The sequence below is a fragment of the Hyperolius riggenbachi genome, chromosome 3, assembly GCF_040937935.1.
Source record: "Hyperolius riggenbachi isolate aHypRig1 chromosome 3, aHypRig1.pri, whole genome shotgun sequence".
Classification (NCBI taxonomy): Eukaryota; Metazoa; Chordata; class Amphibia; order Anura; family Hyperoliidae; genus Hyperolius; species Hyperolius riggenbachi.
Genome location: NC_090648.1, coordinates 122,721,212 through 122,793,300, shown reverse-complemented (window position 1 = coordinate 122,793,300; position 72,089 = coordinate 122,721,212). Strand labels below are relative to the sequence as shown.

The window sequence follows — 72,089 nt, the reverse complement described above, 5'->3', positions numbered from 1 at the left end:
GGCACCACAACTCCCAGCATAAAAGAACCACAGCTCCCTGCATGCCCCCATAAAGGCATCCTAGCACCCAGCATGGCACCACAGGACCCAGTATGCCCACATAGAGGCACCACAGCACCCAGCATAACCCTGATTGATGCACCACAGCTCCCAGCATGCCCACCATTGAGGCACCACAGCTGACTCTGCCTGGGGGACATCTAGGGCACCACAGAATAGATCCGGGGCACGTGCCACTGATCTTTGGGGCTAGCAACACCCATGCCTACGCATGTGCAGAAGACAGTGACCCAGCTGCGAGTCGCGATGTTACAGAGGGGACAGCGGCAGCCTGAAGCACAGCAGAACTTTACGCTGGTCAGATAGACTGCTGGAGGCTGAAAGAAGCCCCAGGTGGGTAAAGTTTTTATTTTCTAGGTTTAGCTCATGTATCCTTTAAGCCATGGAGGATTATATAAGTTCAGGGACCAGAAGCTATGGAAAATAACTCCAATGGGGTAATAGTAGGTAGTAGTAGAAACCTAAAAAAAAAAAAAGTTGTATGCTCTTTCTAAAAACTACTTCTACTTTCTAAATACTAAAAACTAAAAGTTTTTATTACCCTCAGATTGGGCATTAATATAACCCTGTGGGGTAAGATTGACTTGATAGATTAAATATAGCTAAGTAGGAAGAGCAAAATATTTTATGCCAGTACACACTGTTTTGTTCCCTCGTTTAAAGTGTACTTGAGATCAGAGGGCATAAAAGTTGTGTACGTACCTGGGGCTTCCTTCAGCCCCCTCTATGCTGATTGTTCACTCACTGTCTTCCTCCACCTCCTATATTGTCCGGTAGAAGCCCTGTTAGCTTCCCCTGTCAGGGCCAGTCGGTGCAAATGCAGTCTGCTCGCGCCAGCTCCCTGTTTCACTTCCGCGGTTGAGAGAATTGTGCGGCAACAGTGGGGCGGTCAGGCCGCACATGCGCAGTGTGCTGAAGTTAACAAGGCTTCTACTGAACATACAGGAGGCGGAGGAAGACGGTGAGGTAGCGATCGGCGTGGAGGGGGCTGGAGGAAGCCCTAGGTATGTATAAAACCTTTATACCCTTTCATCTCAGGTTTACTTTAAGGTCACCAAAGTATGCTGTACAGTCAGAAAGGGTGGTTATAACTGATAAAGAACCACTGCTTTTTGGAAAACGCTATGGAATAGGCCCACGTGCACCGTAAATGTAATATCCTGCAATGTATTAGCATGATGAGTAAGAAATCTTCTACTGATTATTTCCACTTTAATGACTACATATCATTAAGCATCTACGTTTTCACTCTTTCTTTTGGCATTGCTTAATATAGAGACACTGCATGCTGTCCCTGTTATACCACTATGCTGATGACTGTATCTGTGCTGTTTCACATGGTGCTAGGCTCACAGGAAGTTTGTGGCTAGCTGGTGAATCTGAACTCCAGGCATGGCTGATTTCTTAGGGCTAAGTAGGCTAAAGTTGTTCATATGTGTGTATAATGTGTAGATAGAAAAAACAAAGTTTTGTAAAAGTAATACCGTACTTTTAAAGAGGAACTCCAGTGAACATTTTACTGTTGGCAGGTGATGTAGCTGCTGCATGGTTTTTGGCAGTTGGAAACAGCTGTAAACAGCTATTTCCCACAAAAATTTGAACTTTTCTTGTGGTAGGGGTTACTTGTGGGAGGGGTTTCACCACAATATCAGTCATACATCGCCCCCCTGATGGTCTGTTTGTGAAAAGGAATAGATTTCTCATGTAAAAGGGGGTATCAGCTACTGATTGGGATAAAGTTCAATGTTTGGTCGGAGTTTCTCTTTAATGGCTAACTGATAGAGTTATATTATGTAAGCTTCTGGGATCTAGTCCGCTTCTTTAGGCATATTGCCAGATGTTAGCTTAAAGGACCTCTGTCGCCAAAATCTTAAAATTTAAAATACACGTAAACACATACAAATAAAAAGCACATTTCTTCCAGAGTTCTCCTATGTTGCTGTCACTTACAGTAAGTAGTAGAAATCTGACATTACAAACGGATTAAACCATATAATTAGAAGACGTTTTAAATCAGGATGATACCATTTATTGGCTGACTAAAAAGAATAAGAATAATCAAGCTTTCGGCCTTGCAGCCTTCGTTGGGCTAAAATCTATAATATGCATGCAACATCAAAAGGGAAAACATAGATTATTTTTTTTAAGCATAAATACATGTCATTAAGATGCCTTAAAGGGAAGGTTCACGCAGCACCTAAAAAAATAAAAATACAAATCCACTTACCTGGGGCTTCCTCCAGCCCATGGCAGTCAGGACGTGCCCTCGGCGCCGCTCCGCAGGCTCCCGGTCTTCTCCGGTGGCTCACCCAACCTGGCCAGGCCGGCTTCGAGGTCAGGCTCCTCACGGGGCGCGCTGACATCATCGGACGTCCTCCGGGCTGTACTGCGCAGGCCAATAAGGCCATTTATTTAGGCCAATCACAGAACTCGGAAACAATTGACCAATCGGAGAATGCAGAAACAACTCAAAAGTATTTGGCCAATCAGAGAATGCAAAAAATGACAAAAAAAAACACTACTCGGAAATCGGAAACCGATCGGAAATCTCATTTCTGTACAAGTACTGCATTACCACAACTCGGTAATTTTAGCCCAATCACAGAACTGTGAAGCACTGGACCAATCAGAGAATGCAGAAACAACGCGGAAGTATTTGGCCAATCAAAGAATGCAAAAATGACCCAAAAAAACACTACTCAGAAATCGGAAATCTGAACGCAGAAACCGATCGGAAATCCGCGAAATCGGAAATCGGCATTGGCGGAAATCGGAATTTATGCAGAATCGGAGATCGACATTTCTGACCATCCCTACAGCCAAACGTTTGTAGACTGCTAACGGGGGAGCCTGCGGGGGAATGCGGGGACCAGGAGGAGAACGGGGAGGCTCTATAGGACCCAAAGCCTTCCCTCTCCTTAGATAAGTATCTGTTTTTTATTTTTAACCACTTCGCATCCAGACCTTGTTTCCCCCTTATGGACCAGGGCCGTTTTGACGTTTTAGCCATGACCCTAGTTAATCAGCAATAACTTTATCCTTACTCATGACTCTTAAATGATTTATATACCATTTTTTTCAAGATAAACTAGGCTATCATTGGGGGGTATTTTGTACTAAGAAAATAGTTGTTTTCTATTCATTTTAATGGGAAAAAAGAGGAAAAAAATTAAAATTGCATGATTTCTCATTTTTTACCGGTCCCAGCTTAAAAATAAAAAGTGCTACTGTCATAAAAACCATGCCACTAGTATTATGTCCCCCAGAATAGATAGCCAGATGTGTCCCCAGTATCAGCCCCCCCCCCCCCAGGATAGTTAGATATGTCCCCAACATAAGCCCCCCCAGTATAGTCAGATGTGTTCCCTGCATTTGCCACCCCCAGCTTAGATCGTCAGATGCACCCCTAATTATAGCCAGATGTGCCCCTGGGATCAGCATTCCCCCATTTTAGCCAGATATGCCCTCAGGATTAGCACCGGCCCCCCATCATAGCCAAATGTTCCCCCGGTATTAGGTTATCCTCCCCAGGGTAACCAGATGTGCCTTACATGGCTGCATGGTGTAATGGTTAAGGGCTCTGCCTCTGACACAGGAGACCAGGGTTTGAATCTTGGCTCAGCCTGTTCAGTAAGCCAGCACCTATTCAGTAGGAGACCTTGGGCAAGTCTCCCTAACACTGCTACTGCCTATAGAGCGCGCCCTAGTGGCTGCAGCTCTGACGATTTGAGTCCGCCAGGAGAAAAGCGCGATATAAATGTTATTTGTCTTGTCTTGCTTGTCTTACATCCTATTGTCCTATTAGACACCCTCCCCAGTTAGCCAGATGTCCCCCAGTGATCTTAACATCCCCCCCTTTTAAATACCCCCTCCCCCCAGGATTGATAGCCAGATGCCCCCCTTCCCCCATCAGGCTGCCCTCTCTGTGCACAAATCATTAAAAAAAATCCTCCAGCAAGCAGCCTCACCCACCTTACCTCATTCCTGCGACTATCCTGAAGCCCGATCCTTCGATCCCCGCTCTGCAGTCAGCCGTGTAATGCCGGTTACCGGATATTCGGCATAGCGGGGCTGAATGCAGAGTGGGGATTGGAGGCTCGGGCTTCAGGATAGTCGCAGGAACAAGGTAAGGTGAGTGAGGCTGCTTGCTGGAGGTTTTTTTTTTATGATTTCTGCACGGAGGGGGACAGATGTAGGATCGCTGCAGTTGACTACTGCAGTGATCGTTCATGGGAGGGGGGGGGGACTAATTGGCTACAAGGGAACATGTTCCCTTTCGCCAATTAGTATTGCAGCTGACAGTGCTGGGGGGTGTGCGCTCTGAAGCACACCCGATCGTGCACAGCAGGGCTGCAAGCAAGTCAGTATATCTACGTCATGGTGGCTTGGAGGATGCCACAGCTGACGTAGATATACTGAGCTGTGGAGTAAGTGGTTGAATTAGGCTTCCCTGATTTCCTTTTAAGGATTCATCCAAGGAACCTTCCCTTTAAGTAATAACATGCGCATGGTCAGGGAGGAGGGGCACCCCTGTGAGGATGATGTCGGGTAACACATCTAAAGTAGATTTAAAAAAAATAAAACTGTGAAATATCTTAAAAGGTCATTTTTAGGGGAAGGAAGCTAGATACATTCGTTTATTTCATTCGTTTATTTTTGCCTCGGGTGTCCTTTCAATTTCAAACAATTTTATTAAATTTTTCAGTAAAGATAACAGCTCACAACGCAGGACAAAGCACTCATTTGAATAAGACATCATGACTGACAGCAAGTAAACAGGTGCAAAAGCAAAAAACAAATCAGTATTGGATTCATGATGAGTTGTCAGAAAAATAGGGGGAGCGGAGTGGCTCCAACTATACGTAAATAGGGGGAACTAGTATTCCAGATTAAACACCGTTCCTGCTTCGAGAGCTTCATCCTGAAGGTCTCTGGCCTCCCCCAACAGTGGGGGTGGGCGAAGATAGCTGCAGAATGTGGGGAACAGAAAGAGAGAGAGAGAATAGAGAGAAAGTAGGCAAGGAGAGAAGAGGGGGAGGGGGGGAGGGAGGGAACTGGTCCTAACCCGGGCCAAGATTCATAGCCCTGAGATCGTGGTCATGGCGGAGACAGCAGAGTAATATAACTATCTGTGACCGGTGATGGTCAGATATGATTTCCAGGGGTCCCGTATTTTATCTGTCTTGTACTGCCTATCCATAAGGATTCCCGCCATTTGCTCCTGAATCATAAACCCTGTAACTCTGTTTTTGACCTCCTCAAATGACACAATCTGTTTTTTCCAGGCTTTAGCAATAGTTAGCTTAGCCGCCACAAATATAAATTGGAGGAGAATTTCCTGAGCCTTGCTGAGGCTGCCAGTTTTGAAGTGTAGTAAGGCAGACCACGGGTCTTTGCGCAGTTGAGTATGAAAAACAGCCTGTGTCAAACGGTATGTTTTTGACCAAAAGCGAGATAATAGAGAGCTTGAAAAAGAGAGCTATAATGCGCAGTTAGTTTTATGCCTAGATAAGGAATTTGCTTCTCTACTATTTTAAAGGGTACTTCTCTGATCAATTCTTGCCAGTCTGCCTGTTCCATCGTGATATTCATGAGATTTGATTTGCTAGGGTTAATGGTCAGACCCGAGACCTGCGCAAATTGTTCCATTGCCTCCATTAATGCAGGGATAGAAGTTTTCGGATTAGACAAGAACAGCAACATATCGTCAGCAAAAAGGTTTAATTTATGCTGAGTACCGGCTATTTGGAAACCAAGAATTTCTTCAGAGTTTCTAATCATCTGCGCTAATGGTTCCATCGCTATTATAAATAAAATAGGAGAAAGGGGGCACCCCTGACGAGTACCTCTCTCTATTGCGAAGCTAGGAGATAAATAACCAGCATAATGTACCTTAGCTGATGGGGAGGAGTACAAAGCTTGAAGCCAGGCTAAAAAGGATGGTCCAAAACCCCTATGCTGCAAAACAAAGTATAAATAATCCCATGAAAGTGTATCGAACGCTTTGTAGATATCCAGGCTTAGACAGACACCAGGTATCTTTCTATGGCGTAAGCTTTCAAAAACCTGGATAGCTCTATACACAGCATCAGATGCTTGACGCCCCGGGACAAAGCCCACTTGGTCCTTGTGGATTATCTGGGGGAGAAACCTATTGATTCGTGAAGCTAAAATTTTACTCAGGATTTTTATGTCCACATTGAGAAGGGAAATGGGGCGAAAATTGCTAACATCCGTTGGTTCTGTTTCAGTTTTGGGGAGCATAGCTATATTAGCTTGGAGCGTGTCTCGACCTGGAAATTTATTTTTATTGTATTCATTGTACATTTGAGCTAAAATGGGGGGTTCTATCACTTGGGCAAATTTTTTATAAAAAAGGGGAGAAAAGCCGTCTGGCCCCGGGGATTTAGCGCTTTTAAGCGATTTTATTGCTGCAAGAACTTTGTCCGAGGTAATTTCTGCATTAAGGAGTTCAGCATCGGCCTCATCGAGAGGAGGGAGGTGAATTGATTCAAGAAAGGCTTCAAGCTGCGCCTTATCGATCCCTCCGTCCGCCCTATACAACTTCTGCAAGAAGTTCTGAAAGTACTGGACTATCTTACAGGGATTCGTGGTGGGGGGTGACTGAGAGTCTTTCACTCGTAGGGTGGGAGGCTTGTATTTTTGATTTTTCAATTTGCGAGCTAGGAAAGTGTGGGGTTTATCAGCCCAACGGTAGTAAAAATTTCTACGCCATCGAAGTTGCTTTTCTACCTCTACGCTTAAGGTAGAATCTAGTTGCAGCCGCAATCCGTCCCTGGTCAGCTTCAAAGCGGCCGATGGGGAGGCTTTCCAGGCCTGATCTGCTTCTTCGTACTGTTTTGTCAAGTTAACTATATTTTGAGCTCTCTGCTTTTTGAGATAGGAAGCAAAGCCAATTATCCGTCCCCTCACGGTCACCTTCAAAGCCTCCCAGAGAGAAACCGCAGAGGCAACCGACCCTTCGTTGGTTTCCAAATACTCGGTGAGAAAGGAGTGAATCCTCTCAAAACTGTCTTGCCTGGAAAGCAAAGAGTCATTAATTCTCCAAATGAAACTCCTGCCCCTGGGTACCAAGGAGGACAATTGGATCTGCACTGGGTTATGGTCTGACCATGTTACTGCGAGGATTTTAGCGACTGTGACATTATCTAAATAGGGTGCTTGCATAAAGAAGTGATCGATTTTGCAAAAGCTCCCATGTGGGTTTGAGTAGAAGGTATAATCGCGCATTTGTGGATTAAAATCACGCCAGACATCTAGCAATCCCCCGTCCCTGAATAGACGGGAGACAGCCAGCGACCGAGCGGAAGAGATGGGTTGGTGAGCTCTTGCAGAACCAGGTTTGTAGGCCCTATCCATTCCCTCATCTAGCACCTCGTTTGTATCTCCACATAGGATGATCATACCTTCCCCGTGCTGCGCTACCACCTGTAAGAAATGGGAGGGGAAACGGTCCTGGAATTGATTAGGAGCATAATAGGAAGCCAAGGTAATTTTGGAATCGTAGAGGGTACCCCGTAATATCAGATATCTCCCGGTGGGATCAGCTAGAGTGTGCTCACATTTGAAAGGGAGGCCCCTTCTGAAGGCAATAGACACGCCACGGACCTTCTCCCTTGCGCAAGCATGGAAAGCCATCGGGAAATGTTTACTAAGATAGGAAGGGTGACTAGATCTAGAGAACCTAGTCTCCTGCAGACATACAATGTCTGTGTGAGCGGACTTATAGTAATGAAAGGCTTTGCTCCTTTTTTGGGGAGAATTGAAGCCTTGGACATTATGCGTTATAATTTTTAAAGTGGGGTCAGCCATTATTGCTAGCAGAGGAGAAGGTCCTTGTGTCCCTCGACAATGAAAACGCGGGGCACCATAGATTATCAGGGGATGGATATTCTTCGTAGGCTAGGGCGGACCAGGGGGGGGGAGGTAGAGGAGGGGGGAGGGGGGAGGGGGAAGCAGAAAGAGAAAGAGAGGCTAGAAAAGGGCCCAAAGTTAGCTCGCCGGATCTCCTGAAAACAGGAGTAAACGGCGATACAAAAATTTAGAGCAACCTGAGACTGGCTTGGGCCATCCAGGCTCAGTGCCAAAAAACAAGCGGGTGAAAAAATCGCTTGTACGGGGGGGATAATCCCACCCCGGCTGCATGGCTGAGCAAACAAAAGGTTATAACAATTAACAGCACCTAATTAGCCCCAAAATCTATCAGATATACTATAAAGCTAAGAGCTAAATACTAAATACTGGATATCAAATATACGCATACCCCTGCACCTAACACCAGAGTCTATACCTGGGTTTTCCAGGTGGTAAAAGTGTGATGCGCCATGGCCCGATCATGATTGCTAAGAGACTAGTGGAATTATATAACTATATGATTCTCTATTCAAGATCTTGGATATACTCCAGCAATCCGCAGTATTTGACTGTAGAGGGAACATAGAGTCAAATAGATAAATCATTCAGCCTAAGAGTCCAGTTGGCTGCTGGAGCAAGAGTGTGTTTTCATACATTACGTGTAGCTAACTATAGAAAACTCAGAGATAAATTCTAGTCTGAGAGCCAGGCTCCAAGGATACGACATATCACTGATAAGGTGAGTTCACCAGATCCGCTTGGTGAGGTCAAGATGAAGAGCCAATCAATTCCGGGCAAACTGGATCAGCCAGGATCGGACTGCGTTGCCGGCATCAGTATCTCCTTTTCGCGCTTCTTTGAAGACCCCTGCTGTTTTGCTTTTTCCCATGGAGGCTGGGAGTGAGGTGGGCCTTGGCTGCGAGGGGGAGAGGAGGCAGGAAGCGTAAGCTTGAGCCTCTCCAGCTTTCTCCGGGCTTCTTCTGGGTTCAGAATCACATGGACTCGGTTGTTGTAAGAGAACACCAGCTTAAAGGGGAAACCCCAACTGTACTTTATGTCATGAGCTTGAAGGATTTTAGTGAAAGGCTTCATCTCTCTACGCCTCTGGATTGTAGCAGGCGCCAAGTCAGCAAAGATTTGATAATGGTGTCCCTGAAATTCAAGGTCTGTCTTTATCTCTTGCAGCTTTTAGAATAGTTTCTTTAGATCTATAGAAGGTAAACTTAATGACAATGTCCCGGGGGAGACCGTTAGGCTTGACTGGGCCCAGGGCTCTATGAATTCTATCAAACTCGAGTCTATCAATCGGCATACTAGGGACAAGCTCTTGAAAAAGAGCAGTTACTGTAGAAGTCAGATCTGTTATACTCTCAGGCAGACCCCTGACTAGAGTTGGACGGAACCTCCGATTTTAGGTTCGCGAACCGGGTTCGCGAACTTCCGCGGAAGGTTCGGTTCGCGTTAAAGTTCGCGAACCGCAATAGACTTCAATGGGGATGCGAACTTTGAAAAAAAAAAATTATGCTGGCCACAAAAGTGATGGAAAAGATGTTTCAAGGGGTCTAACACCTGGAGGGGGGCATGGCGGAGTGGGATACACGCCAAAAGTCCCCGGAAAAAATCTGGATTTGACGCAAAGCAGCGTTTTAAGGGCAGAAATCACATTGAATGCTAAATGACAGGCCTAAAGTGCTTTAAAACATCTTGCATGTGTATACATCAATCAAGTAGTGTAATTAAGGCACTGCTTCACACTGACACACCAAACTCACCGTGTAACGCACCGCAAACAGCTGTTAGTGTAGTGACGGCAGTGGCGGGTTCACTGAACAGGAATACAGTGGCAGGTTCACAGAACAGGTATGCAGTGGTGGGTTCACAGAACAGGTATACAGTGGCGGGTTCACTGAACACAACAGGTATGCAGTGGCGGGTTCACTGAGCAGTACAGGTATGCAGTGGCAGGTTCACTGAACAGGTATGCAGTGGTGGGTTCACAGAACAGGTATGCAGTGGTGGGTTCACAGAACAGGTATGCAGTGGTGGGTTCACTGAACAGGTATGCAGTGGTGGGTTCACAGAACAGGTATGCAGTTGTGGGTTCACAGAACAGGTATGCAGTGGTGGGTTCACAGAACAGGTATGCAGTGGTGGGTTCACAGAACAGGTATGCAGTGGCAGGTTCACTGAACAGGTATGCAGTGGTGGGTTCACAGAACAGGTATGCAGTGGTGGGTTCACAGAACAGGTATGCAGTGGTGGGTTCACAGAACAGGTATGCAGTGGTGGGTTCACAGAACAGGTATGCAGTGGTAAGTTCACAGAACAGGTATGCAGTGGCAGGTTCACTGAACAGGTATGCAGTGGTGGGTTCACAGAACAGGTATGCAGTGGTGGGTTCACAGAACAGGTATGCAGTGGTGGGTTCACAGAACAGGTATGCAGTGGCAGGTTCACTGAACAGGTATGCAGTGGTGGGTTCACAGAACAGGTATGCAGTGGTGGGTTCACAGTACAGGTATGCAGTGGTGGGTTCACAGTACAGGTATGCAGTGGTGGATTCACAGAACAGAACAGGTATGCAGCCAGGGACAAGCTAAGCCTAACTAATCTTTCCCTATGAGAGACAGTCTGCAGCAGCTCGCCCTACTCTCACTAACGCAGGCACACGAGTGACCGTAATGGCCGCCGCTGCCTGCCTTTTATAAGGGGGGGAGTGGCTCCAGGGGCTAGTGTAGCCTAATTGGCTACACTGGGCCTGCTGACTGTGATGTAGAGGGTCAAAGTTGACCCTCATGGTGCATTATGGGGCAAACCGAACTTCCGCAAAAGTTCGCCTGCGGGACGCGAACGCGAACCACTGAAGTTCGCATGGAACCGTTCGCAGGCGAACCGTTCGGCCCAACTCTACCCCTGACCCGTAAATTACCTCTGCGAGCTCTGTTTTCGAAATCCTCCATATGCAGCTGTACATCTTGGAGGTCTGCTTGGGTCGCCTCCTGATCCTTGTTATGTTCATCCAATACTACATCTACATTGTCAATGCGACGCTCAAGTTCGTTGATCCTGGACCCCATTTCCTTGATCTCTTTTGAGAGGCGAGCAGCCAGCTTGCCGGAGGATTCCTCAAGCTCCCTCTGCAGGATCACTTTAAACATGTCCATAAGCGCTTGATCACGGGCTGAAAGGTTGTTTGGGGCTCTGCTTCCCGACCCAGACTGTCCGCCGATGGATAGAGGTCTGCTGAGACTGGTGGATCTGCTTTCTCCGTCGGAATCGCTCTCCACATGCTCCTGTTCTCTTTGCTGGCTGGGCCCAGGCGCCATCTTGGACCTCCGTGAGCGCGGCTCTTGCCGGGAGGATTCAGTAAGATCTCCCTCGCGCCGGACTTTCTTGCCTCCCATCTAGGTTTAGGGGATTCAGCAGGCTGCAGGGATCTCGGGTGAGACCTTTTGGGGCGAAAAGTGCTGCGTGAAGTAAGCCGATGCAGCCAGGGTGTGCGGAGCTCTGCTAACAGACGTCCATCTCGAGCAGCCGCTAGCCACGCCCCCACCTCGGGTGTCCTTTAAGGTGCCTCCACCCCACTCTTCTATCAGTCAGGCCTCCTTTGTAGTTAATAGCTTTACAGTTTTCTGGAAAGTGTATTGAACTACAGGAGAGCAACCGTCCAGTATCCGGCAGGACCAGAGATGGATTAAGATGTAATGGGGCCCTAGGCAAGGTAATAGTAGTGTGGTCTTTTTTGGTAAGTTGAAGTGGAGAGAGGTCAGAGAAGGTGGCTGGTGGGGCCCTTGACACCCACTAGGCCCCAAGCACTTGCCTAGGTTGCCTGGTGATTGATCCAGCTCTGGGCTGGACCTGGAGCACCAATGGGGGATGGTAAAAACCCTGTAGGCTTATACGGTGGTAACAGGAACTGAAACTCACCTTTGAGAGTATATAATCATATATACATTTGTCCCCTTACACCTAACGATAGTACACCATTGGGCTCCTGGTCTCTCTGTACTTCTCGTTTAGGTGCTCTTGGTCCCTACAAGAACTACCAAACCCCTTCTACAGTTTATTGATTTCAATAGGCTGCATTTCCCTGTCCAAATCACATGCAGAGAAATGCTGCGAATTCACAGCAGTGGAAATGGGCCCAAATTGTCATATCAGACAGGGAAGTAGACAGAGATGGTGGAAACAGATTAGTTCCGTTTTACTTATATTGAATTTTAGAAAGCGAGATGTTATGAAAGAGGATATAGCTAACAAGTAATTAATAACCTGTCAAAGGAGGAAGTTAACATCTGAGTTATAGTTGTGTGTCATGTACATGTCAGTGGTATCCCTTTCCTTTCAGGTTTACTTTAATCCTAACCTTAAAGGAGAACACATTGATGTGGTAAATAAAAGTACTCATTTAGTTATAACCAGCTACTGCAATTCATCTGTGAATGCTGTTTTCCCATGCTTATACAGTATTATTAAAGACTATGGAAAACAACATTTCTCCTATTGAGAACCCTTTACATGATCCATACCAGTACTAAAGTTTATGACTACTGATAATTCTGACTTCCGATTCTTTCCAACCTCAACCAATAACCCTACAGTAACAGTGGCCGACACTAAGGCTTATTCACACTATGAGCATTTGCAGATTTTTTAAGCGCTTGCAATTTTAGAAATCGCCCTAAAAGCGCTTGTGCAATTATTTCCTATGATTTTCCCACAAGAAAGCGTTTCGATTTTCAGCAAGTCGCAAACACGCTATATGTACCATTTTCTGAATGCTTTTTGCTATAATGGGAGGTATAGGAAAAGTGCAAAACGCTTGAAAAATCACTTTGTATATCGATTTCCCGAGCGCATTTAAGAATAACTTCATTGTATTTATTATTTTCCGGGTCAAAGAGTTCTCTTCCTGACTGACGTCAGGAAGTGAAAATCTCAATCGCTCAGTAAAAGCGATTAGAAAATCGCTTATAAAAGCACTTTTCTAAGCTCAAAGCGCAGGGAAAAGCGCTTTGAAAAAAGCACAATAAATCGCTCAGCACTTGCGAAAGCACTGGCGATTTATAATGTGAACAAGGCCTAAGGGCCTGAGCTATACTGAATGGGATAGCTGAGCGTTGTGCTCAAAATGCATGGAGCAGTGCATTGGGGACGCACAATGCGGTCTATGCACTGTCTGATGGCCTACGCATTGCACAGTGAGCTGCGTTGCTGAATTAAAATCAGCAATACGGCAGTGTAAACAACACCAAAGACTAAGGCCAGTATCACACCCACAACCAGCGATTTCCGTGCGGTGCGCTTAGATTATCGCATCGCAAAAAAAAAAGGCTTCGTAGATACCTGTATTAATGAACGTTAATGTAATTCTTGGTGCCAAAGCCATTAACAGTGCAAGAATGACAGCCATAAATGAGGCTCTCTACTGCACACTTCCTGTGGCAGAAATATGTATTGCAAGCAATATGTTCCGCAAACGCAAAGCAATGCTAATGCCAAACACTTTAAAATATCTGTATTACCATTGACTTACATAATTTCCGGGCAACGTGCATCACTGCAGATGCTGTCCCATTATGAGCTTTTGACATTGCGTCAAATCGGATACTTCTGTGGCATCTCATCGCAGCGCATCCGGTATAAATGTCCCATAGACTTTCATTGCTTTAGTGGCACCCTGCAATAAAATTTAGTAATGCAACGCACTGAAAAAGTAGCAGTGTGAAAGGGGACTCATCCACACATATAAGGAATGTACTGTGCAGGGGCATACAGATGTATCCACAATCAATAAGGAAAAGGCACTCCACAGGCTTCAAACTTCCGTTTGTTTTATTGCGAGTAAGGACACATACATGTTACGGCCGGGCCACCTGACCCTTCCTCAAGTGTACCACCCACAACACTTCCTTCTCTTTTAAAGGCCCACCCTTACAGGTTGCCCCAACCAAGTGAATCATTACTTCATCACACATAGTCAGTATGTACAAAATCTTATATTCCTATACAGGGAACTACTATACCGTCTACCCTGGAATGATTTGTGGAGGGGTCATCAATAATCCCGCAGCATTTGCCATCCCACAATTTATTCTTTCCTGAAATAAATCACAGAAAACATTTGTAACTTACATACTCATTAAGGCCCCTTGGGCTCACACAATCTAATTTCCTTATCCACTCCACTTCTTTAGGACGCAACACCTTTTCTCTATCACCCCCTCTTCGAAGAGGGGGGACAGTGTCTAATACCATCCATCTCAGCTGAGAAGCCGAATGTTCAGCCAGAACAAAATGCCAGCCTACAGGGACATTCTGCTTCTCAATCCCCTTCTCCAGATTTTTGCGAACATCTGCAATGCTCCGTTTGTGTTCCTGAATGCGCACCTTCACACTACGGGTTGTTTCCCCTACGTAAACCAATCCCCAGGGGCATTTCAGTGCGTAAATCACTGATTGGCAGTGGCTCCACCCCCTTTTCTGAATTTGAAGCCCAGTCACCCAATGACCAACTTTACCAGGTTTGGGGCTTGTGCCATTAACAGTGCAAGAATGACAGCAATTAAATATTCCCCTTGATAATCAATAAGTGAATTTTGATTGGCTTTTGTAGGCTCCACCCACTTTTCTGAATATTAATCCCAGTCACCCAGTGACCAACTGTGCAAAGTTTGAGAACCCTGCCATTAACAGTGTACGAATGGCTGCAGTTTACATTTTCCCAGTGAAATTTGTATTTGTCTCCGCCCACTGATGACCCGGCGTTGCCCGTGTATTTGGCTGCTGTTGGCTGCGCCCACTTTTTCTTAACCCTAACACACAATTACTCAATTACCAAGTTTGTGAGCTTTGCAGTCTTTGGCATCAATAAATTGCATTTAAATGAAACAAATCTAATTGGCTGTTTGTGGCTCCACCCCCTTTTCTGAATTTGAACCCCAGTCACACAATGACCAACTGTACCAGCTTTGAGGCTTGTGCAAGAATGGCACACAATGTGGAAGAAGTGTCACAGCACCCTAAAGCAAAAACACACAGGAGACAGAAACGGGAGCCCAATGGTGCAGTAAGTCAAGACAAAAAAAGAGTTCAAATAATCAGATGTAAAATACTACTCACAAAGGCGGGTTGCTAGGGGCAACCAGCCACAGGAAGCAGGTGGAGACAATGAATCCGACTCCACTCGGGGTGGTCAGCCGGAGCTCGATGTGGTCGCTCTCCTTAGTAAAAAAGAAAGTAACGTTATGTGGTGAAACCACAGGTGTTTTGTCTGAACCCCCACAACAGAGGACGTTGGGGGGTATACAAAGCACAATTAAAGGGAAAAGAGGCGCCCTGGTGTTTATAAGATCATTAATATCGTTTAGAGAATACATGCCAAACTCCGGCCCACTAGCCAAATCTGTCCCTCAGAGTCATTAAATTTGTCCCTCAAGTGGTTTCCCCGCATTATGTTTGGCCCACTCTAGACCACCAGGGAAGATATATTGGAGGTGAAGCTCTAGAACACCAGGAAAGCCATCTGGGGGAGGTAGGATAAAATCACTAAACACTAGGGAGCTATACAGGGGAGGGTGGGGGGCACTAGACACTGGGGAACTGTTGGAGAAGAGCCATTAGACACCAGGGAGGTCAAGGTTGGCCATTGAGGTTGGCCCGTGACTAGGTCCTAATGTTCCATTTTGGCTCACTTTGTATTTGTGTTTGATACCCCTGGTTTAGAGGCACCCTGGTGTCTATAATCCCAGTCACCCAGTGACCAACTGTGCAAAGTTTGAGAACCCTGCCATTAACAGTGTAAGAATGGCTGCAGTTTACATTTTCCCAGTGAAATTTGTATTTGTCTCCGTCCACTTTTTGGTTATGGGGATAAAAAAATATCCTATATGGTATTCCAGTTAATGTGCTATGTGTGTGCCAAATTTCATTCAAATCCGTTCAGCCATTGTTGTGTGATCTAAACGTCCAAACATCCAAATTTTCGCATTTATAATTTTAGTGAGATTCCTATTTCCTAGTATCGTTTTCAGCATCTGATAGTGTTGCCCTGAGGGTAATGCTAAACCCTGATATTCAATATTTATCACAGAGACATTATGAGACACAGCAGCAATAACTGTGTGATATTTCACAACTGGAAATGATGACATTCTATTTACCGTACATAATTATATTTGTACTGTAATAAATAAGCTTGAAAAGCAGGCATTACCACATGTTTATCAGCAGCAGGTGTTCTATACCTGTCTAGTGTAGGTGTGCCTTGCTATACATTTCAAGTTTTTCCTTACTGACATATCTCTTGGTCCCACCCAGCATATGTCATCTATCCCCCACTGCACTGTAGCTATTTTTTGAATACTTTTGAATACCTTTTTGAATATGCAGATATACAATACAGGGCAGTTTAATGTACAGATGCACAGAACATCATTAGGAATGAGTTACACATTATTATTATTTAGTATTTATATAGCACCAACATCTTCCACAGCGCTGTACAGAGAACCGATATATTGTCTAGTTACTTAACTGTCCCTCAGATTGGCTTACCCTCTAATCCCTACCATAGTAATATGTCTGTATGTATCATGTAGTGTATGTATCGTAGTCTAGGGCCAATTTGAGGGAAAGACAATTAAATTATCTGTATGTTTTTGGGATGTGCAAGGGAACCGGAGTGCCCAGAGAACACCCACGCAGACACAGAGATCATACAAATTACATGCAGTTAAGGCCCTGGCTGGGATTCGAACCGGGAACCCATCGCTGCAAAGTGAGAGTGCTACCCACTACGCCACCATGCTGACCACACATCGCACATCGCACATCGCACATCCAGGGGAGGACTGGCCCAGGGGGACGGGGGGCAATTGCCCCCCGGGCTGCCCAAATCTTAAGTAATTAGGGCCGGCCGCTGCGTACGCAGACATACCACAGGTGACAGGTTCGCAGTGGGGATTGCAACCTCGCGCGATATTTCCCGGCAAGGTGAAGTATCCAATCAGAGAAGAGGCTGCCGGCCGTGGTGTGCCCTTGTGCGTGGCCGCACCTGCGGTGGATGTGAGCGGCACAAGGACACAAATAGCTTAGGTCCTCTCCGGCCCGGTGGGTTGACCCTGCTTGACTCCACCCCCCGCCTGAAGCCATTGCCGCCCGCAACGTGCTGCTGTGCCTGCGGTGTCATCGGAGTGAGCTGTCTCACTCTTCAGCTTTCTGTGCTGGGGGGGCTGGGGGCCTGGAGCTGCGGCTACGAGTGGCTGGCTGGCTGTCCTGGCTGGAGGAGTCGGACACTCTGGGGGCTGGGAGTCGGAGATGCCACCTATAGCTGCTTGCTGCTGTGGAGGAGGAGGAGGTGTAGGACTGAGGAGACAGGAGGATAGAGGAGGTCGGGTCCAGGTTGCCAGAGGAGAAGGTGGTTTTTATAAATTTTGTTTCTGTACTTCTTCTCCCTTCTTGTCACTGACTTACACACACTTTGCTGCCTGCCTGCTACTGCTGTCAAATTCAATTCTCTGCCCAGGCCAGTGCCCTCTGAGTTTTTTTTTTGTGTGATAATCATCCCCATTCTGACCCTGGCCTGAGGGGGAACGTTTTTTCTTCCTGTGGTGTGATTGGCGGCAGGGGAGGGGGGAGGCAGGCAGTTAGGCACTGTCAAACAGGTAGTTGGAGGGGGGGAGGTGTCAGACAAGTAGTTTGTATGGTGGGTGGGCAGGAGTGGGGTTAGGCATCACCAGGTAGGTAGGTTTGTGTGTGTGTGTGTGGGGGGGGGGGGTTGTTTAAAGGAGTTATCAGGCATTTTTAATGAAATAAGTGCTACTTACCCGGGGCTTCCTCCAGCCCCACGCTCCCAGCATTTCCCTCGCTGCAGCTCTGCAGTCAGCCATTCACTGCCGCTGCCTCCCAGTCCCCGGCGATGGCACCAGTCCGACCTGGATGTCGGCCTGTACAGCGCCTGTGCGAGCAGCGCTGTCAATCACCGCCACGTGGACCGGAGTGTACTGCGCAGGCGCAGTAGTTCTGCGTCTGCACAGTACGTTCTGGTCCATGTGGCGGTGATTGACAGCGCCGCTCGCACAGGCGCAGTCGGCCTGACGTCATCGCCGGGGGCTGGGAGGCAGCAGCAGCGAACAGCTGACTGCAGAGCTGCGGCGAGGGACATGCTGGGAGCTTGGGGCTGGACGAGCCCTGGGTAAGTAGCACTTATTTTCATTAAAAAAAAAAAAAGCCTGATAACTCCTTTAAGGTTAGGCATCAGACACAGACAGGTAGATTGTGCGGAGGAATGGGGTTAGGCATCAGGTACATAGTGTGTGTGTGTGTGGCTGGGGCTGTTAGTCATCACAATTTGAAGATTTGCACACAAGAAAGATATGGCTTTGGGCTGGGGATGCCGTGAAACGGGCCTCTAGTTTGTGTTGTCCCCCCAGGCCAAAAGGTCCCAGTCCTCCCCTGCGCACATCACACATCGCACATCACACATCACACTATAGGACGTGTTAGCAGAGCTAGGTGGCTTCATATGCACAGAACAGCAGTGGAAATGAGTTACATTTTCACAATGAGATATGGTAATCCCATCTCCCGTGACCCCTTCCACCCACCAGGCAGCCTCTTCTTTGAACTCCTTCCATTGGGTTGCCGTTACAGGACGATCACTTCAAAAACCACCTGGTGTAGGAGCACCGTCTTCCATCAAGCATTCCTCTTGCTTAAAGGGAAACTTAAGCCTGAAAGGGGAATCCAGTTTTACTTACCTGGGGCTTCTAACGTCCCCCTGCAGTCGACCTGTGCCCGCGCTGGTACAGGTTCGACTGCAGGGGGCCGGTAGAAGCCCCAGGTAAGTAAAACTGTTCCCTCCCCCCCCCCCCCCCCAGGCTAACTTTCACTTTAACTCCAGTACCCCCGGCCAGGCATGCCCTCCACGGACAGTTTAACATACCAGACACCCAACTCAATACCCCCGGTCTGCGGCACTCTAGCCCCTTGGACAGCTCAATACCCAACTGCCCATTGGCCTCTTAGCCCAACTGGGCAGTAGTATCCCACATCCTGGGTAGAGTCTCAGGCTGCCCCCTAAGCTCTAATGTAATTTAGGTTCTTACTGTTTTGCTTGTCTCATCGGATATATCTCTGTCAATTGTTGTGTCTGTTTTCTGTTCTATTGCTATTGCCATGCGAACCACAAATATTTCCGGGTACGACAATCATACTTGGCGAATAAAGATGATTATGATTCTAATGGAGTCGGAGGGCTTCAACACATATCGGGTATGTTGAATGGCATATACTTTGAAAAGCATGAACTTTATTTGTGAGGGTTTATGCAGATGATACAAGGGGGCAAAAATGACCATGAAAGGGGTATCTAGCTCCAAGCCAAATGCGCTTGTTAAAAGCATTAGAGAAGTGGCACGCATGTACAATAAGATGTGTTGAGCTGTTCATGGCAAGTTCTTCCTTCTGTCTCACACTAGATGGAACATTTTGATAGCTCCTCTGTGTAAGTATACCAGTTTTTTTAATAGGGCAAGGAGTTGTTTGCACTTTGCCTATGTTTGTAAAAGTCGGTGGCGAGGGCACAAGTCATCTGCACATTACCTCTTGCCTTGCCATGAACAACACCTCCGTCAGAAATGATTTAAGGGGAACTTCCATGCCTTCATCTTGTTTAACACCCAAGAGACATAGAATTGGGTCTGAATTCATGAGACACCTCATTTATCATATATGCATTTGGTGATCTTCTTCCAATAGTCTAGTACTACAGGGCAATCCCAGATGAGATGAAAAAGGAGAGTAAAGGGAAGAGGTACTTAGGGCAAATATCAGTAGTTGCAGAGTTAAAAAAGAAAAAAAAGTTTATAAGGTTTATGATTGCTTTGGCAGCTGTGAATTATTGGCAAAGCAGGCTTTGCTCAAGTGTCATTGTACCATGGTTTTAAAGGAGTAGTGTCAATATTGGGGCGCCGCATCTGCATGTATAATGATTCATGATCTTGATTGAATAAAGCATTTTGAATAATTTTGCACTTAATTTTCTTATAGTGATTTGCATTAGTATCGTGTGCAATAGCACACATCATGTTGATAGATTTTTGTAGTTGTAGAGTTATATTTACTGTACTTATCCTGCCAGGCTTTAAATATATAAAGTTGTGTAGCTCCTTCCGTACACATAGGGATACCTTCTTAACCATAAATAGAGCATCCTCCCAGTCTTTATCTGGAAGATCTACCCCACCAGTTTCCCACTTGTTACATGAAAAAGTTGCAAGGTCTACGGCCTTGTAATCTAGTAACATTTTGTAAATTTCACCTACCAATGAAATATGGGCCATTATGAATCATTTCAATAATGAGGGATGGTTGAGCTGGATGGACGTATGTCTTTTTTAAACCCAAATAACTATGTAACTATGTAATACATTCAAATAGGGGGTTGGGGACATTGCTTGAAGAAAGCATGATGCATTTGCCAATACCTAAACTCTTGATTAGGTGAATGTTATGCCTGGTTACTAGTGTTGGGCGAACAGTGTTCGCCACTGTTCGGGTTCTGCAGAACATCACCCTGTTCGGGTGATGTTCGAGTTCGGCCGAACACCTGATGGTGCTCGGCCAAACCGTTCGGCCGCATGGCCGAACTAAGAGCGCATGGCCGAACTTTCCCCGAACGTTCGGCTAGCGCTGTGATTGGCCGAACGGGTCACGTGGTTCGGACCCGAACGCGCTCCGATTGGCCGAACGGTCACGTGGTTCGGGTAAATAAATACCCGAAACACGTCATATCTCCGCCATTTGTCTGTGGGTTTAGCTTTGGGTAGGCAGGCAGGGTAGTTCGCTCTCCAGCCACGCTAGCCAGGGTCCCCCCCAGTCATTGTGTGTCGCTGCTGGGAACAGTAGTACACCGCTCGCTCAGCCACACTATATATAACATTGTTTACTGCCACTGTGTACCTCGCTCAGCCACACTATATATAGCATTGTTTACTGCCACTCTGTGTACACGGCTCAGCCAGACTATATAGCATTGTGTGTACTGCCACTCTGTGTACACGGCTCAGCCAGACTATATAGCATTGTGTGTACTGCCACTCTGTGTACACCGCTCAGCCAGACTATATAGCATTGTGTGTACTGCCACTCTGTGTACACCGCTCAGCCAGACTATATAGCATTGTGTGTACTGCCACTCTGTGTACACCGCTCAGCCAGACTATATAGCATTGTGTGTACTGCCACTGTGTACCTCGCTCAGCCACGCTATATATAGCATTGTGTGTACTGCCACTCTGTGTACACGGCTCAGCCAGACTATATAGCATTGTGTGTACTGCCACTGTGTACCTCGCTCAGCCACGCTATATATAGCATTGTGTTTACTGCCACTCTGTGTACACCGCTCAGCCAGACTATATAGCATTGTGTGTACTGCCACTCTGTGTACACGGCTCAGCCAGACTATATAGCATTGTGTGTACTGCCACTCTGTGTACACGGCTCAGCCAGACTATATAGCATTGTGTGTACTGCCACTGTGTACCTCGCTCAGCCACGCTATATATAGCATTGTGTTTACTGCCACTCTGTGTACACCGCTCAGCCAGACTATATAGCATTGTGTGTACTGCCACTCTGTGTACACCGCTCAGCCAGACTATATAGCATTGTGTGTACTGCCACTCTGTGTACACCGCTCAGCCAGACTATATAGCATTGTGTGTACTGCCACTCTGTGTACACCGCTCAGCCAGACTATATAGCATTGTGTGTACTGCCACTCTGTGTACACGGCTCAGCCAGACTATATAGCATTGTGTGTACTGCCACTGTGTACCTCGCTCAGCCACGCTATATATAGCATTGTGTTTACTGCCACTCTGTGTACACCGCTCAGCCAGACTATATAGCATTGTGTGTACTGCCACTCTGTGTACACCGCTCAGCCAGACTATATAGCATTGTGTGTACTGCCACTCTGTGTACACGGCTCAGCCAGACTATATAGCATTGTGTGTACTGCCACTCTGTGTACACCGCTCAGCCAGACTATATAGCATTGTGTGTACTGCCACTCTGTGTACACGGCTCAGCCAGACTATATAGCATTGTGTGTACTGCCACTGTGTACCTCGCTCAGCCACGCTATATATAGCATTGTGTTTACTGCCACTCTGTGTATACCGCTCAGCCAGACTATATAGCAATTGTGTGTACTGCCACTCTGTGTACACCGCTCAGCCAGACTATATAGCATTGTGTGTACTGCCACTCTGTGTACACGGCTCAGCCAGACTATATAGCATTGTGTGTACTGCCACTCTGTGTACACCGCTCAGCCAGACTATATAGCATTGTGTGTACTGCCACTCTGTGTACACCGAACAGCCAGACTATAAAGCATTGTGTGTACTGCCACTCTGTGTACACGGCTCAGCCAGACTATATAGCATTGTGTGTACTGCCACTCTGTGTACACCGCTAAGCCAGACTATATAGCATTGTGTGTACTGCCACTGTGTACCTCGCTCAGCCACGCTATATATAGCATTGTGTGTACTGCCACTCTGTGTACACGGCTCAGCCAGACTATATAGCATTGTGTGTACTGCCACTGTGTACCTCGCTCAGCCACGCTATATATAGCATTGTGTTTACTGCCACTCTGTGTACACCGCTCAGACAGACTATATAGCATTGTGTGTACTGCCACTCTGTGTACACCGCTCAGCCAGACTATATAGCATTGTGTGTACTGCCACTCTGTGTACACGGCTCAGCCAGACTATATAGCATTGTGTGTACTGCCACTCTGTGTACACCGCTCAGCCAGACTATATAGCATTGTGTGTACTGCCACTCTGTGTACACGGCTCAGCCAGACTATATAGCATTGTGTGTACTGCCACTGTGTACCTCGCTCAGCCACGCTATATATAGCATTGTGTTTACTGCCACTCTGTGTACACCGCTCAGCCAGACTATATAGCATTGTGTGTACTGCCACTCTGTGTACACCGCTCAGCCAGACTATATAGCATTGTGTGTACTGCCACTCTGTGTACACCGCTCAGCCAGACTATATAGCATTGTGTGTACTGCCACTCTGTGTACACGGCTCAGCCAGACTATATAGCATTGTGTGTACTGCCACTGTGTACCTCGCTCAGCCACGCTATATATAGCATTGTGTTTACTGCCACTCTGTGTACACCGCTCAGCCAGACTATATAGCATTGTGTGTACTGCCACTCTGTGTACACCGCTCAGCCAGACTATATAGCATTGTGTGTACTGCCACTCTGTGTACACGGCTCAGCCAGACTATATAGCATTTTGTGTACTGCCACTCTGTGTACACCGCTCAGCCAGACTATATAGCATTGTGTGTACTGCCACTCTGTGTACACGGCTCAGCCAGACTATATAGCATTGTTTGTACTGCCACTCTGTGTACACCGCTCAACCAGACTATATAGCATTGTGTGTACTGCCACTCTGTGTACACGGCTCAGCCAGACTATATAGCATTGTGTGTACTGCCACTCTGTGTACACCGCTCAGCCAGACTATATAGCATTGTGTGTACTGCCACTCTGTGTACACGGCTCAGCCAGACTATATAGCATTGTGTGTACTGCCACTCTGTGTACACCGCTCAGCCAGACTATATAGCATTGTGTGTACTGCCACTCTGTGTACATGGCTCAGCCAGACTATATAGCATTGTGTGTACTGCCACTCTGTGTACACAGCTCAGCCAGACTATATAGCATTGTGTGTACTGCCACTCTGTGTACACCGCTCAGCCAGACTATATAGCATTGTGTGTACTGCCACTCTGTGTACACCGCTCAGCCAGACTATATAGCATTGTGTGTACTGCCACTCTGTGTACACCGCTCAGCCAGACTATATAGCATTGTGTGTACTGCCACTGTGTACCTCGCTCAGCCACGCTATATATAGCATTGTGTTTACTGCCACTCTGTGTACACCGCTCAGCCAGACTATATAGCATTGTGTGTACTGCCACTCTGTGTACACCGCTCAGCCATACTATATAGCATTGTTTACTGCCACTCTGTGTCTGCTGGGAACAGTAGTACACCGCTCACCCGCCACTGTATATTATTGTGCTCTGTGTCGCTGCTGGCAATAGTGGTACACCGCTCACCCACCACTGTATAGCATTTCTGTACTGCCACTGTACTGCTGCCAGTCAGGGTGTACTTTAAGGATAAGTGAAATGAGGAAGAAATCCGGTGAAAGAGGGAGGGGCAAGGCAAGAGGTGTTTCCCCTGACGGTTCACGTACAGGCCACAGGGGAGCACCCAAGAAAACCCACTCAATACCGCCCATGTTGTCCAGGACAACAACCCTCACAGATCCAAAAGAACAGGACCAGATAATTACTTGGATGACCTCTCAAGCGTCCAGCAGTGGGTTAAGCAGCACCAGCACATCACGCACGAGGTCCGAGTCCTCAGCCAGTTACAAGGAGCCAGTGGGCACAAAGCTGACACAACCGGCAGCGACACCACGCACACAACTGCCAGATAACCAGTCCGATGAATTACCTCAGGACACAATGGGGTATTCGCAGGAGCTATTCCCAGCCCAACAAACTTCCACCTTTCAAAGGTCAATGGAGGAACAGCCAGAAATGTTGTGCCCGGATTCACAACCATTAACTGTGGGAAATGCACCGCGCACTGAAATGCAAGGCGAGTCCGAGGAGGACTCGGAAACCCAAATCCCAGAGCAAGTTGGGCAGGAGGGGTTGCAATTGCAGGAGGTCGGCCGACAAGGTCTGGAAGACGACGTTGGAGTGAGCTGCGCAGAGGTTGTTCTGGGGAGCTCTACTCCACGGCGGCGGCCCCCCACAATGACATATGACGAGTTTGAGGAGATGGAAGAGGAGGGTATGGACAATGTGGACATAGACCCAGATTTTGTTTGTGAACGAGAACATCGCCGTCGTAGCAGCAGCACAGATGAGTCTGTTGACGAACCCACTGCTGCACGAGTTCGCCTTGTGCCACAAGGTAGGCGGCGCGCAATTTCAGGCACCACAAGCGTGGAAGTTCAAGTGAGAGGCAAAAGAGGAGCAAACAGAAATCGCCAGCAAGGCAGGTGCTCCAAAGTCTGTGCTTTCTTTGAAGACTTCACTGAGGATGTTACCATGGCGATTTGCAAGGTGTGCAAGACCCGCCTGAGCAGGGGGAAAAGTATTAACAACCTCTCCACCACCAGCATGAGCCGCCACATGCTATCCAAACATCCCACTCTGTGGGCAAACGCGGCAGGACAGGGTACCAGCAACACTGCCTCCCTTGGGTTCACCAGACTCACCACCAGACCCGCCTCAGCAGCAGCAGTAGCCCAGCCATTGCGTGGTTCACAACATTCACAAACATCAGACGACGCTGACACTGTCACTTTCCGGACTAGTGCTCTTGAGGTCTCCCAGTGTTCATCAAACACAACAACCAACAGCCCTTCCGTGTGCAGCGCTACGGTTCAGTTGTCTGTGTCGGAGATGTTTGAGCGCAAGAGGAAATTGCCAGCAAATGACCCCCGGGCCGTGGCAGTAACAGCCAGCATAGCCAAGCTTCTGGCCTGCGAAATGCTGCCATATCGAGTGGTGGAGACAAACAGCTTCAAGGGCATGATGTCAGTGGCCATCCCACGTTACGTGGTTCCCAGCCGCTACCACTTTGTGCGCTCTGCAGTGCCTGAGTTGCATGAGCACGTGGTCAGCAAAATAACCCGAAGCTTGAAGAATGCCGTTGCCTGCAAGGTTCACCTCACCACTGACACCTGGACGAGTGCGTTCGGACAGGGTCGATACATCTCCCTTACCGCGCACTGGGTGAACCTTGTGGAGCCTGGCAGCGATTCCTCACCTGCTACGGCGCGGGTGTTGCCCACGCCGCAAACAGCTGCACCGCCGTCCCTCCCCCTGGATAACAACAGCAGCACCTACCTCTCTGACTCCTTCTCCTCCAACGCATCTCAAAGCTGTACCTCATCCGGAAACACTAACCCAGCACCAGCAGCAGTAGGATCGTGGAAGCAGTGCAGCACAGCTGTTGGCATGCGTCAGCAAGCGTTGCTGAAGCTGATCTGCCTTGGGGATAAGCAGCACACAGGGGAGGAAATTTGGAAGGGAATAAAGGAACAGACGGATTTGTGGCTGGCACCGCTGGACCTGAAACCGGGCATGGTTGTGTGTGATAATGGGAGTAATCTCATTCGCGCTTTAAGGTTGGCTAAGCTGACACACATCCCTTGCCTGGCGCACGTGATGAACCTAGTAGTTCAGCGGTTCCTGAGGACATACCCAGGCGTGGCCGATCTTCTGTTGAAGGTGCGACGAGTGGCCAAACATTGTAGAAATTCCAGTACTGCTTCGCGGGCACTCGCCAAGATGCAGGAGCGCTTCAATCTCCCCCACCATCGCTTGCTGTGTGATGTCCCTACGCGCTGGAATTCTACGCTGCACATGCTAGCCCGCTTTTGCGAGCAGAAGAGTGCAGTGGTCCAGTACATGACGGCGCAGTACCGAGGCGCATCCGGACAGCTGCCAAGCTTCTGTGGATCCGATTGGGCCAACATGTTGGACCTCTGCCAAGTCCTCCAAAATTTTGAGCAATCCACGTTGCTTGTGAGCAGTGTCAACTCTTCAGTCAGCATTACCATACCACTACTGTGTTTACTGTAGAGGTCAATGTTGAAAATCAAGGAAACAGCTGTCATGATGCAACTGGGGGAATCTGAAGGAGAAAACGATCAGCGTGATGGTACCAACATCAGGCCATCCGCCTCAGGGAACGCTGGCCCCAGCAGCTATGACGAAGAAGAGGAGGAGGAGGAACAGCTGGAGTTGGAGCAGGAATTTCATGCCACCACTGACGAGGGCCAGAGCGGTGCACGTTGGACTTCCACAATTCAGCGCGAATGGTCAGCAGAAGCAGACCAGGAGGAAGGTGACGACTATGATGCATCACAACAACTATCACAACGCTCACAAGAGGATGATGAGGATTCTGGTAGGACTCTGGCACACATGGCTCAATTCATGCTAGACTGCATTGAACACGACCCACGCATTGTGCGCATTCTGGACAACACCAATTACTGGGTTTATACCCTTCTGGATCCACGGTACAAACACAATGTTCCAAAACTGCTTGAAGAAAGAGTCAGACAGGTCAAAATGGAAGAATACCAGCAGGCCCTTGTGGAGACTTTAGAGAGGAGATTGACATCCTCCCCCTCCTCTAGCCAGTTGTACGCCGACAGACTGACTTCCGCAAACCCAGGACGACCAGGAGGGCAGCAAACAACGCAAGCCGCAGCTAGTGCCCAAAAGGGAATGGTATCGGCAGTGTCCTTGGAGTGGGAAAATTTTCTGACACCTATGCAGCAGCAGCCCACTGAACAGCAAGCGTGCAGATCCACCTCCAACACCGATCGCCTGGAGAAGATGGTCAAGGACTACATGTCAGATGACGTAGCTGTGTCGAACAATCCATCTGCACCTTTCAACTATTGGGTATCGAAGCTAGACACCTGGCACGAACTGGCAATGTATGCAATAGAGGTGCTGGCTTGCCCGGCAGCCAGCGTTATGTCGGAACGCTGTTTCAGTGCTGCCGGAGGCATCGTCACAGATCGGCGCATCCGCCTCTCCACAGAAAATGCAGACCGTCTGACTCAAATTAAAATGAATCAATCCTGGATTGGAAACGACTACGCAACACTCCAGGACCCCAACCAAGTAACATGATCAATGAACATCTGGGATGGTTTAGCGTTTCCGGTCCCTGTTTATTGAACCTCTCATCTGTATTACATTTATGACTGCATGGCGGCAAAAAGCATTGCTGCTATATCCGCACGCTTTTTGTCCTCATGCAAGGCCTGGGTTGTTGTGTCTCAAAAAGCATGGCCTTCTCCTCCTGCGCCTGCTCCTGTTCCATCACGTCTGCTGCTGCTGGGTTAGCGTTGCCGCGTGGTCCCTGTTTATTGAACCACTTATCTTTATTACATTTATGACTGCACGGCGGTACAAAGCATGCTATCCGCACGTTTTTTGTCCTCATGCAAGGCCTGGGTTGTTGTGTCTCACAAAGCGTGGCCTTCTCCTCCTGCGCCTCCTCCTGTTCCATCACGTCTGCTGCTGCTGGGTTAGCGTTGCCGCGTGGTCCCTGTTTATTGAACCACTTATCTTTATTACATTTATGACTGCATGGCGGTACAAAGCATGCTATCCGCACGCTTTTTGTCCTTATGCAAGGCCTGGGTTGTTGTGTCTCAAAAAGCATGGCCTTCTCCTCCTGCTCCTGCTCCTGTTCCATCACGTCTGCTGCTGCTGGGTTAGCGTTGCCGCGTGGTCCCTGTTTATTGAACCACTTATCTTTATTACATTTATGACTGCATGGCGGTACAAAGCAAGCTATCCGCACGCTTCTTGTCCTCATGCAAGGCCTGGGTTGTTGTGTCTCACAAATCGTGGCCTTCTCCTCCTGCGCCTCCTCCTGTTCCATCACGTCTGCTGCTGCTGGGTTAGCGTTGCCGCGTGGTCCCTGTTTATTGAACCACTTATCTTTATTACATTTATGACTGCATGGCGGTACAAAGCAAGCTATCCGCACGCTTCTTGTCCTCATGCAAGGCCTGGGTTGTTGTGTCTCAAAGCGTGGCCTTCTCCTCCTGCGCCTCCTCCTGTTCCATCACGTGTGCTGCTGCTGCTGCTGGGGTAGCGTTGCCGGTCCCTGTTTATGGAACCTCTTATCTTTATTACATTTATGACTGCATGGCGGTACAAAGCATGCTATCCGCACGCTTCTTGTCCTCATGCAAGGCCTGGGTTGTTGTGTCGCAAAGCTTGGCCTTCTCCTCCTGCGCCTCCTCCTGTTCCATCACGTCTGCTGCTGCTGGTGCTGGGTTACCGTTACCGGTCCCTTTTCCTGGAACCTCTTCTCTGTATTACATTTATGACTGCATGGCGACAAAAAGCATGTTACCTGTGCAAAGAAACATGACATTTTCCACATTTAAAAGACAGTTTTTCCTTTGAAACTTTACAATCAATTTTCTCAAAAACTATAAGCTCTTTTTCAAATATTTTTTTTCCTCTTGTACCCACTCCCAAGGTGCACATACCCTGCTAATTTGGGGTATGTAGCATGTAAGGAAGCTTTACAAAGCACGAAAGTTCGGGTCCCCATTGACTTCCATTATGTTCGGAGTTCGGCGCGAACACCCGAAAATCGCGGCGATGTTCGGCGAACGTTCGCGAACCCGAACATCTAGGTGTTCGCCCAACACTACTGGTTACAAAGTCTTGGAAACTCACAAGACGTCTATTAGTTACTATGTGAATACTACTCCCATACCCATCCAGTATTGAGGGTCGTAATGGTCATGAATTCATGTAGGTAAGGGTTGACATGCATTTAAAATCAGTGCCCTAGTTACAGAAGCCAAAAATATCAACATTAATATTTGCAACAGTAATAATTTTTGTTTAAAAAAGTGGATCATCTCGGGACACATGCAGTTGCCACTCAATCGACTGAGATGTCTCATCATTTTTATTTCCTTCAAGTAATATCTGAAGTCTGAATTTTTGGGACCACATTAAAGAATGAGCTAAGAGTTGATGGGAAAGAGAAGCTTAAATAGTTAAGTCTGAAAAAGGTAAACGTTTACCTAAATGCAGTGATCAGTGCTCATGGGTCCCTCCTTCGTGCTTCATCACGCCCAGGATTTATCAATAGCTCTAGAATTTCCTGTCTTGTGAACCTTCATCCACCTTCAGGGAACTTCAGCTTATAGTCTACAGAAGTCATGCTGGAGCAACCTTTGACGTATTACACCAGGATTCCGGCTAGGGTTTCACCCCTCTGTGTCACTGGCCAGCAAAGTGACTCTTTTGATCAAGTTAATTTACACAAACATTAACTTCACTGGTCAGCAAACATACTACAGGAAAATAAAAAATGTCATTCTGATCGCTGAAATGACTGTGCAAATCTAACCGGGAAGCGATCAGAAAATCGACTGCGCGATTCTTCCCGATTCACCTGCGTTTCTCACGGCTGCTCCGTGGCACTGCCCTTCTCTGAGTAATCACTCAAAAATGAGGTACACAAAAGGTTCACAATCTGTACTGCAAGTTTTGCAGTATGGGTTCTCAAAACCTCTAGAACTTATACCCTCCTCCTTGATTTGTCAAGCTATCTCATCCACTGATATAAGATGGATAAAGGTGGCCATACATCTCTTTACTTGGCTGCCGATCGACCATCCGATTTAATAATTATTATCAAATCGGATGAAAATCTGTATTTCCAAGAGCATGCCCGATCGTGGATGTGACCAATTTTTTTTAACAGGTAAAATTGTATCAACATTTTTTTTCCTTATAAAAACAAACACACAATAGGACAGAATACAACTTCAATGATCCCCAAGAACAGAAGGGACGAAAAAGAAAAGGGAAAAGAGTAGAGAGTGAGAAGAAAATAGAAGTTAAGGAGAAAGTACCGAGCAAGACTCCTACCTCATCAAACCTGATGAGACAGGCAGGCTAAGAAGAAAAAAGGTAATAATTGCTAATTTAGTCTATTGCAATTATATATCAAATCATACAGCAGGGCAGTTTCTAGGCTAAATTGCACCCAGGGAGAGGGTGTAAAAACTGTGCCCCCCCCCCTGTGGAGCCAGGTATAGGTGCCTGCAGTATAGGTTAGTGAGGTCTAGTTGCACCCAGTATAGATAACCAGCTACAGGTCCCCCCAGTATAGGTAGCCAGGCATAGGTGCCCCAGTATAGGTAGCCAGTATAATTACCCCCAGTATAGATTAGCCAGGTAGGTGCCTCCAGTATAGGTAGCTAGTATAGTTGCTCCCAGTATAGGTTAGATAGGTTGATGATGTGAGCAATTTTGGTCCAAAATTGGTCGCATGTATCAATCGCACATGCTGCAAGATGTTGGGCCATCATGGTCGATCGGATGCGCAGCGGTAATGGCGAATAATATCAGGACTAGCAACAAATGCGACGAAACCCCTGGCGCTGTTCCCCCTACTGTATAAATGTTCCCCCCTTGTGTGCATTTATACATTAGCTGTCCTGTGTCACCCACCGTGTGGTGCCCATCCGTCTTTGGAATCCCCCGCTCTTCCATTAGTGGTATACATGGCACGGGTGTGTGACATCACACACGTGTCACATGCTATAAGCCGGCGGCGTGTATAGCATTAATGGAAGAGCAGGGGATTTCGAATGTGGATGGGCACCATGCAATGGGTGACACAGGGTTTGCAATGTATAAATGCACAGGGGGGGGGGGGGGGAACATTAGTACACTAGGGGGCATCGGTGTAGAAGCGAATTGGAGAGACAGTTCATGCTCAAATCGATCTGGAATCGGCCTGCGGAGTATGGGCAGCTGACAGATCTCTCTCTAATCAGATTTGATCAGAGAGAGATTTCTTTCTTGGCCGAATCTGCCCATCATCGCTAGATGTATGGCTACCTTTAGTCTTTACTCTCGATACAAAGTCTCTGCTTTCTTTGGGACAAGGGCAATACGATTCAGAATTCTATATAGAAGCGACAGCTATTGAATCTGGCTCTGTCACTCTTCCTTACGTCTCTTCCTCTACCTTTTTCTTACTCTAGGGGTGTTTTTCTTCTGTCTTGTCTGATTGTTTCTATCTCCTTTACTTACTTTTTTAGGGTTTTTTTCTTCTACTCTCTTCTTTTTTTTCATTCTTTTTTTAAAATGTTGTCATCCTTGCTTTATTATACAGTTTATGTGCTACCAAGCCCAATGCTAAGAGCATTGTAGCCTTTTCTTTTCAGTTGGGCTCCTGTGCTGGATTAAACTGAACATTTAAAAAAAAAGTAAAAAAAGAAAAAGAAAGTTCAACCCAAAATTACAGCAAAAAATGTGTGAGTTATTAGAGGAGTAAGTGGGAACCAGAGATGGGCTCGACAGTAGATAAAGCAACGTGGGAGAATATCTTTAAAAACATTAGGGATTGTGTTAACACACACTTACAAACAGGGACGTAACTAGAACTCATGGGGCCCCCCTGCAAAACTTTGGATGGGGCCCCCTCCCGCCTTTTCTCCGTGTCCAGACTCCTCCAGCATTACTACAGTACACAGCACTTGGGGAGGGGTGGAAAGGTTGGAGGTAGAACAGGCTGTACACAAGACCCTGCTGCACACTGAATAGGGACTGTCTATAAATCTTGGTCTGCAAAACTTTGTATAATTCCTTATCAGTGGCTGAGCAGATGCAGTCATTAGAACAACTGAGCAAAGAGCAGAACGTTTTTTTTTCTCTCCTTGCCCTTAGTTTTCAGTCTGCCAGGATGGGGCCCCCTGTGGCTTCTGGGCCCCCCTGCAGCTGCATACCTTGCAGGGTCTATTGTTACGCCCCTGCTTACAAACATGTAACTATAATTTATTGGTAAAATGGTACCACATACCGGACAGGTTAGCAAAAATATCCCAAACAAGAAAGAATAATTGTTAGAAATGTGGCCAACCAAAAACAACGTTTTTTCACATATGGTGGATTACAGTAGTCAGCTTAGCATTTGGGGCATTCAACCTGGCTCTCCTCGCCTCCTCGCGATCTCCACAACAATGGTCCAAATCTTTCCACCTCAATACCGATAGTATATCTTGCTCAGCAGGTAGTTTGCAATAAGGTATTTAAGATCAACATACACCTCTTCACCTTTTCAATTGTTTTCAATTTGTTGAAAGGTGCTAAAAAGTTATTTTAACTACCTGAAGACCGCTCCACGCCCCTGAGGCGTGGCCGCGGCGGCAGCACCAGGACCACTTAACGCCAATTGGCGTCAGGTCCTGGGGCCAGCTAATGCAGGAGATCGCGTGCAGGCTGCGCACATCTCCTGCTCGGGGGGCGGAGCTCCACCCCGCCTTCAGTCTCCGAGTTTGTCTGCACGTATCTGAGGAAGGGGACCCTGCGTGGCCCCGAAACAATTGTCATGCATAGTGTTGACACATTATGATGGAATAAAACTATCTTTTGCTTATCTGAAAAGCTGGTGTGCGAACCTACCCTTGGACTTTTGGAACATTATCTGATGTTGCTTTGCTTCAAAGGTTCAGCACCCACATACAGTACGGAAAGGTGTGCCGCTCCTGACTCTACAATTTCAGTCTCCGAGGGGGCTCGGGAGACTGTTAGATGGCGAAAGCGCCATCTTTACACATTGTACATTGCTGCGATCAGCAGCAGCGCTGTACTGGGGACAGCAATGTGACACGGCTGTCCCCTCCTGACTGTCGGCGGTGATCGGCTGTCATAGGCTGAAGCCTATGACAGTTGATCACATGGATTGGCCAGCGGGGGGAGGGAGGGAGTTGGGAATATAAACAAATAAAAAAAACTAGCAGAATTTATTAAGAAAACAAACATTAAGTGAAAAATAAACAAACAAATAAACATCTGGGGGGCGATCTGACCCCACCAACAGAGAGCCCTGTTGGTGGGGAGAAAAGGAGGGGGGAATCACTTGTGTGCTGTGTTGTGCGGCCCTGCAGCTTGGCCTTAAAGCTGCAGTGGCCATTTTCACAAAAATTAGCCTGGTCTTTAGGGGGATTTTCTACTGTGGTCCTCAAGTGGTTAAAGAGAAGATAAAAAATGATCTCCTAGGAGAAAACTCAGGAGAAAAACTGAACTGCATATGGACCATTATCTCATAAGCAATTGGTCCTCGGTTCGAATTCCAGCCAGGCACTATCTCCACAGAGTTTGAAGGTTTTCCCCTTGTCTGTGTGGGTTTCCTCCAGGATCTCCAGTTTCCTCTCACAACCCAAAAACATACAGATAAGTTAATTGGCTTTCCCTTAAATTGGGTCTAGACTATGATACATACAACATATGATACATACAGACATATGACTGGTAGGGATAGATTGTGAGCCTCTCCGAGGGACATTTAAGTGGCAAGACAATATACTCTGTACAGCGCTGCGGAAGATGGCAGCGCTATATAAATGCTAAATAATAATATTTTAAATATTGCCATTGGAATTATGATGAATCAGCGGAGCCACATAAAACTTGATGGGCCATATGCAATTCACTTTTTCTCCTAGCAAATAATTTTTCATCTTCTCGTTAAAATACATTTTAAGCACTTTGCAGCTGAAAAAGTACCAAAAAAGTAGATGAGAATCTACTATAGAATTTATTTTGAGTATTTCCTTGCTTGTTGGAGGTTTAAAAACAGGGCCGAGCCAAGGCAGAGGTGAGAGAGGCTCCAGCCTCAGGGCGCAGTGTAGAAGGGGACACACAACTCACTCAGCTATCATTCCCCTATTGTGTTTGAAGCAGAGAGAAATAAGACAAGGGGATACATGGCAGTGACTGTAAGCCAGATAACTAAAGAAGGTGTGGAGGTCCCTGGGGGGCCTCGGAGTCTAATAGCAATCAGTGTGTGACGGCTGGAGTGGGAGGGATGGAGGGGCGCACTTTGCTGTCTCAGCCTTGGGTGCTGGAGGACCTTGTCCCGGCTCTGTTTAAAAGGCATTAAGTGGTGAAAATATCACTTAGGAGAAAACTCAGGAGAAAAAAGTTAATTGCATCTGGGCCAAGGTGTGAATGCAATTTTTCATTCGTTCATCAAATCAAAATTCCACATTCATTGCTTTCCTGGAATAAGGTGAGCAAGTAAAACACTGGTGAATGATGTCAGAGCTGGGCTGTGCCTAACTTTGCATAACATATTATTTCCAAGCACATGCTGTACCATTATATAAATATGTGTGTACGCCCAGATCAGGCAGACTGTCATCCTCCCAGCACAGGATCACAGGCATCGGGGAGACCTGCACTACAGAGTACAGTAAGTGTTTGATGGAACAGTGTTTGTATTTGTGCTATGGGTAAATCCTTCCTCTACACACACACTTTCAAAGGAGAACATTGTTAATTAGGCCTAATTCAAGTGTACTAAGTTGAGAATTCCTATTACCGTACTTGTAGGAATAAACAGATATATCACAGCCAGGGCACTGTCTGCACAGAGTTTGTATGTTCTCCCCATTTCTGTATGGGTTTCCTCCGGGTACTCTGGTTTCCTCCCACACTCAGTGACATCTTCAGCTTCAAATTTGTATGGGGGGAGGGGGGGGGGCACAAAGAGAACACATTGGCTGGCTGGTGGGACACATTTGGGCTCATTACAGGAAAAATATACCAAGCAATAATCTTTTAGTGTGTAAAATGTATTCAACATATATTGCATGCCATACACTATGCAACCTTGTCCATTTTCACACCCGGGGGACAGGGAATACAGTGGCCACAGCTGACCAATACTAACAGCGGCTAAAGAAGGTTCCCTTAGTACCATACCTTCTGCATTACGTTGAAGAAAACTTCACCGAATACTGATGCTAACCCAGATCTTAGCCGTTAAGGTGCCCATACACGATACAATAAAAACGTTTGATTTTCCCGTGTATGCGATCTAAATGATCGAATTGAATGAAAGTTGAAAATATTTTTTTTTCGATCAAGAAATTCCCGTTTTTTTGAGAAAACTCTGATCGGACATGCTGGAAAAATGTTTATATTCGAATCTAATGGAATAATCAAACTAAATTATCTAATCGGAAGATTATCGAATCGGCAAGAAGGCCGCAATAGCAGTATAGTGGGTGCTATTGTGGCTGGGAACGCGAAGAATCACTCGCGTTCCCATGCCTGTCGGCCGGTGACGCCGAAGCCGGAAGTCGCCGCCGGTGGGTCCAGGAGCATCAGAGCGGAGCTGCGAGGGCACCGATCAGCTGCAGGGGGCTGAGGGAAGCCCCAGGTGAGTTAAACTCATTTTTTCCCCTGACTTAAGTATCCCTTTAAGCTGTATTGTTGAATTACGTAACAATATTTAACATTAATATATTTTAATTTTTATTTCTTGTCTGATTTTACAACGGTATTTATCGTTAACAAAGCTTGACAACAATGTTTATCATTATCAGATTTTGTTAATAACCGGCGCCATTTCGTTATCAACTTAGGCCCTTTTTTCACGGCGCCCTTTTTCATGCACGCAATTATACTAATAATTATAAAAATCTATTGTAAAATACACTAATCCCATCTTGCAGTGAAAGCAAGATTGGTCTGTAGTCAAGCTGCATATATTTGCAGTTATATTTGCATATTTGTGCATCAACTTAGAATTATTTGTGTATTTCAAGTAAAGTAGAAAGCGGTCACAGAGCTAAAACTTATTAACGTCTTTTACACACCTGCTGCAAAGGAATATGGAGACATATTCCGCTGTAGGCGGAAGTAGTTTTGTTATAAAAAGCTTTTAGGCTTTCATGGAATACGAATGCGAAAAGACAAAACACCTATAGAGGACAGCGGCAGTCGAAGGGTTAAAACTGTAGTGCAAGCCAAAGCACTTAATAATGTAACCATTTTCATTGTTACCTTGTAATTCTCATTTAGCAGCTGAGCCATGGCATACTTCCCGCAACAAAACAATTATCACTATACCAGGATGTCTGCCAAGAATCTCCTCCTGGTAATCACATACCCGACTCCTCCATATATGTATCTCCGGGAGATCCTGAGAATTCCTGCTGCAGAGCCGCCACCTGTAAGGCCCCGCCTGCTGATGCACATGACTATAAAATACATTCCAGGACAAGGTAAAATAATTGCGTTCATATTACTCTCAAACACAGTGCAGTGGAGCCAGATAATGTTATACTTTTAAGAATTATTGTTGCTTAAAATCTGAATTCCAGAGTGGGATGAGCTTGAAGGTTGGTGGGGCACACTGACAGCGACCGAGGAAGTGTAACACTGACACTGAATATGGCCACAGTAACTGGGGTTGCACTTTGACACTGACAACTGGGGCAACACTGTAGCACTGACAGCAACTGGGCAAGCACTGTGACACTGGCAGCAACTGGGGCAACACTGTAACACTGACAGCAACTGGGCAAACACTGTGACACTGACAGCAACTGGGGCAATACTGTGACATTGACAGCAACTGGACTACACTGTGACACTGACAGCAACGGGGACAACACTGTGAGACTGACAACAACTAGGCCAAAACTGTGACACAGGCAGGAACTGGGACAACACTGTGAGACTGACAACTGGGCCAATACTGTGACACTAGCAGCAACTGGGGCAGCACTGTGACACTGACAGAAACTGAGGAAACACTGTGACACTGACAGCACTGGGTCACTGACAACAACTGGGGCAACACTGGGACATTGACAGTAACTGGGACAACACTATGTCACCAACAACAACTGGGGGCAACACTGGGTCATTGACAGCAAATTGGGCAACACTGTGACACTGACAGCAACTTGGTAAGCACTGTGACACTGACAGCAACTGGGAAAACACTGTGACACCGACTGCAACTGAAACTGCACTGTGACAGGAACTGGAGCAGCACTGTGACACGGTTCACCTTGCATGGACAGTCCATTTTAGATCCCCGCACAGCAACTTGTTGTGATTTGGGTTCAGCCTCTGATGTTGTCTTTTCCAAACCCTTCATTTGTTTTCACAATTTCTTGGTGTATTTGGAATCCTTAAAGAGAACCCGAGGTGTGTTTAAAGAATGTTATCTGTATACAGAGGCTGGATCTGCCTATACAGCCCAGCCTCTGTTGCTATCCCAAACCCCACTAAGGTCCCCCTGCACTCTGCAATCCCTCATATATCACAGCCATGCTGTGAGGCTGTGTTTACATCTGTAGTGTCAGTCTCAGCTGCTCCCCCGCCTTCTGCATAGCTCCGGTCCCTGCCCCCGTCCCTTCCCTCCAATCAGCAGGGAGGGAAGGGATGCAGGCGGGGACTGGAGTTCTGCAGGAGGCGGGGAGAGCAGCAGACTGACGCTACAGAGATAAACACAGCCAGCTCTGACAAGCTGTTTGTCAGCAGCTTGGCTGTAATTTATGAGGGATTGCAGAGTGCAGGGGGACCTTAGGAGGGTTTGGGATAGCAACAGAGCCTGGGCTGTATAGACAGATCCAGCCTCTGTATGCAGATAATATTCTTCAAACCCACCTCGGGTTCTCTTTAATGTGAATGTCATAGTGCAATATTTGTAATGTCCATATTCAGATGAGCTTCAGTCTTCAAAAGATGATCTTGCATAGACCAATTTTTAAAATTTTAGTTCCAAAAAGTGTGGAGAAGGGTTAGAAACTTGTGGTTTTTCACACTGAAGAGATTTCCCCTCAATTCCTATACCTGGGCTTCAATGGAGCTTTGTGACTTGAACTGGTAGTCCCAGAGATAAGAAATGAAAACAAACTGTTAGGGCTCTTTCATATCGCGTTAGCGTTCGCGTTGGGCGCTTTTTGAGGTGTTTTTTTTTCCCGACGCTTGGGTGGCCTATGCGTTTTTGTTAAAACCACTGTACTAAGTGCTTTTCCAGAGCGTTTTTTTTAAGTGAACTCTTTGATCCGGAAAATAATAAATAGAATGTATTTATTCTTAAAAACGCGAAAGCAATCGCTGCACAAAGTGATTTTGTGAGAGTTTTGCTCTTTTCCTATACCCACCATTGTAGCAAAATCGGCCCGAAAATGGTCCCGGCAGCGCTCATCTGAACGGAAAGTGATCGGAACACCCCAGTGAGAACTATCTCATTGGAAAGCATGGTTAAAGCGCTTTCAGGGCGATTTTGAAAAACCGCCAGCGCTTAAAAAATCCAAAAAATGCCTCTAATGTGAGCGAGCCCTTAGGCTTCGTTCACATCTAAAATAAAAAATGCTGACGGCAGCGATTTTTGATTTTTTGCGCTATTTTTTCTCCTCCTGGCGATTAGGTGCGCGCTATGATTTTGTATATAGAGCTTTTCAAAGCACTTTTGCAGAGCGATTTGTTTTTTCACTTCCTGACACAAGTCACTTTGACCCGGAAAATAATAAATACAATGTATTTGTTCTTAAAAGCGCTGGGGAAATTGCTATACAAAGCGCTTTTTCAAGTGCTTTGCGATTTCCCTATACCTTCCATTGAGCAAAAACGCTCAGAAAATGGTGCAGGCAGCGCTTTGCTAAGCAGATCGGAAGCAAGTCCCTCAGATGTGAACTCTCTCATAGGGAATCGCTTTTAGGGCGATTTTGAAACTTGCCAGCGCTTAAAAAAAATAGCAAAACGCCCTAGGTGTGAACAAGCCCTTATTCTTACAGCAATTATCCATTTCCACACTCTCCCTGATGTGTTTATAAATACCTTGCGCATCTCTCATCAAATTGCCCTGCCTGCAGGTCCTGGGGCTGGCTACTGCAGGAGATCGCGCGCATCTTCTGCTTGAGGGGTGGAGCTCCGCCCCGCCTTCAGTCTCCGATTGCCGCTCGGGAGACTTTAAGATGGCGAAACCGCTGTCTTTTAACTAAGTACAGCGCTGCGATCCACGGCCACACGGCTGTCCCCCTGGGGCACTAGAGAGTGACCTGCTCTCATACACAGAAGCCTATGACAGATGATTGCCAGGATTGGCTGGCTGTGGGGAGGGAGGGGTTTGTAAAAAAAAAAAAAGGGAATAGTAAGAAATAATACAAAAATAAAGAAATAAATATTTATTAAAAAAAAAAAATAATAACTGGGGGGGCATCAGACCCCACCAACAGAGAAAAGGTAGGGGGATCACTAGTGTGCTGTGTTGTGCGGCCCTGCAGCTTGGCCTTAAAGCTGCAGTGGCCAATTAAACAAAAAACAGCCTGGTCTTAAGGGGGGAGGGGGGGGTAGCACTGTGGTCCTCAAGAGGTTAAAGATATGTACACACGTTTGATTTTTCCGCACAACTTGTCGTTCAAACCGGTCATTTGAACGACAGTTGGACGTGTGTGCGTTGGATCGGTAGACTGATAGCAGCAATTTTGACTGATCTGCTTGGTGGATCCTTTGGACTAACTGTCATTCAAACGACAGTTAGGACTGTACATGTGTACAAACTACTTTATGTATTAAATGACTGATCAAACGACATTTAATCTAGTCCATTGTTCTATCCAATCCATTGTCCATTATCAAGTTGGTTAAACAACATGTAAATTAGGTAAATTAGCATGTCAGCTGCTTTGTTGGTCAGTGTGTACATGAAGTCAGACTTCATGTACACATTGACCAACAAAGCGGCACTACAAGTCGTTCAAACAACAAGTCGGACGACAAGTTGTTCGAAAAAGTTGGAAGTCTGTACGCACCTTAAAGGAGAACTGTAGTGAGAGATATATGGAGACTGCCATATTTATTTCCTTTTAAGCAATACCAGTTGCCAGGCTGTTCTGCTGATCCTCTGCCTCTAATAGTATTAGCCACAAACCCTGAACAGGCATGCAGCAGATCAGGGGTTTCTGACAATTTTGTCAGATCTGACAAGATTAGCTGCATGCTTGTTTCTGGTGTGATTCACGCTACTGCAGTCAAATGGCTCAGCAGGGCTGCCAGGCAACTGGTGTTCCTTAAATGGAAATCAATATGGCAGCCTCCATATACCTCTCACTACAGTTCTCCTTTAACTGTAAGGAGACATAATGCATGAGATAAATAAACAGAGATAATTTTTGAGATAAACAGATAAGGGGAGATAAACCATGAGTTAAGTAATTTAACGTGAAATGAACTGTGATTTAATAAGTAAGATGAGATCATACAGCAAAAAAGCTTTGTGAATCCGCCCCAAAGTGAGATTAGCACTGAGAACGAGTTGCAGTACCACAAAGAGTTAAAAGACAACTGTAATGAGAGAGATATGGAGGCTGCCATATGTATTTTCTTTTAGACAATACCAGTTGCCCGGCTGTCCTGTTAATTCTCTGCCCCTAATACATTTACCCATAGACCCTGAACAAGCATATGAAGATCAGCGGTTTCTGACATTATTGTCAGGTCTTACAAAATTAGCTGCATGCTTGTTTCTATTGTTATTCATGCACATTCTGCTGCAGCCAAATAGATCAGCAGGGCTGCCAGGCAACTGGTATTGTGTAAAAGTAAATCAATATGGCAGCCTCCATATTTTTTTCACTTTAGTTGTCCTTTAATTTCTCACCAGCAGAAAGACCAATGTGTGTCGGACACCCGAGGACACTAGCGTCGTACCTACACACTGGAAAGGTAATGACAGCTCTGCTGCCAGATTATAATTTAGGATGTAGATGTGCTGCTGGACATCGGCATATATATGTGATTATGCACTATTGCACAGAGGTCGTTATATTGGTTATTGTGCCATGTCATATCAGTTATTCTTATCATATTTTTCTACATTGGCAGAAACTGTGGATATATATTGTTGCAGCTTTATCTAGCTGTGGAGTATTATTGAGCAGGTCTTTTATACATTAGCCTGATCCTTCTCATATTGGTTATAATTAACCAGCACATATGTGTTGTGTGTTTTGATCTATGACGTTTGTGCTATTTTCCCCTGGTTGTCCTTATGTTTTTAACTGTTTTTAGATTTACTGTTTATGGTGCTTCAATAAAGATTTATTACTGATTATCATATCTCAGAATTTGTTGGGCATTTCTTTAATACAGTGATTATGACCCTCATGCAGATGATCTTTCTTTATTTGATGTATATGCACTCCCCTCTTGTCATAATCAAGGTGTGTGCGCTGATGTGTCCCTGGCGCACATTGTTTATGACGACAGGGGAGCGCGGTCACAGAGCTGACCTAGCACACAGGGTATGTGCGGCAACAGGGTCAAAGGGCGTCGACCATGTTAGGATACTGGAGTCGTTTACAAGTGAATGGAGGGGGAGGCAGCCATAATGGAGGTGCGATAAGAGACTGCACACCTCCCCATACACTAACATAGCTTCAGATTTTATACCCCTCAAAAATATAAGCTGTCCCCGAAAATAAGCCCTGGCATGTCTTTTGAAGGTAAAGTTAATATAAGACAGTGTCTTACTTTCGGGGGAACACAATATTTTATTGCATTGATGTGATTGGATTATATAAACATATTAACATACAATTTATGTATATTGTATATTGTTCTTTAAAATGTTCAATGTAGGAATAAAACTTTTAACGCCTGGGTATGGAAATGGAGGCGGAGGCTACGGATCTGGATCTGGCCATGGATCTGGGGGCTCCGGGATTGGTCCGAGGCCCAGACTACCACCAAAACCACCAAAGTGTACACCAAGACAAAGTGGAAAAGTTTTACTGCATGATAAAACAAAGAAATGGATTGTCAGTGATTCTACGGGTAAAATTCTTCTTGCACAGTATATAACCAACGCAGGTGAAACAGAAAAAGGTTAGTTGTGGAGGATTTTTTTTAAATCTTTTCTATATGTGACGTTAACCACTTTGCATCCAGTGCTTTACCCCCTTCTAGAGATCAGACAATACATATACAAAATACAAAGTTATAGTAAAGGTTATAGACACAATGGAGACTAATGCTGGGCATACACGGATGCAATTATGCGCCGGATTGAGCTGCGTGCGCCCGGATCAATTGCCGCTTGTCCCTGCGGGCCCTTCTCATCTTCCGCTCATTTTTGTCCCATTGTCCGCCCGCGGGAATCGAGCGCAGTATCGATCCGGCAGGGTATCGGACACGCCGGAAATTATCAATCAAACCATCAGCGGCTCAATTGATAAGAATAAACTATCCGTGTATGCCCAGCTTTAGAGAAATATCACAAGTGGCCTTTATAGTCCCAGTCAATAGCTTATAGTCTAAACTTTACCATAACTTGAGAGATAAGACGAATTTTATGTGATGATATGTACTCAGAAAAATGGGTTGCTGCTTCATGGACCTACCATGAAGCTTGGTGCCTGCGTCCTCTCCACTCAACCAGGCACCTTCCTGGCACACACACTACCCTCCTCATCCATGCATCCCCGTATCCCCGCCCTCATTTGACCAGTGTTACCTGCCATGACCAATCAGGCAGGAGTGCTGTCACCTGATCAACCAATCACAGCCATCAGTGGCAGGCAGCGTGTAATACACTGGCACTTCTTGATGGCATGTCATGTGATGCCCTTTTGCCATGGAGATGCAGCACTGGAATCGGCAATCAGGTGAGTTTTAGCCCTCAGTTTTCTTTCGCTCGCGACTCCGCAGGGAGAGAGAGAAGAGGGGAGGAATCTTAGGAATGTGGCCCGTGGTCCGCAGCATGTGACCCAGGCCACGCAAAGTTTGCACAACAACTATTTCTAAAAATTTTAGATCATAATTATTTTTGTTTTGAAACATTTTTTTATTGTGGGAAAAAAATCAGGTAAACCAGCATATTAAAATAACGGCTTATATCCATCCAGATATTTTAGAATAATATAGATAAAGGAAAGACAGAAAAAAAGAAACATAGCAGTAAAACAGAGTAATTCCTAGCTAACATGGAGGATTTACTAGATAGCCTTTGTATAGCTTGAAGCCAACAGTATCACAATTACGAGTGCTATAAAAACCAATACATTTTAAAAATAAAATTAAAGGACAACGGCCCTCAAACTGGGACCAACAAACTTAGAAATGATAGCCATATGGGTTTCTATACCAGATTACCTAAAAGCCTGTGTGGAAGCAGAGTCTACAGTTCTGAATTGGCCAAAGTGGCACCAAGACAAGACAGGAAGTTACACAATCGTATTTGTACTCTCATTTGTGCTCTCATATGTTAATAATATCCATTTTAATATCCAATGAATCTTATATTGTCTCTTGTTCTAGGCTGCACAGACTCCAAGTTCTAAGAAGTTTTATAGTCCTGTTGATTTATAGTCCATTTATTCCCTTTATAATGGATAAACCAACCACTATCAAAACCATGCTAGCATAGAAAGCTACATTAGTAGCTTGGAAACACTATCAACACAACATCAGCAATGATGACATGAGCACAAAAACTTCTATCTCTCTGTTTTGGTTTCACATCTTGTACCCGAGTTGACAATAGATAGCTGGCATAAGAAATGGCTCTAATATAGACATCATATAATGCATCTAGACGAGATTTAATCTTTCCCAATGCTGAAAAAAAGAGTATTCCTTGCCTGACTTGCATTAAACTCATACAGTCAGGTGGTGGATTTGGTCTCAACCAATGCTTATTTAAAATATGGAACCCATCAAGAGACTCCCCAACTCTTCCTAATACAATTTAGCCTCCCTGGCAATATGATTATTTCCAGATTTAGGGCTTAAAAACCGTACGATTTTTCACAAGCTTTTAGACCCTAAAAACAAGAAGGAAAACATACTACAGAGAGATCTGCAGCAACTCCTGCATATAACTCACTCAGGCACGGAATTACCACTCTGAGCTGTGGATTACCGCCCTGAGCCTGACTCTGGGTTACCGCTAAGGAGGTTAATACATTTAAAGGTGCAGGCGCTCTTTATCAGTCGCTCAACAATACTCCCACAAAGTCCAATTGATTTATCTATGCCTGGGAAAAGGATTTAAATAGATGTTATAAATGATACCCGACAAGGGGAAAAAGCTATAGATACAGTAGAGTCCCAGTTATCCAGAACTCAACTAACCAAAAGTCTCAACCAACCAGAACAAATCGCAGGCAGTACTCACAGTGGTGAAAGCCAACTTTTTAGACTTTTTGTAGGCTTTGCTGTGCTTAAAGACTGGGTTCCATGGTTCTCCCAAGGTTAATAATACTTTAAATTACTTTAGTTTAACATTTAATACAGAGTTCATGGTATGTACATAGAGTGGGGTATAGTATGGCATTAGCTAGGCCTATTTTTAACATTGAGTCTCAAGCAACCAGAAGGCACAGTTATCCGGCGAGATTGTATTGTACATCACTACGATTGTCTCACTGTGCAAATCATAGGGAACTATTCTAAAAAATATTAATGAAAGTGTATCTAACACCTAGGAAGTTATCCCTAATTCATAATCCCACAGACAGATGTTGAAGGAACTGTTTGAAAATGGACAATACATCTGGTGGGACTGTCCTTTCCCTTTCGTCAAAAGAGTATTATTATCATTATTATTGATATATAGAGCGCCAACATATTCCGTGGCACAGTACACAGTAAGAAACAAACACTGGATACACAATAATACAGACAATTGTATACACCAATATACAAGATTGGTAAAAAAAAAAAAAAAAAATACAGAATGGATACAAAAAACAGACTTGGTATTTACAGTCAAAAAAGTAACATTATGAATAAAATGTATGAAAAATTCACAAAAAAAGACACAATGGTGAGAGAGCCCTGCCCTTGTAAGCTTTCAGTGCAAAGTAATAGGGGGGAAACAAGAGGTGGTGTAGTATATAATAAACATACCTAGAGGCAGTGTATTTTTAGGATATCTAGTAGGAGTGCAACTTGGCCTTAGGTCAAAGGGAGAATGGCTGTCGGAAAAAGTGAGTTTTGAAGGAGCGTTTAAAGATATCAAAGGTTGGAGGGTGAGGGATGTCTTGTGGAAGGGCATTCCAGAGGAGGGGTGAAGCATAAGCAAAATCTTGTATACGTGAATAGAAGGAGGTGATTCTAGAGGAGGACAAAAGACGGCCATGTGCAGATCTGAGCTTTGTAGGTCAGGATTAAGAGTTTAAACTGCATCCTCTGGTTGATTGGTAGCCAATGAAGAGCTTGACAGAGAGGAACAGCAGAGGAAGAAGAAGAAAGATGAAGCAGCCGAGTTCAGTACGGGTTGGAGTGGTGCCAGTCTGTTAGCCGGTAGTCCACAAAATAGTATGTTACAATAGTCCACACGAGATATTATAAGAGCACTAGTGTCACCGCTCCGCCGCGTGCACCTGCCACCCGCGCAAGCGCCTCCGGCCCCGCGCGTGTGCATACACGCCCCTTCTGGCCCCGTCCTCCCCCAGCTCCCTTTAGAGTCTCTGCGGCCCTCCCCGCACATGTGCAGTGCTAAAAAGCACTGACACACGGACATGGGATGCAGGGACACTTGCTTTTTATTAGGTAGGATGCATGGGCTAAATGTTTTCTAATCATCTATATTCTTATCAGTATAACGCTAGGGTTAGATCCAGTCTTAGCTTTATTTAAACTAAAAGGATGCTTATAGCTAACATATTAATACCCACAAAAGTGGCCATAGCAAGACATTTGAAAGATCCATTTTGCCCTGCTATGTCTGAAACAGTGTTGATCGTTACCTAGATCATAATTAGAAAACATAATAAGACAATTACACAATAGAAGATGTTTCTGTAGAAATCTTGTTTAATTATTAAACACCAATCTTTTCAAAACCTTGGCATTATTCTTCGCAGGACTTTCATCCCATGCAGACTTGGACACTGTAATTTTGCAGGTGAATTCCCTAGATATAAACTCTGACCGAGTGTGGGAAATTCAAGTTTTTAAAAATGAATTGGGTATTCACAACAAGAGCACCATTGTGAACGGCTACACTACCACTAAATAGCTATTTCTATCACAGCAAATCTCACTCTCTAATAGTCACTAAACTCACTACCATCTCTAACCACCCACAGAGGATCCTAAGACATAACACCAAAAGTTGTTTAGGTGAAACCTTTAATGACTAACTTTACAAGATTTTTTTGCAAGCTTTCAAAATTTTAAGTTTCTTCTTCAGACATATTTCAGAACTGGATCAGAACCATATGCCTGAAGAAGAAACTTAAAGTTGTGAAAGCTCACAAAGAAATCTTGTAAAGTTAGCCATTAAAGGGAACCTAAACTGATGAATAAAAAAAGAGTTTAACTTTCCTGTGGTTTCTATCAGCCCCTGCAGACATCCTCCTCCAGTTCCCCACAGTGACTCTCTTCAAGCCGCCCGACAGGTGAGTCGATGGCCACTGCACATGCATCCCCGATCAAGCTCCCGTGGCCTGAAGCATTCTGTGCATGTGTTGTAGAGATTTGTTCATACTGCACCATCCAGGGGAGTGCAATCAGGAGGCACATGGACCAGGGCCGTGCATCCAAAAGACAGAGGGGAAACCAGAGGATCGCTTTATGATGGCGTGGGTACAAGACGTCTGCAGGGGGCTGGTAGAAGCCCCAGGTAAACTACTTTTTATTCAACAGTTTAGGTTAACTTTAAAGGTATCACCTAAACAACTTTTGTTGATATGTCTTCAGATTCTCACCATGACTAATACTAGCCAGCACAAAAGGAAATTCTTCCAAACACATAAGTGTATAGGGTGGACTATGTGTTCTGACTGATTCTTGAGAAACCCCACAATCAATATGTAATTAAATATGAATTTATCTTTACACCAGCGTTCTTGTTTTTTTTGTTTTTAGCAAATTTTGAATGCATTTATTACAAAGACACATCCTTTGGAGGGAATGTTCAACCAATAAGTCTAAAACTTGGAGACGCTTACCTCTGCTGCAATGAAAATGGTGAACTGATTCTTGAGGAACTGGTAAGTCCTACTTGCTTGCTCTGCTTGTAAATAGAGAATGATTTTATAATCTAAGGCTGGCCAAAAACAAGTAGATTTTAATCTAGTTGTTTAGTCTAGTTGTTAGTTCACCATCCCAGATGTTTCCTTATTAAAATAGGCAAACAAGTGGTTCGATCCAGCACTCTCAATGGAGACAAGCGTGCTATAGCTGATCAGAACTTGTTGCTCATCAAGTTCAAAGATAGCGAAAAAAGGGATATCAGCAGCACCGCTACAGTGAAAAAGTTAGCTCTTTTATAAGTGCAGTAAAATCATGTGGCAAGGATAGAGCTGGAGGCAACTACAGCCCGCTGTTTCGAAGCGACATGCTTCTTCTTCAAGTTGCAAGCTCATAATCATTATATATTATTATTAAAATAGGTGAATAGAAGACCACACAATTACACAATTTTCATATTTGAAGCACCTGTTTCACAGAAATACCCTGTGGAAAAGTCAGTTAAATGACCCTGAGATCTGTGCACCAATTATGGAGCTGCCAGAAGTTTGGGGATTTCTTCCTCTGTACAGATCCATTGTAAGCCTTCCCACCCACTACCTCTGCTCCCCCTCCTCAATGCAGAATGATTTTTCAGGTGTGAGATGTTTGAGAGATGTCTTGCATGTACAGCCAGTTTCAAACCACCATAAAGCATCTCAATGGGATTAAGATCTGGGCAGTGACTAGGTCACTCCAGGACTCTCCATTTCTTCGTTTTCAGCTAGACCTTGGTATGGTATATTTTGGGTCATTGTTGTGTTGCATATACCTGTTCCAATTCAGATTACATTTTATTTTTTACAAATAGTCCCACATAAAAGCTCCTTAATATTATACACCACTAACCTAGTTCCAAAAAATTCCCTAGCATTATTCCTTTTAGATATCGAAAAGGCTTTTGACACCCTTAGTTTCCCATACATGCTGAAAACAAACAGTCCCACATGTTCCTCAAGCACCATCTGATACAAAGTAGAATTCAAGGTGGATTCTATGAAGATGAGCTGGCCAGGTCTTGCTGTAGTAAAGCATCCCCAAAGCATGACACTTCTACCTCCATGCTTTACAGTTGGCATTTCTTCAGTTTTAATAGTTTAGTTATATTAATTAAATCTCTCAGTATTGTTAAAATTGAGATTTAATATCCATATTTCTAAGAATTTTACAAAAACACACAAGCTTAAATAGGTTGACCTCATTTTTTTCACATAACAGCACATCCATTGGAAATAGAAAAGCCTGAAAATTAGTTTTTTTTTTAATTTACAAATCTTTATAAAAGGTCTCTTGGATCAGACAACAGCAAATCAATGGACATGCAAAAATACACATGCTTTTTAATGGGTTCATTTACATGGTTCGGCTTTACCATTTCTGGTTTTGTCCATTGAAACAAATGTGACCTGCACAATATTTTTGGACAGCAGATGTATTGCCTTTCATCTGATGGACTGGCACAGTCCGGTGGATGCTGCCACTGGCCTCTATAGCAGTACAGAGTGTAGATTATTCGACTGCTCCAGTTGTGCCAGTTGCAATGTGAACCAAGCCTTAGAGCACAACTGAACTAAAAAAAAACATGAAGTGGCTATACCTAGGGTTTCTGCAGTGCCTGTTCTGTCCACTCTTTGTGGCTGTGTGCAGGAACCATGGCTGGGAGAATCCTGGGTACACGAGCTTACAAAATTTTCCATACTACATATGCCCATAATGCTCCCGGCCTTGGCTGCTGTGCACAGCTGTTTGTGAGCATGACTGAAGAAAGTGTGCAGAGAGGACAGAGCATGCACAGTTGCTACGACTGGGTTCAGTTAGAGATTTGAAGAGGGGGGGGGGGCATAGCTCTGAAACTGAGGGGAAACTGGTAAAGTTGAGAAGACATGGAGTTTATGAGGACACTGAAGAAGCCTCAGGTATGGCCAACTTGAATATTTTTGCTTAGCTCAGGTACCCTTTAAACAACATGAGATGCGTATGGAGAATATTAAAGTTTACTACCTTGTTTCCCCCAAAATAAGACACTGTCTTATAGTCAAAATGATGTGCTAGGGCTTATTTTCAGAGGATGTCTTATTTTGGTGGGAAACACTGGTAGTTTTCCTATACAAAATCTATATACTGCATGCCATGCTGAAACACAAGCAGCATGCACAGAGCTTGTGGTTTGCAGATATTGGCTTTCACTTACAAGAAATTGATTCTGCTGATCATGTGGGTAAGAGTCTATTTCTTGCAGGCAGAGAACTCTGTCAGGCTCCCCAGAGCTATGATAGGATAAGCTGTGTGTCCTGGGAAAAGGTTAAGAGGTGAAGTGCTGCTGATGCTTATCAAGACGGATCAGAAGGGCTGGCTCCAACAAAAACACTAATTGCCTGACACATATACAGGACTGTAGAACTCACATTATACTGCTGCTCTCCTGTATCCAGGCTTTGTATTGAGCGTGACTTGCTGGTGTCATGTGGGCTGCTCCCAGGGCTTACATTCAGGAGGATGTCTTATATTTCAAGCATGCTAGGAATTCCTGCTAGGGCTTATTCTCAGGGGATGTCTTATTTTAAAGGAAACACAGTATCTGTTCACAAAGAGGTTCTTCACAGTAAGAACGGTTGCAATGTATATAACTGTCAAATTCTGTATAGGATCACTGTTACCATAGCCAGTGGGAAAGATCCAAACCATGTAACATTATCAACTCAGAAGCACTGGTTTATATACTGGTGTAACTATTTTTTATGTCTTTAAATATTTGAACATACAGTGCCTCACAAAAGTGACAGATGAAGATGACACCTTGATAAAAAGTTAAGTAGTCAGTCTACAGTTTGGATAACAGCGTAGATTTCTTGCCCCATCAAAATGACTCAACACGCTGCCATTATTGCCTAAACCTCTGGCAACAATGCTGCCTGCACTCATACTTCTATCTGCAAAAGACAACCTCTGCAGTGCAAACGTGCACTCAACTTCTGTGGATGACCTGTTCTAAGTGAAACCTGTTCTGTCACACTGCTTTATGGTCTTGGCCATCGTGCTCCAGCTCTGTTTCAGGGTGTTGGCAATCATTTTATAGCCTGGGCCATCTTTATGTAGAGTGTCTTAAAAAAAAAAAAATTCACCCCAGGCCTTGTAACACTAACCAGTAACATGACCCAGAGGAGGCAAAATGTCTAATTGGGCAGAATTCTGACATGCTTCACTTAGGGGTGTACTCAAATTTGTTGCCAGTGGACTTACCTGGGGCTTCCTCCAGCCCCCGTAGCCTGCAAGGTCCTTCTGCGTCCTCTGGGTCCCCTCCATGGTCCCGCTGGCAGCCCCATTCGCCTGGCAACTTCGAGCAAAGTTGTGCGCAACTGTGCATGAGTGGCGTGTCTACACACTCAGCTCGATCACGCGTGCATCACCATATGCCTCCTGCGCATGTGTGGTTCTCGAAAGACTCAACTGCGCATACTGCGCAACACACGCGTGATTGAGCTCGGTGCGCTGACCGGCTGCCCATGTGAAGCTGCTCACGACTTCTCCCAAAGTCGCCAGGCTAATGGGGCTGCCAGCGGGAGCACGGAGGGCACCCAGAGGATGCTGACGGACCTCGCGGGCTATGGGGGACTGGAGGTTAGTCCAGATTTGTCTATTTTTCTTTACTGTTTAGGGTACACTTTAAAGCCTTCACTTGTTTAAAGAAAAGGCTCCCATGCAGTGCATGGATGGAGCAATTCTTTGATATTGCCTCACATCTCCAGCTTGGGTGAATAAGTGGCTTTACTAAACCGGAGAAGTGTGGATGTACATCTGAACTTCCTGCTGTCCCTCCTAGACAGCTTCAAATCAAGTAAAGGTAAAGAGGACCACCTTCAGTTAGATAAACATATTTATACATATTTTACTGTACATACATTGGTATGTTAAATATTAAAGCTAATTTTTTCCATTTTTAATGTTCTTCAATTTATGTTATGGACACCTAAAGTGAGAGGGATATGGAGGCTGCCATATTTATTTCATTTTAGGCAATACCAGTTGCCTGACAGCCATGCTGATCCTCTGCCTCTAATAGTTTTAGCCATAGACCCTGAACAAGCATGCAGCAGATCAGGTGCTTCTGACATTGTCCGATCTGACAAGATTATCTGCATGCATGTTTCTGGTGTTATTCAGACACTACTGCAGCCATATAGATCAGCAGGGCTGCCAGGCAACTGGTATTGTTTAAAAGGAAATAAATGTCAGACACCATATACTTCTCGCTTTAGGTTCCATTTAAGAGAAAGTAAAATATATGCATTAGACCACAAACTGAGACTTATTCCATGGTTTTTTACACTCTCCACTATATGACCTTATATATTAGTCAAATGATGGTAATTGCAATGACCACGTCAACTTTTTTCTTTTCTATCTAGCAAAATGGAAGCGAAGACCTTTGCGACATAAATGGAGACGCAATCAAGTATGTGTTCCTCCGAAGCAGAAGTGGATCCTTTGCAAAGTTTGAATCAGCTAAATTCCGAGATAAATGTATCTGCACCACTGCAAAAGATGATTCTCCACGTTTGGCGTTGGCATCCTACAATGACAATGAAAAGATATTTGAGTTTGAAGAAGAACATCCACAAGGACGCGCAAGCACAAGAAGTTTTAAATCTTCCTTTTGCACACGACCATTAACCAGTGGCGTAGGGATCGTCATAGCAGCCACGACGCTACTTGGAGCCTGGTCACGGAGGCAGAGGACTTATTTTTTCAATGAAATATAAAACTGTTTAATACCCTTCCCTTAACTTAACCCCCCTTCCCCCACAACATTCATACACAACTCGTGTCTCCCCATCACTACATCTCTAAGCAGCAGGCAGGTGAGAAAGGGACTATTTTCCCACCTGTCTGCTGCCAGCATGTGAATACCTTTCGTCATAGCAGCCACGACGCTACTTGGAGCCTGGTCACGGAGGCAGAGGACTTATTTTTTCAATGAAATATAAAACTGTTTAATACCCTTCCCTTAACTTAACCCCCCTTCCCCCACAACATTCATACACAACTCGTGTCTCCCCATCACTACATCTCTAAGCAGCAGGCAGGTGAGAAAGGGACTCTTTTCCCACCTGTCTGCTGCCAGCATGTGAATACCTTTCTGACTGGCACCAATAATAAATCTGTAGTTTCATCCAGACAGGAATGACTTCTGCTGCACTGCACTCGCAAAAAGTTTCACCCACTTGAACTACCTGTCACAGAAGAGCCTTGAGAAAAGAACACGCAATCGCAATTGGCTTGCTGCACCGATTGTCGTTGACATGCCAGATCAAAATCTTATGTTTAGGTACAGCAGAACTCTTTTCATGAAGTATGTTTGTTGACCAGTGAAGGCATGTTTGTTTAAATTAACTTGATCAAAAGAAGTTCCTTCATGGGCCAGTGACACCCAAGTGTTAACATGCCCTTTGAAAAGAATTCCATTTGGTGAGCCCAGCAAAGCAAGCTTCTCACACAGCAGGGCTTAGACACAGCGGAGCCGTGTAGCCAGCCTTAGGAAGACATGGAGTATATGATTTTTAGCCTGTTTAAGGAATACCGTTTATATGAGAGGTAGGAAAGTTATATATATCTGCTGTTCTGGATCGGGTGAATATTTTAATATTAAATTGGTGCACTGACATCCCCAGAACCCGAGGTATTCAGCTGCTATGTACTAGAACATGTTACCCTAATCAAGTTTGATGTCCTAGGAATTGTCATATTCTGAGGAATATGAATCTGTGATTGTTATGTGTGTGCGGGAAGCATAAGCTGAGATATGGAAAATGTTATATTTGGTGGGCAGTAGAAACCCACCCAGAAGGTTAACCGCACCCTGTCCAGCCCCTGGGCTGAACCTGAGACCCCACCCAAAATGCGGGTCATTCAAAAGAACTTGGGAGGGACTCCTCCCCAGTCCTCCAACTTCCATCTTCATGAAAACATGCTGCTGCTCTGAGGATCGAGCAGCGGCCATCTTTGTTTGAACTGTGCTCCAGAAACAAAGAAACTTCACGTGTTTTCCCAGAAAGGACATATTTTCACCTGACCTTAGGTATCCATTTATTTCTTCCTTCTTATTTTTATACTGCGCTACTATTTTCTCTATAAGTGTTGATTTTACTATTTTCTGTATACATTAATTATTTATATTGCATTTATAATAGAAGAATTCTAAAAGTCATTTTTTTTTCGGCCACGCCTAATATTTAACAAAACGAATCCTAGCCTTCTGAAGATCGCTACTGAGAATTGTTGTTATTAGTTAGAACAGGGTGTGTTTTAATTGTTGTATTTGCAGGTATTAGTATCAGGCAGATTGGAACTTCTCTTCCCATCAAAAAGAGATGGTGGCAGCCTAGTATTTTGTGTTTAATAGATCGCACGCCTCCCTCTGGTCTGTCTACTGCCAAAATACCAGCAGTTTCAGCTCATCGATTGCGTCCTTGAGATTGGATTTTCTGTGTGCTGAAACCAATTGGAAGGCATTGTTCGGTCCAGCTACTAGGGGGCGTGTGACACTACCCACATTGTGACCCGGCTCCGCATCTGTATTCAGGCCTGGTCCTAACCACATACATGCTCGGCCATACCCCCTGCTCATTGCGAGGGAGTAGGGAGCTGCTGAAGAGCCATGCTGGAGTAGAGGATGGGAAACTTCTGATGAGGCAGGGATTTTGGTGCTCGTCGAGTGTCAAGTAGCACCGATCTTGGTGTTACTATAGAAGTAGTGGTATAGTCTGTGCCCCAAGCACGGATAATTCGGGGATCCGGCAATTTGCCAGACCCTGAATTATTTATACCTCCAAGTTGCTATGACTCCAAGGGGGAATAGTAATTAATGGCGGCCCAAAATTTTTGTGGTAGCAGGGTGAACTGCTATTTTGTTCACCTTGCACTGAAATGCTCTGCGCCGACATGCCATGTATCCACTTCTTCTGACAGGTAAGTAATTTTTTCTTTCCAGGTGCACCACTGACACCAAGGATATAAGGAGGCTCCAGTTTTAACCTGTAGAGTGGACAAAGGGGACCTCTGCCTTATTGCTGTGGGGGGAGGGGGGGTCTTTCCATTACTTGGGAAAGAGAATGATACTGGGGAACTAGTGGGGGCTATTTGGGAATCCCATGGTGGTGTCTTTGCTTGCTTGGATTTATCCAACTACTGCATACCACGGTTTCTGTCTGCTATCCGATTCTGTGTAGTATCACTAATAAAGTGGTCTGAAACTCTAACATAGCATTCAATAAAAATGTGTTCTTCTACTTTTTATTACCCATACAGTTATCATATTTGCTTTTGTGCACAAGTAATATTGCCTGTTTACAAATTACAAGGTTCCAAAGTACAGTTTATCTGCTCTAAAAGCTGCCATTGCATTTTATTCATGCTGTTTTTTATTATATATTAAATTCTTCTCGTGAACTGAGCAATGTAAATAAAAATAATGTTATCTCCTCTTCGGATCGGATCTTAAGCAGAATGAACTTTCCAATGCAGAGCAAAGTGCTGTGTTTAACTATTTGAATGTTGTTCTGCTACAAATGAATTTTTCTGGTAGTAGGTTTAAGGCTGTAAGGAATCTTTTAGAGCAGAAAAGAAATGCTGAGTTCTGACCAATTTAAGCTCAGTTCCCGATGCCGTCCGTTTAGATCCCAATCGTAGCTGGATGGGGCCCCCACAGGAGACAATAGATAAATGTTCACTAGCAACAATGAGAATTTTCATAGGTCCACCATGAACCAATGAGAATCCTTCCTGTTACTGAGGATTCCCATTGGTATTTTGCAAACCAATGGGCATCCATATGCTTCTGTATGGTGCCAAGCTGTTTTCCGGGACTGAAGCAGATGAGGCGACCAGGCTAGTGAGACCGGCCACTGCCCATTCTCATAGGCTTTCCTTGCGTACCTGCATGCGTCCTGTCCAGAAAAATGCAGCAAGTTCAGGCCCCGCAACGCGGCAAATGGATCTGTTTTCTTTAACAAGTGGAAGCAGATCCAATTTTTAACATTTGGATCCGCTTCCTGCACTGAGCGGATCTTGCAATACTGTGCCCAACGGGTACATATTTTTGCAACAAGTGAGGAACTGAGCCTTACCCTTTGCAAACCTTGTTTTTCACCTGCTGCTACGACTATATAGTCCCTTGGCTGTATCCACTCTAGGTTTATAACTTTTGATATTCACTCATGTATTGCTACCTATATATTTATTGGTTGTTTGTTATTGTTTAGCACAAGAACTTTTTGATAATATACTGTATTTTATTAATGAATACACACAATTACAGTACTTGCTCATAAATTGCATACCATTGCACTAGCACTTTCTGGAACCTGGAATCCACTGTGAGGGCTCATTACCAAACCCTACACAGTGTTATGTCAGGAGTGATCATTATTATTGCTGGATCATACTAATGTTCATGTTTATTATATTGTTACGTGGCTTTGAGCAATATCCACCTTTGTTGGGTATTTAATTCATGTTTCTATTTGAAGATAAAGTGTACCTGAATTGATTGTTGAATAAAGTATTGCTGTATCTTTTTGTCACATTGTTGAGTGGTGCTGTTCTTTTTTGGGGCAATCTGTTCCTCTCATTTTGGGGGACACTGTAATGATATACATTAGGTGTGGTTTTGGGGGAAACCTCTGCCATATTATATGTGCTTTTTAACCACTTCACCTCCAAGGGTTTTCAGCCTAACAGACCAAAGCAATTTTCACCTGTCAACATTTTTCCCCTTCATTTGCCGATAACTTTTTCAATACTTATCACAACAAAATGATCTATACCTTTTTTTTTCACCACAAATTAGGCGATTTGGGGGTGATATTTGTTTTCAGTAATTACTTTACTTTCTATGCATTTTAAAAGGAAAAACAAGAAAAAAAATGAGAATATACACAATTTCTCCAATTCCATCCCCTATAGTTTTAAAATAACCAATGCTACCATACATAAAACCCACACATTTGATCTGCCTATTTGTACTGGTTATCGCAGGATTTGAATGATGTCCCTAGTACAAAGTATTGTGACAATATATTATTTGGAATTAAAGGTGTATTTTTTCTATGTTGCGGTTTTCGTTTTCTCATTGCACACTACCAAAGATTACAAGCCCTTATTAGCAAATCTAAAAGTAATACATGGCACACATATTTAAAAAACCGAGGCCCTAAAGTAACTATTTATGCATTCTCTTTTCAATTCAAGTGTTTTATTTTGGTATAAAGTATATGAAAATAACAATTTTATTGCTTTTCATTCAGTTTGTGTAACCATGGTGTCAACACACAGAGAGAATCTGATCGTTGGTGATCTGCAGTATCACCAGCGATACAGATATATACCTGATTATGGATGATCTGCAGAATCACCAATAATACAGATATATCACTAACCTCTGGACACGAGCACAAACAATGACAATAGAGGCAGTAATGTTACAAAACTGTGGAAATATCCACCACACGATTCCTTAGAGGTGTGGTTACCTCTGAATGGGAACCCCGTGTGTGAGATCCTCTAACCAGGCAAAGAGAGGGATCTCGGCCCCTAGCAGCAATGGTCTGCTTGGGACAAGCGTCTCGGAGAGGCAAGCCTCAGAGAAGACCCTCCAGTGGGAGACGTTCCACTGAAGGGAGAAGGGTCAGACAAGCAAGGGTTCGGCAACAAAGAAGGCGGCACAGTACAGGAGCGAAAGGCAAAAGAGTAATCTGTAATCAGGCAGAGTTCGGCAACAGAAATCAGATAGGCAAGGTACACAATCGATAAGAGAGAGAGTAGTCAGATATAGCCAGAATCAAAACACAGGTAAATCACAATACAATCCTAACTAAAGGTGTGAAATCCTTAGCATCAACACCAGGGCACTGCACTAAGGTCTGAGCGTTAACACAGAGATGTATTCACGACAGCAGACAACTTGCTACTGACAGGCAAGTCCTATTTGTAGCTAGAGAGCTACTCAGCGCCGCCCCAGAGCCCCAACCAATCAGGACACCTCCTGAGGTCAGCTGACTAGTGAGTCAGCTGAGCCTCCTACGTAGGAGGTAAAAGTCCTGCCTCTTTGCGCATGTGACCCACTGCCTCTGAGTAATGAAGAGGCCAGGCCCTGGGTCCGCGTCCGCCCCCGCGGACTGAAGTCCGCTTGCCGCAATGTGAGACCCGCCGCCGTGTCGCCAGTCGCGGAGGTGGTGTCCCTACCAGCCTGTGCTGGCCGCTCCGCATGAGCGACGGAGTCCGCCGGCTGGGAAGCGTAGACCGCCGCCATGCTGCCCCGCATGGCGGCGTTGTCTCCGCTATCCCTTACAGTTTGCAGCTAAAAGAATTTCAAATGTCATAGATATAACACCTTAAATTCTATCCTTTCGCTTGTCACTGTTAAAATGATACCCTATATACACAAACAGATAGCTTTTTGCCCACGCAATACACTGTTAACCATGAGCAGCACCAATTGATGTTTCAAGGCCATTTTTGCACCAAAAGTCATTCTTTCTTCGCAAAGCCCATGGAGCGTCTGAACAGTCACGAAAAGCCATAAATGTCCTCATTCTGAAAACTAGAGACCCAGGCCTACGAAGATATACATATTTTTTAACATTTGTACTTATGCGGTTTTGCTGCAATTGTACCATAACTTTGAAAATGGTATTTTTTTTGTACAGTTTTTTTCACATTGGCACAAAAAAAATTATTCAATTACATAGGCCTCATCTCTCAAACACCCCAAATTGTATTCTCTCTCTTGTCACAGCTAAAATAATAACCTATATACATAATCAGTTAGGTTTTTGGGCACATGGCCGACTGTACATTATCAGTAGCACTAAAGGCACTTTTTTTAACCAAATGTAACAATGTCATTCTTTCTTATCAAAGGCCCTGGAGTTACAGAACATTTGAACATTTTATACATGTCATTAACCTCTAACTGACCGCATCACGCCTACGGGTGTTACTGCGGTGGCTGCCCCGGGACCGCCTAACGCCGATCGGCGTAAAGTCCTGGGGAGATTGCGCGCACCAGTGCGTGCGTATCTTCGCTTGGATGACGAAGCTCCGCTCTGCCATCAGTCTCCCAGCGGCGATCGCTGCTAGGAGACTGTTAGACATTAGTCGTCTATTTAGTCTGTACAGTGCTACGATCTACGACAGCACTGTACCGGGGACAGCTGTGTGACACGGCTGAAGCCTATGACAGCCGATCGCACAGATTGGCTGGCGGGGGAGGGAGGGAGGGTTGTAAAATTTAAAAATAAAAGCAGAAATTTATTAAAAAATAAATCACAAAAATATTTACAAAAAATAAACAAACATCCTGGGAGCCTTCAGAGCCCACCAACAGCGATCTCTGTTGGTGGGCAGAAAAGGGGGGGGGGAATCATTTGTGTGCTGAGTTGTACAGCCCTGCTGCGAGGCCTTAAAGCTGCAGTGGCCTATTTTGTTAAAAATGGCCTGGTCACTAGGGGGGGTTTAAGCCCGTGGTCCTTAAGTGGTTAATGTTATCATTCTGAAAACTAGAATGGGATCATCCCCAGGGAGCATCCTGCGCATGCGCAGTACGATATTTTCTGCTACTGCACATGCACAAGACACTTCCTGAGGCAGGAGCATAATAAAGGACGCGCACGGCCAAGGCTGTGCAGGCGCAGTCACCAGTGAGTGGCTCTGTTGCCGAAATCGAAACTAAGCCAATGAGGGGACCAGAGGATTGTTCCAGAACGTTGCAGGTACAGGGCAGCTGCAGGGGGCTGGTAGAAGTGAAACTCTTTTTATTAGTTTAGTTAAGGTTCCCTTTAGGCAAAGAACACAATAGATGCATTTGTGCATGTTTTGCCACAGACAGAAAAACGTGCACGATTCTACAGTGCACACGCACCTGCTTCAGCACGTGCACGCTCCCGCACGTGCTCTTTAAGGCAGGGAACACACTTGTAGGGCCATTTGCCCCTGCAATTCCCAGGTCTCCATTGGCTTTTGCGTCAATGTTTAACGCAAACGTTGTGGCACCATGTACTGTATGCAAATGTGTGCATCATACAGAAAAAATCAGAAAGCTGTGCAATTTAAAAACGTGTGAAAGTTAAGGTTCCCTTTAGGCAGGGAACACACTAGACTCGTTTGTGAGTGTTTTGCCACAGATGGCAAAACGTGCACAATTCTACAATACACACGCATGTGCATTCGCATTCGCACGTGCACTTTAAGGCAGGGAACACACTTGCAGGGCTGGTTTCCCCTACAATCCCCGGGTCTTTGCCGGCTTTTTCGTTTGTGTTTAATGCAAAGGTTTTTCTGTAAACGTTTCCGCATTGTATTTGCAGTGGCATGTACTGTATGCGAACATGTGTGTTGTGTGGAAAAAAGGAGAAAGCTGTGCGATTTAAAAACACACGGAAGTTAAGGTTCCCTTTAGAATCAGAATCGGAATCAATTTATTTTCGCCAAGTAAGTTTGCACCTACAAGGAATTTGACTTGGCAGTTGATTAACAAACACAAACAAAAACAATACAAGGACAAACAGTGTGTATATTACAAGTCAAGGACATTATAAGTATAGTGGCAGTAAGCAATGTGAGAATTGTTTATTTTCAGTTCTGTGCTGATTACTTTCAAGTCCTAGCAGCTCTAACGTGGTTCAGCATTAAGTATGGCTACTGCTTGAGGAAAAAAGCTGTTCCTGTGTTTAGAGGTTTTGGTAGCTATTGACCGGAATCTTACTCCTGAAGGCAAGAGCTGGAAGATGGAGAGAGCTGGGTGAGAGGGGTAAGAGGCAATTTTGGTTGCTCTCTTTCTGCACCTGCTAGTGTAAAGATCCTGCAGGGAAGGTAAGCTACAGCCAATTATCCTTTCTGCTGTTCGGATGATGCGCTGCAGCCTCCCCTTTTCTAATGCTGAGCAGGAGTCGAACCATACAGTCATAGATGATGTTATGGTGGATTCGAGAACTGCACCATTAGATTTTGAGGTAGGCCAAACTTTTTCAGCTGCCATAGATGGTACATCCTTTAGGTAGGGAACACACTAGACGCGTTTGTGCACATTTTCCCATGGATGGCAAAACACACACGATTCTACAGGCTATTGAAGTTAATACACTAGACCACAATTCAGCGCTGTGGTATATATTGTTGTCTAATTACCCACTATTTGGGGAGCCATCTTGTGACCTTTTAGTTCAAAGCAAAATATTACACTTCACAAGTGTCTCATTCAATTAAATTATCAACTTTATTGTCTACAACTCCCGATAACGCTTTCCACCTTTAAAAGTGGATTTACTGTAGTAAAAGCCTGCCTATCACAGACAGCTGTGTTACAAACCCCATTCACTCACTCTCCAATCACTCAAAGGTCCATTATACTCCTGGGAATTTAGTTGGATTATTTGCTTTCATAGGTTAACCCCTAATCCACTCCATTAGCATATGGATCTTATTTAGTGATGGATTGCACCGGATTAAACTGTTATATCATGTTCCAGAGTTCTTATGAACCGTTTCTATTGATCTTTGCAGCGGAACATTGCGCTAGTGTTACACACCAACAGTTTAACAGAGGGTTGCCCAAGTGGGCTCTCGCCACCACCTCCTGGGCTCTTCGTATCTCTGGCTGTAGTGATAATCGTCCTCGGCCACTAATAGGATCGCTTCACATTGCGCTGTATGCTCTACGCTGCTCTCACGGCTCCTCCGCTTCACGCGAACAGGCTTCCGGAATGCGCGTTGGTGGTGACATCTCTACAGTGTCCATGTCATCACTAGTATCGCCCGTCACTTTGAGCTTCCTCAGATGATTAAAAGGCGGCGATTCAACTTCTCATATTTAAAAGTCCTCCTAGTGCCTGCTTTGCATACTACCACTCCCACCTCTCGCATGATTGGTTAGATCTTCTCTGCCTCATTTTTTCACCATTTTCTCAAGCAAAGGCGATCTCAGCATACACATACAAAAGTTATGCAAGTCCCATAATGCAATTACTTCTCATAGCATTACTATATTCTAATGGGCTTATTGCAATGGGTGAGCGATATTGTCCGGTCATATTTATTAACTTAAAGTGCAAATTACCTTTTTCAACAACATAAATGTACTTAGCGCATGCATGAAAAAAGGGCGCAGTGAAAAAAGGGCCCGGGTTATTAACGAATTTGGCACCAGGTATTAATGAAATTAGCTAACGAGAATCATCGGTATCAAGCTTTATTAACGATAATTACTGTTGCAAAAATAAACGAGAAATAATAACGAATAAATATCAACGTTAAATGTCGTAACGTTTTTCGTCAATACTGCTTAAGCCAACCCTACCCTCACACAGAACTCTCCCGTGGTGGTGCCTAAAACTAACCCCTCCCCTGGTGGCGCCTAACCCTAACCACCCCCCGGTGGTGCCTAACCCTAATCACCCCCCTGGTGTTGCCTAAAACTAACCGCCGCCTAGGTGGTGCCTAACCCTAGCCACTCTCCTTGGTGTTGCCTAACACTAACCACTCCCGCTGCAGAAACACCCTTTTAGATAAATTAGTGATAACCTTTGAAAACGTAAAATCTGTACTTATTAACGAAATAATATGACAAAAACTATACCATTATAAACTTCTAAAATGATAACTACCTCAAAAACTATAATGTTATAATCTTATTAACGACATTTTTTGCGGCACCCTTTTTTCATGCTTTTCTTGCCGTATTAACGATAATTGCATTAAAGTCTATGGCGGCGCCCTTTTTGTTCACCCTCAGCCGGCGCCCTTTTTTTCCTGCTCCCTACTCAGCAAGGTCCATAATTTGCCTTGTCTTTGGATTTAGCTCTATCAGTGGCTGGATAGTGTAATGGTTAAAGGCTCTGCCTCTGACACAGGAGACCTGGGTTCAAATCTCGGCTCTGCCTGTTCAGTAAGCCAGCACCTATTTCAGTAAGGAGTTTCTTGGGCAAGTCTCCTTAACACTGCTACTGCCTACTGAGTGCGCTCTAGTGGCTGCCTTGCAAGCGCTTTGAGTCCGACAGGAGAAAGGCGCTATACAAATACTGCAATTATTATTATTGTTATTATTATCCACACACATTCAATGCCATACATTCACCTAAGCTTTATTAGGTCAGTTTTCATTAGCTCCAATTTCGCTTTTCATTTGCATGTTATCTGGCACTGTCTTCAAGTGGGCAAAAAGGGGGCAAGGGGGAGGTCTGAATTTAAGCTATTCGGAATTAGTGTTCCCAGTCGAAAACTCCAACTGGATTCTATCTGACATAACTTTTTCTCAAGGTCTCCACCCCTTGTTGGGACCTGCACCTTAACAATTCCTTTGAATTTCAATCCATCCGGGCTGTTATTGTGTTATTGTGAATCCTAAAATGCAACCCCAACGGGCTGTTCTCATCTCTATCATTTATATTTCCAACATGCGAATCCAGTGCAGAAAACTTGGGCGCAGCCAGTGCCACCATAGACCATAATAGGAATTACGGTTATAGCGGCACACAGTGAGTCACTTCGGCGCTGTCAGAAGACGGAGCTGAAGTTACATTTAAAACATTGTAATTTGGCTGCCAGCAACGGCTGGAAGCTGAATTACATAATTCCCCACCATCAGGGGCGTAGCAATAGGGGTTGCAGCGGTAGCGACCGCATCGGGGCCCTTGGGCCAGAGGGGCCCCATGGGGCCCTTCCTAAACCAAAGTATTAGCTATTTATTGGTTCTGTGGTGGTAATAATAACTTCTATAGATGCTTTGAATGGTAGTAATCATTAACAAGCTGTTCCCCATCCTCTTCTGACACTGTACATGACCTTGGCAGGTTTTGTTGCGCCGTATTAATTGTTACGTATAAAGTGCTAGGGGGCCCAATGTAAAACTCGCACCGGGGCCCTGAGCTCCATAGCTACGCCACTGCCCACCATCCACGTGGACTTGGAGGGAGAATAGTAATTAACGCCGCCAGGACTTGTGCAGCAGCAGGATAAGCCGTATACCGGCTGTATCCTGCGCTCAAGTCTCTCGGGGGCGAATTCTCTCGTATGCAAGTGAGAGAATATATCTTCATTTGCAATGTAGGAGGCTTTGTATATAGCATATAAACCAGTTTTACATTAGTCTTTGTTACCTGTCTGGCTGGGTTTGAAAAGCTGCCTTCCTGTGCTATTGTCAGATATTACTTGTCTATGATCTAGCGGTCTTAACTCCTCCCTCTATCCTGTCCAAAACTGGAGCATTTCTTTCTTTTTGCATGATCGCTAACTCAGTAAAGGACCAGCCTTTAAAGCATTGCTATCATATAAATCCGGCATAGCGGGGTCTGAACCCTCTATAACAGTAATTATAGATTGACAGTATACCTTGAAATTAATCAGAGCACTCAGTATTTGATGTTATATAAAAAAAATTGTATTTACTTATCATACAGCATATATACAAAATATGAACAGTTCCAAGTAGCGTTTCCTACTAATAGTATTCCATCTCATCAGGCCTTTATAGCCAAGCAATCATGGATCCTCTAAGTACATTCAAAAAAAGAATAATAACAGTTGTGTTATGTAGAATAGGATCAACAGTAGTCTTGTCTGCATTGGTAGCTATATAAAAAAACTCATAGTAAAACTTGAAAAAATAACATAAAAAATAGCTTCTAAAGGAACTTGCTAGCATCTTAACAGAATAGAATGCTGAAAAACTAATAAAGTAAATCACCAGAATATTAAGACAAATACACAAGACAAATAACATTTATATTGCGCTTTTCTCCTTGCGGACTCAAAGCGCCAGAGCTGCAGCCACTAGGGCGCGCTCTATTGGCAGTAGCAGTGTAAGGGAGACTTGCCAAAGGTCTCCTACTGAATTAGTGCTGGCTTACTGAACAGGCAGAGCCGAGATTCGAACCCTGGTCTCCTGTGTCAGAGGCAGAGCCCTTAACCATTACACCATCAGCCAACTGCATATTACCCCTTTTCTGTCATCTCCTCAGCATCTAGATCCACATGTGGGAAGGTAGCTTCAGGCTTGTGTCTTCTCAGAAAATTGACAGGCTAGTGAGAGCTATGAGCTCCTATTATTATAGTAATTTATTTATTTGGAATTTCCCTCAATCTCTGGTTCTGATTTGCTGAAATTTCCATGCGTCACACTTTATCTTGTTTTGATTACTTGACATTTAATTTATTTTGTTTACAAACTCCTTATTTAACTTATATGTGGGAATTGACATAGTTTGGAATATTTACACATACTGACACTTGCTTATCGGGTCTATTTGACGTCTTTAATTAAAAGTGGACGTCACCAGTCATCTTGCCCTGCTAATTGACTTAATGGCCCCAGACATTAGGGCCTTTAAATATTAAACAATCTTCATTCTAGCTATCTTTTTATGACACACTTCTGATACAGTATGTTTCTCTGCTAATTAGTTTGTCTGTCCTTTTCCTGAAATGGAGTCGGCCGTTTTGACTCAGCAAAGCATGTAGATCTGTAACTTACAGCCTACAGTAATTTCAATACAGCATTTAAACTGTAACTACTCTTTTAGAATAATCAAATAACGTGTATAATGATCATTTCTGTAAATAATTTGTTTTCTAAGGAGGAGGTAAAAATATACATTTTTAGAAAAATTATAAAAACTGCCAGGTGGCATCATTGTCCCAAATATAAAACAGTAGAAAAAACCCTATATATGTGTATTGTTGACATTCCAGAAGGTCTGATAGGACTTTTATAACCAAAACATCTTCTAGCTGAACCATGGACATTTCCTTGCTAATACATGTCTTATTTTTACTTGCAGAATACCGTTATAAATGAATGTTTATCCAAGTTATAAATTATATTTAATTAATGGGTTTAACAATAATTATTTTTTTTATTTCATAAGAGTTTATTGATTAATAATAATATTTATATGTAATATAACAAAGCATATATGCTTATATGCTTGCTGCAGTAACATGATTTTTAAACTTCTTTCTTACTCACAATAACTTTGGCATTTCAGCGATGATTGCAATATAAACCAAATGTTCTAGCTTCTGTAATTAAAACAATCTCATGTTTCACTGTCTAAAATTCACCATCTGAAAGTCCCAGAGTAACACAAAAAAAGGTACTCTAACATCACAGTTTTACACTGAAATTTTGCATAGCACACTTAAAGAGACTCAGAGACGAGTCTTCCTGCTGTTTTTACTTACCCAGGGCTCCCTCCAGCCCCATAAGCATGAATGTGTCCCTCGCCGTCCTCCTGCAGTCCTACATTCAGCTGCAGTCAACTCCCAGAACGTGGCTCAGTCGGACTCAGTCTGACAGAGTGATGTATGTCCCTCGCTGTTCTCCTCAGCACCTCTGTTCAGTCGCAACTTCCCTGGTAAGCGGATTATTGACATCAGCGGCGGACCTTCTGTGCAAGCGCAGAAGGCCGCCGGCCGGACCGCACAATGCCTTCCAATGGGTTTCAGCACACAGACCATCCGATTTCGTGGACACAATTGATGAGCTGAAAACACTGGAATTTTCGCAGGAGACAGACCAGAGGGAGGCGTGTGATCTATTAAACACAAAATACTAGGCTTCCACCACCTCTTTTTGATGGGAAGAGGAGCCCCAATTTACCTAACTAATACCTGCAAATAGATCGGTTAAAACACACCCTGTTCTGACTAATAACAATTCTCAGTAGCAATATTCAGAAGCTAGAATTCGGTTTGTGTGGCTGAATAGCAGGGGTAGCTGAACAAATACATTACTTTTAGAAGTCTTTTATTATCAATACAATATAAATAATTAATATATACAGAAAATCATTAAAATCAACAATTATAGAGACAATTGTAGCGCAGTATAAAAATAAAAAGGGAAGAAAAATACGTATACTTAAGGTCAGGTCCTTTCTGGGAGATCTAAGCACATGGAAAATGTCCTTTGTTTCAGTTCAGGAAATGGCCGCCACATAGTCAGGGACTGGCTGGCTTGATCAGGTGATGGTACACAAGGGAGGACTGTCCCTCCTTGTATGCATCCTGGTTTTATGGAAGCTAGTTTTGGGGGTGGAATAAAGCCGGCCCCCTCCGGTTCACAAACCAATCACAGTTCATTCCCTTGGAGAGAGATTTTAGATTTACCTGTAAAACGCTGTAATTCAAAAACAGTAAATGCCATATTTGTGTGGATGACAGATTCATATTCTTCTGAATATGACAATTCTATGACATCAGACTTGGCTTCCATATTATGTTTAGTTCCTGAGAGGTTTAATACTTTGTCGTGGCTTATCCCTAGCCCCCCAAGACTGGTATCAAAATGTCCATCAAGACACCCCAAATCAAATGATATAACTTTCATACCTCTCATATAAATGGTATTCCTTAAACAGGCTAAAAATCATATGCTACATTTATGTTCCCTCTGTCTCCAACAAAGTTGAGAAGTCTGATCTCCTGCTAGGTTTATCCTGTCTCTTCAAAAGGCAGGAACACTTTGCCATTAGGGCTTACTGCTGGGACGCTTTCACACCTAGGTGTCACTGGCCCAGGAAGGAACTTCTTTTGATCAAGTTAATTTACACAAACAGGTCTTATCAGAGAGCATACTTGGCTCTCATGAAATGAACTCTGCTAACATCTATGAAGAAAACAGAGACCCCACAAGCTGACTGCAAGGACCTACACATAAGATTTTGATCTGGCACGTCGACGACAATCGGTGCAGCAAACCAATTGTGATTGCATTCTCTTTTCTTGCAGCTTTTCCATGACAGTATACATACCTGGGGCTTCCTCCAGCCCCCTTCAGGCTGATCGGTCCCATGCTGTCTTCCCAGACCGCCTGGATCCTCTGCTAGGTAGCCCGAGGTATGTATGATTTTTTTCTGATTAGTCTCAGGTTTTCTTTAATGCTGAAATTAATGTAAATCACCAGAAAACCATATTACCCCCTTGTCTCTGCCGTAGAAGCAGGGCTGATTCACCCATGAGGCGGGGTTAAACACCTTCCTCAGGCGGCAAATCTGGGAGGGGCGGCCCCCGCCTGGCCATGGGTGTGGGGGGCCGCCGAGCTGGAGGGGGTAGCAGGCAGGAAGGGGGTATTGGGCACAGCGGCAGGGAGGGGGGTTGGACTTCCCTCTCTCACCTGGGTCTCCCTATCTGCGATCCCCCTCTGGCTTTTAAAATGCAGCAGCAGCGTATTAATAAGATGCAGTGGGCAGGATGACTCACCTTTTCTGCATTCCAGCATGCGTTCCACTGTCGTCACTTCCTGCAATGCCGCCCACTGTATTGTACATTTTTCACAAATTTGCCTCAGATGCCAAAAAGTCTAGAAGCGGCCCTGCATAGAAGAGATTCTGTGTGTGTCCTCTTAGAAGATTTTCAGGCTGGTGCCAGCTTTGCCTTTAGCTCCTATATATATAGTAATCCATTTAATATGGTTTACTAATTTGGAATTCCCCTCAATCTCTGGTCCTGATTGGCTGAAATAAAATTAAATCTTATTGTCTTATTTTGATTGGCTGGAATTTAATTCAGCCATAATTTATGTTATTATGATTCTTCACATTCTAACATTTGCTTATCTGGGCTATCTGTCAGTAATGAGCACTTTGACGCATGTAGAATTCATTGTCTGCGTCTTAATCTGTGTTATTATACTAAAGTCATATAATATTCATGACATGGAATTCCCCACCATAACTAGGATTCATGACATGCTAGTGGTTGATAATATGTCTCTCTTCCTAAATAGTTTGCAATGTGTCTGTCCAAATACCATAAGCCATCTTTGCTTATTGAAGTGTACAGGGCTGCAACCAATATACTCATATACATATCATGCTGATTAAAGGGACTCCGAGCTCTACTTAAAAAGTAAAATAGTACTCACCCGGGGCTTTCTTTAGCCCAGCGCTGGTCGGGAGGTCCCACGACGGCGTCCTGGCTCCCCTCCTAGGCCCCGCTCCGGAATGGCTGGCCGGCTGCAGCCCGGCGACACTTGGCTGAGTGTCGGGCTCCTTCTTGTTGGTATGACGCGGCTGACGTCACCACGTCGGCCGCCTCGCGGCTTCACGGCGGCCGGCATGAAAGTACGGCGCATGCACGAATAAAGCGCGCATGCGCCGTACTTTCAGGCCGGCGTGGTGACGTCAGCCGCGTCATACCAGGAAGAAGGAGCCCGACACTCGGCCGAGTGTCGCCCGGCTCCGCCGGCCAGCCATTCCGGAGCGGGGCCTAGGAGAGGAGCTAGGACGCCGTTGTGGGACCTCCCGACCAGCGCTGGGCTAAAGAAAGCCCCGGGTGAGTACTATTTTACTTTTTAAGTAGAGCTCGGAGTCCCTTTAAATAATTCTTCTTAAAACAAATAATAATATAAGATATAAGGGCATGGCATAAGTCAAAGTCCAAATCATTTTCTTCTTATTAATCTCCCTGACAGTATGATTCGTTAGGGTCTAAAAACAGTACAATATTTTCAAGATCTTTCAGACCCTAAAATTAAAAAAAGAAATAAATCATACTGAAGAGAGATCTGCAGCAGCCCTGCACATTACTCCGCTCCCCAGGGTCCAGCACGGGAACTCTTCCTCCTGTCCTCCAGGGGCACTCCACCCCTACAAATCTGGTTGCACCATGCACCGCCAAAGGCTGTAATGTGAATTACGGCTATAGCGGCAAAAGACAGAGCACAAATTACTATAAAAACGGTATAAGATGCCCGCCAGCAATAGCTGGCAGCTGAATTTCATCTTACCCCTGAGTCCATGGCGGCCTTGAGAAGAATAGTAATTAATGGCGCCAGGACATTTGCAGGAGTGGTCTCAGGGCCCGTTTCCACTTGTGCGGTGTGAATCGCCGCGGTAAAAATTCGCATGCGGATGCGAATTTCGCATGCATTTGTATGCAAATTTTCGTGCGAATTCTCATGAAAATTCGCATGGATGACGCTGTATGCGAATTTAACCATGGCAGTGCCGGTGTGCTTTTCCATTGATTTCCATGCGAATTCGCATGCAAAGCCGCAGGCGATTTCCATGCGATTTAAATACATTAGCGGCGATTCGCATGCATTCCGCACGCAGGCGAATTCTGAGGGCTCTGCCGTGCAGAAAAATCCTGCACAGAAAAACGCTCAGGAAAACTGACAAGTGGAAACAGTCCCATCCACTTGTATTGGCTGTGCGAATCTGCATGCAGGAAACGCATGCAGATTCGCGATAGTGGAAACGGGCCCTCAGAAATGTCTGTTTCCAAAACATAATCATAGCACATATTAACCACTTCACCACTGAGGGGCTTTACCCCTTGAGCACCAGAGCAATTTTCACCTTTCAGCGCTCCTTCCATTCATTCATCTATAACTTTATCATTACTTATCACAATTAAATGAACTATATCTTGTTTTTTTTTCGCCACCAATTAGGCTTTCTTTAGGTGGGACATTATGCCAAGAATTATTTAATTCTAAATGTGTTTTAAGGGTAAAATAGGAAAAAATGTGGGAAAAAATTCATTATTTTTCCGGTTTCGGCCTTTATAGTTTTTAAATAATGCATGCTACTGTAATTAAAACCCATGAAATGTATTTGCCCATTTGTCCCATTATAAAACCGTTTAAATTATGTCCCTATCACAATGTTTGGCGCCAATATTTTATTTGGAAATAAAGGTGCATTTTTTTCAGTTTTGCGTCCATCCCTAATTACAAGCCCATAGTTTATAAAGTAACAGTGTTATACCCTCTTGACATAAATATTTAAACAGTTCAGTCCCTAAGGTAACTATTTATGTATTTTTTTAAATTGTAAATTTTAAAAAAAAAAATTTAATTACAAAAATAATAAAAATTGGGGAGTAAGGGAGGTAATGAGTTATTTTTTTTTTTTTTAGTATATAACTGATGTATTTCTATATGAAAAATGCTTTAGGGTGTACTTTTACTATTTGGCCACAAGATGGCCACAGTAACTTTTTGTTTATGCGTCCTTCAAGCGTCCGGAAGCGGCTTCTCATAAAAGCGGCTGATCATTGCGGGGGCTTGGATCAACGAACGGGAACAGTTTTTCCTGTTCATTGATCTCCGGGGGCGAGCGGGCGGCGGCGTGCACGAGCGCGGGGGTGCGCGTACGAGCGAGCGGGAGCGCAGACATCGGCGGGAGCGGCGTCAGGTGCGGATTTCTCCGTCCCTTGGTGTTAACAGGGTGGAAAAAGGGACGGAGAAATCTGCACCGCTGGGGGTAAAGTGGTTGATAAGAGTTCGACTGCTAGCTGAAAGACCTTAATGCAGTGCATGTAAACAATCTTCTACTTAACATTTAAAGTGTACCTGAGATAGGGCCACATTGCATCCCGGCATCCCTTTAGATGTGCTGCAACCACCAGGGGGAGCACCTCTGTATAGGAGTATACAGATATTCACATCTAAAGGGATGCAGAATAGCCTTATAAAATGTCTCCTTCCCCTGTTTTGCCAAGGTGAAGTCCCACCAGGGTGTTGGACCAAAGCAGGGTGAGAAGCAGGGATGCGTGGCTCTCCCTATTGGCTGGTTGGCTCTCCCTATTGGCTGTCTGATACATCTATCAATATGTTATGAAGAAAGTGAGTTATCGGCTGGCCAGAGCTGGAGAAAAATACTGAACACCTTTTCTTGATTTGCCGAATGCTTTAATCCCTGTGAATTGCAATTTTTTATTTTTTACATTTCTTGAGGTATTTACCGCACAAGTCATTAATTTTACTCACTAGTCAGTAATTTTGCTTTTTAGTGCAGTAATAGGTATAGTGTATTTGCATATGGCAAGGTGATAGGTAAAATCACCTGTTCTCTGCATTACCGAATGCAGTAATGTTTAGTGAATTGAGGCCATTTTGTAGATAAGCTAAATTTGCCAATCAAAATGAGATGTGTACCAGGACTTACTGTAGTAGATCTTCTGTGGGATCAGAGCAGATGTGTTAGCCTTCTCTTCCCATGCTCCTCATTGAATCTCAAGCCCCCATGACCCTGTAACCATTCACAGGCTGTCTTTCCTTGGACCACATTAGGAAAATACAAACCACTACATACTGCAAGCACGACACAAGACCGGCTGTTATGGAGATACTTGTATCCACTCCTTTAGCCATCATAATTATGGATGGTCAATGAGATGAAACGAATTTCGAGTTGATGCAGGATTATGCAAATTATGTATGCAAATTACTGCAGCTTGAAAATGGACCAATTAGATTTTTACCTCAGCAGAATTTCATTGGTTTGTTTTCAAGATGCATAAATGTACATGTAAAAATGCATATCATTAACCATCTCTAATCACAATTTGGTCCTTTATTGTTTGCCTGACAAATTGTGCATTTTCTTCTGCTCACTTATTGTGCAACACATTTTTCTTTAATAACTCTATATTCTTTTGAACATAAATATGTTGCACTGAAATCACTGTATAAGGTTTCATGATTTTTTTTATCCAGCTGACTTTCCAAAAACTCAGATAACAGACCAGTTGGGCAGCGCGGTGGCGTAGTGGTCAGCACTCTCGCCTTGCAGCTCTGTATCATATTCATGAACCCTCAAAAATCAAGTTCATGCTTCTCAAGTATATGCCAACCAATATGCCATATACTGTATGTGTTGTAGCC

General features: G+C 44.7%; 1 protein-coding gene and 1 long non-coding RNA gene across 2 annotated transcripts; one reads left to right on the top strand and one right to left on the bottom strand.

Moving 5' to 3' along the window:
• The first annotated feature begins 34,811 nt into the window (after nucleotides 1–34,811).
• LOC137561124 (uncharacterized) lies at nucleotides 34,812–53,532 on the top strand. The gene is made up of 5 exons (XM_068272382.1): nucleotides 34,812–34,853; nucleotides 36,470–36,672; nucleotides 42,047–42,292; nucleotides 47,282–47,406; nucleotides 51,832–53,532. Exons 2-5 carry the CDS (start codon nucleotides 36,480–36,482, stop codon nucleotides 52,183–52,185), a joined length of 918 nt encoding a protein of 305 aa, XP_068128483.1. The 5' UTR covers nucleotides 34,812–34,853; nucleotides 36,470–36,479; the 3' UTR covers nucleotides 52,186–53,532.
• LOC137561125 (uncharacterized) lies at nucleotides 51,287–67,825 on the bottom strand. The gene is made up of 2 exons (XR_011029876.1): nucleotides 67,676–67,825; nucleotides 51,287–51,995 (listed from the first exon to the last, which is right to left on the bottom strand). It is a non-coding gene; the product is annotated as an uncharacterized lncRNA (long non-coding RNA).
• Between the last annotated feature and the right edge of the window lie 4,264 nt (nucleotides 67,826–72,089).

Bases quoted from the DNA above. Each gene is read 5' to 3' on its own strand.
- LOC137561124 (XM_068272382.1), top strand. From the start codon at position 36,480: ATGGCATACTTCCCGCAACAAAACAATTATCACTATACCAGGATGTCT. The intron at 42,293-47,281 runs GTTAGTTGTGGA...TTTTGTTTTTAG, and splicing joins CGCAGGTGAAACAGAAAAAG to CAAATTTTGAATGCATTTAT. The intron at 47,407-51,831 runs GTAAGTCCTACT...TTTTCTATCTAG, and splicing joins AACTGATTCTTGAGGAACTG to CAAAATGGAAGCGAAGACCT.